The sequence below is a fragment of the Bidens hawaiensis genome, unplaced genomic scaffold, assembly GCF_021521415.1.
Source record: "Bidens hawaiensis isolate Kalapana, Puna unplaced genomic scaffold, B.hawaiensis_p1.1 tig00048746_1, whole genome shotgun sequence".
In the NCBI taxonomy this organism is placed as follows: Eukaryota; Viridiplantae; Streptophyta; class Magnoliopsida; order Asterales; family Asteraceae; genus Bidens; species Bidens hawaiensis.
The window spans coordinates 7,510-61,106 of record NW_027506089.1 but is presented as its reverse complement, the minus strand read 5'-3'; the positions used below and the strand labels follow the sequence as shown (position 1 = coordinate 61,106).

General features: G+C 39.2%; 2 protein-coding genes and 1 pseudogene across 2 annotated transcripts; 1 reads left to right on the top strand and 2 right to left on the bottom strand.

The window, feature by feature from the left end:
• Positions 1 to 15,140: 15,140 nt before the first annotated feature.
• On the top strand, positions 15,141 to 19,042 carry LOC143616663 (granule-bound starch synthase 2, chloroplastic/amyloplastic-like; annotated as a pseudogene).
• Positions 19,043 to 19,117: 75 nt separating this feature from the next.
• LOC143616665 (defective in cullin neddylation protein AAR3-like) lies at positions 19,118 to 21,882 on the bottom strand. The gene is made up of 9 exons (XM_077089429.1): positions 21,805 to 21,882; positions 20,651 to 20,780; positions 20,421 to 20,472; positions 20,191 to 20,266; positions 20,023 to 20,105; positions 19,838 to 19,934; positions 19,703 to 19,748; positions 19,552 to 19,634; positions 19,118 to 19,474 (listed from the first exon to the last, which is right to left on the bottom strand). Exons 1-9 carry the CDS (start codon positions 21,866 to 21,868, stop codon positions 19,257 to 19,259), a joined length of 849 nt encoding a protein of 282 aa, XP_076945544.1. The 5' UTR covers positions 21,869 to 21,882; the 3' UTR covers positions 19,118 to 19,256.
• A 20,068-nt stretch (positions 21,883 to 41,950) lies between these two features.
• Positions 41,951 to 42,823, bottom strand: LOC143616667 (uncharacterized protein At5g19025-like). The gene has a single exon (XM_077089431.1). The coding sequence runs from the start codon at positions 42,572 to 42,574 to the stop codon at positions 41,951 to 41,953; it is 624 nt and encodes a 207-aa protein (XP_076945546.1). The 5' UTR covers positions 42,575 to 42,823.
• Positions 42,824 to 53,597: the final 10,774 nt, after the last annotated feature.

Sequence of the window (53,597 nt, the reverse complement as noted above, 5' to 3'; positions counted from 1 at the left end):
GCAACTGGTGATAGCCAGAGCGGAGATCAATCTTGGAGAAACAAGAGGCACCTTGGAGTTGATCAAAGAGGTCGTCAATACGCGGTAAGGGATACCGGCTCTTAATGGTGAGTTTGTTCAACTCGCGGTAATCGATACACATGCGAAACGTACCATCTTTCTTTTTAACGAACAACACCGGAGCACCCCAGGGCGAAGAGCTAGGGCGAATGAATCCTTTAGCGGTCAACTCTTGAAGTTGACTTGCCAATTCTTGCATCTCAGCGGGCGCAAGACGGTAAGGAGATTTAGCTACGGGGGAAGCACCAGGGACAAGATCAATACGGAACTCGACTTCACGAGCGGGAGGGATACCAGGAAGATCATCAGGAAAAACTTCAGGGAAATCACGCACAACAGGGATATCGCGAAGCTTCTTTTCTTCAGCAGGTTTAACCACATGGGCTAAGAATGCAATACACCTTTTCCGCATGAGCCTTCGGGCTTCGGCGCAAGACATAAGTTTAAGACCACTGGAGGGTTTCTCGCCATAGATGTGAAGATCACCGTTTTCTCGAGGAATGCGAATCAACTTCTTGGCGCAAATAACTTCGGCGCGATTCTTCGAGAGCCAGTCCATACCAATAATAACATCAAAGCTTCCAAGAGGCATGGGGATGAGGTCGATCAGAAAATCGTTTTCGTTAAGGTTAAGCGTGCAATTTTTAATCACTGAGTTAATTAAAACAGTTTCGCCATTAGCCAATTCAACTGAAAAATTTTCTTTTAAATCGTTGCGCGGTCGCGCAAGCTTCTGCTCAAACGCGCGAGAAATAAAACTTCGATCGGCGCCAGTATCAAAAAGTACAGAAGCATAAAATCCGTTAAGCAAAAATGTACCATTAACTACGTCATTATTCGCTTGCGCTTGGTGCGCGGTTATGTTAAAAGCTCGTCCGCGCGTCACTTGGTTCGAAATCTGGTTCACCGGATTCGCTTGCGTAATCTGAACTTGTAACCTCGGGCATGCGTTCCGGAAATGACTGGGATCACCGCAGTTAAATCACGATCTGGGTCGTGGGTTTTGGTAGGTTGGTTGTGGGTTCTGCGGGTAGACTGGTGGTGTTGGCGCAATTGGATTGGCGGGAAGGACTCTACAGTTTTCTGCAAGGTGACCAGCGCTGCCACATCGGTTACAAAGTCGACATGGGACTTGAGGTGGGTGGTGGAGTCTACAGGTTGGGCAAAAGGGGTGGTTTCCTGTGTAGGGTTTCTTAGTTGGCGGGGCAGGGAGTGCGGGATTGGTTAAGGCATAGTTGTGGACTACAGGGGGAGTTGGGTAAGTCGAAAGGGGGTTAGGAGCGTATACTGGAGGTTGTTAGGCGGGTTGCTGGACTATGGGCGGGCTGGTAAGCGCATAGGCTTGTCTGCGCCTACGTTTCTGGTTATGGTTTGAGGGTTCTAGTTTGGTTTCTGTTGGTTCAGGGGCAGTCTTGGTGGGTTTGGTCTTCTCAGTTCCCCGCAGGAACAGGGTTCCTGCTCTGACATGGTTGTCGCTGAGCACAGCGGCCAACTCGATGGCGTCAGAGAGGGTTGCTGGGTTTCTGGCCCATACAGAATCTTGAATTTCCATGGGGAGACCCCCAAGGAATTTCTCGATGGCTCGGCGGGAAGGGGTAACAAGGTGAGGGACAAGCAGGCTTAGTTCATGGAAGCGCGTCGCGTACTCGCGCGCTTCACCGCTGTATTGCTTAAGATTCCAAAATTCCTCCTCAAGGCGCTTAACTTCGTTGGGAGGGCAGAATTCTCGCGTCAGAATTTCCTTGAATTCCTCCCATGTCATGCTAGAAGCAGCTTCTGCGCCACGCGCATGAGCTACTCCATTCCACCATGTAAGCGCCCTTGATTCCAGGACACTGGAAGCATATAGGGTTCGTCTGTCTGAGGGGCATTGGGTATGGAGGAAAGTGTTTTCAATCTTCTCGAGCCATTGGAGCATCACGGTGGCTCCTTCAAGACCTGTGAACTTTGGAGGGTTACCCGCGTTAAAGGACTTAATGTTATAACCGGAGGTATTGTTTTGGCTCAAAGCTTGGGCTATTGCGGCGGCCATTTCCTGGAAACGTTGCTGTCTACGCCTGCGCGAGGCTTCTCTCCTCTGATGACGGCGAGATAGCGGAGGCATTCTATAAAAGTTTTAATTTTTAGTTAATATCTTAGCGCAAAGTTTAATCTTATAAAGCTTGGTTTCGCGGGGTTAGATACCATCAACAGTTAAAATAAAACATGAATTTGAATGCAAACTTATTACAGATAACAAATTCGAATCGAGAATCGACAATTCATGTATCACCATGACTTTCCGAATTCTCAATTTAAAATGACTAGTAAACGAGTATTGGAGATTGACGATTCATGTATCACCATGACTTTTCAATCCTCAATATAAAATATACAAGAAAATGAGTATTGGAGGTTGACAATTCATGTATCACCATGACTTTTCAAGTCTCCAACCTCAGAACATAATCGTAAATGGAAATTGAAAATCAACTATTCATATATCACCATGACTTTTCGGATTTTCAATCCCAACAAACGAATATGTAAGTAAAATCAATAAAAATCGAAATTCAGCAAAAATCGAAATATCGCGAAATAAAACATAAAATCATATACTGCGCAGGCGCGAGCATATTCATAAATAACGAGTAATTAACAATAAGCGCGCAAACATGAGATTTCTCTCATGCGCGAGAAGGGACTCTTAGGTATTCTAGGCCGTTACGTCTAACCACCTATCCTAAAGTCAACGAGCTCTGATACCAATCTGTAACACCCCGACCAAAGGCGGATTATACATCGGGGCGCCACATATTGTTTCATTACTCGTGACACTATTGGGTGTCAATATTTAATAAATATATTCATTCACGCACGCGCAACGTAAACACAAGATAACAAATCAACATAAATCAATATATTATAAGGCAAAATATTCGAACAACAATAACTTGTCTTGATACATTTTATTCTAGGTCCAAAAGTAAAAACGTCCTACGTGTCCACAAGCTTCAAAACAGCTACTGCAAACCTGAACATGTGTTAAAATAAACGTCAAACACTTGCGTGTTGGTGAGAAATCAAGTTTAATTACATTACATAGATAACAATAAATCTGCGCGCAACATGTGTATGTCTGGTTTTCAACAAGGGTGTAATCCGATCGGGACCAACTCTAAGATTCATAGACTGCCAGTGCTCACAATTGAGCTCACAAACAAGAAAGACTGTGCAAGTGTAAACAAAAGAGAAAATCATAAACGATAGTTCTCCCGTGTTCATCTAATGGTACCATGAGAACTGCGGAATAGACCGACAAGACGGTTAATGATCCACACATACAAATAAACAGCCAAGTCTACGTCCTCAACACATGGGATACTGCGCGACTAAAGTTCATAAACAAGTTTAAGACTCTAAGTTTGTATGAACACATGAACATCCCAAAACATTAAAAATAAAAAGGGATTAGGTACGAGATTACTCACTTGATAAATGATGCGGTGTAAGATAAAGCAAGAACCAACTTTAAACAAGCACAAGTTAACCTATAATTAAAGATTATTGTTTTAACGATTGGTTTTAAGTCTTGATTTTAAGTTAGCATAATTAATAAGTAAATTAAACAAATTATTATATATAATATATATATTACCGGAAAAGCAGGGCAGAACAGGATAGAAGACGAAGGCAAAGAGAGAGGAGACGGCAGAGGAAGAACAACGGCAGAGAGCAAAGGAAGAGAAAGATAATAAGTATTTGTGTGTGCAGTGTTAAGAAAATAGCATTATTATTTATAGGGAAACCCTAGGGAACACAATCCCTAGAAAAGGGGAAAAGATCTCCAAAAAGTAAAAGATTCTAAAAGCAAAAGATATCAAAAGATATGGCAGCTGCAGGGGGCAAAGGAAAAGCTGACAGGTAACAGTAAACAGGCATGGGAGGGTCAGATAAAGGTACTGGTCAAGCATGGGAAAAGCAGATCTCAAAAGATAATGTCAGTCACTTTTTCTGCCAACCAATGGGGTTGGTGCGCATGCTGCGCCAAAAGTGGCTTTTCAGACACAAGATAGGTCAGGTCACAACACAGGAGATAAGACATCACAAAAGTAAACGGCTGGATTAAACAGAAGAAAAGACTCAAGACATAGCGCGAGAAAGCATCGAGCGCACGCGCGAGGGCGAAGGCAGACAGAGAACAGTCCACAGCGCGCCGCGGGAAGAACTACCATTCTTAGCGCGCTGCGAGAGGAACTACAATTCTTAGCGCGCTGCGAGAAGAACTACAATTCTTAGCGCGTCGCGGGAAGAACTTCCGTTCTTAGCGCGCTGCGAGAAGAACTACAATTCTTAGCGCGTCGCGGGAAGAACTACCGTTCTTAGCGCGCTGCGAGAAGAACTACAATTCTTAGCGCGCTGCGAGAACAGTTCGCCTCGCGTATCGCAGGAACAACTGGTCTTCGCGCAGGCTTCCTTGTAAGGAGTCTGGCGCGTGGAGCTGCGCAGACAACCTTAGGCGGGAAGAAACAAAGGACAGTTAGGGGTTCAAGGCTAAAGGGCGGAACAACGACAAGAGAGAGAAAGAGGCGGGACGACAACAAGAGGGAAAAGAAGGCGGAGAGAAGAAGAGGGACGGGACGGCGGAAAGGAAGAGAGAGGAAGAGGCGGGAAGGAAAATATATTATTATTATTAAAAGTAAAGTATAAGTATAAATAAATATTAAATCATAAAAGAAAGAGATCGGATCGGAGAAACGGGTACCTGGGTCGGGTCGGATCGGGCAGATGTCACATAGATAGTACACTTAGTACCGTACAGATAATGCCTCCATATCTTAAGAGCATGCACTACGGCTGCTAACTCCAAATCATGCGTCGGATAAGTACTCTCATGGACCTTCAACTGTCTAGACGCGTAAGCTATCACTTTCCCTCGTTGCATCAACACGCAACCTAGCCCTTGATGCGAGGCATCAGCACACACAACGAAATCCTCGTCACCATCGGGTAGAGCAAGGATTGGAGCTTGCGTGAGTCTTCTCTTTAATTCTTCAAAGGCTTCCTCTTGAAATTTTCCCCAACTGAATACTATCGACTTTCGGGTCATACCGGTCAGCGGTGCGGCTATCTTGGAGAAACCTTCGATGAATCTCCTGTAGTAGCCGGCTAACCCTAGGAAACTTCGTATATCAGTCGGATTCTGCGGAGTCTTCCAATTCGTTATCGCCTCAATCTTAGCTGGGTCCACGGTAATCCCTTCCGAATTAATCACGTGACCTAAAAATTGCACTTCTCTTAACCAGAACGCGCATTTCGAAAACTTGGCATACAACTTCTCTTTCTTCAGAACTTCCAATACTTCTCTCAAATGCTCCGCATGGTCAGACTCGCTCCTTGAATATATTAATATGTCATCAATGAAAACGATAACTGACTTATCCAACATTGGTCGACACACCCTGTTCATCATGTCCATAAATGCTGCAGGAGCATTTGTTAGACCGAATGACATTACGAGGAACTCGTAGTGTCCATAACGCGTTCGGAACGCTGTCTTAGGGACGTCTGCCTCCTTTACCTTCAGTTGATGGTAGCCTGATCTGAGATCTATTCGTGAGAACCGACTCGAACCTTGCAGTTGGTCAAACAGATCGTCAATCCTAGGCAAGGGGTATCTATTCTTTACCGTAAGCTTATTCAACTCACGATAGTCTATGCACATTCTCATACTTCCATCCTTTTTCTTCACAAACAAAACCGGTGCGCCCCACGGAGAAACACTCGGTCTGATAAAACCCTTGTCGAGGAGTTCTTGCAGTTGGGACATCAATTCCTTCATCTCGGACGGTGCTAGACGGTAAGGCGCTTTCGCGACGGGCTAGGCTCCTGGTACTAGATCTATCTGAAATTCTATCTCTCGCTCAGGTGGCAACCCCGGAAGATCCTCAGGGAATACTTCTGGGTAGTCGCGCACAATAGGAACATTCTTCATTTCTTTCGTCTCGGCCGTAGCGTTGACAACATACGCCAGGTAGGCACCGCACCCTCGCCTTAACAAACCCTCGGCTTTTATCATCGAAATGACATTAAGCCCATAACTCTCCTTATCACCATAAACCGTCACCGTACTACCATCCAATGACTTTAACCTTATCATCTTACTTTTACAGTTATCTGAGCCTCAAACTCAGACAACCAATCCATACCCAAGACTACATCGAACCCTCCTAAGGCCATAACATACAAAGTAACATGGAACTCATGTCCCTCTAACACTATCTTACAATTCTTAACCATTTTTGTTATTTTCACCGAAGTGTCACTTGCGGTTTCTACTACAAAAGTTTCAGACACTCGGCAGCCTTTCATTTTAGCTAGTTTACTAAACGTCGTAGCTACAAAACTTCTATTCGCACCAGAATCAAATAATACAGAAGCGGAAACATCGTTCACTAGAAACGTACCTGTGACGACATCCGGAATCTGCCTGGCTTGTTCCTGGGTCAGCATGTAGGCTCTAGTTCTGGGCCTAGCTTGATCGGCATCCTTCTTTCCACTACCTCCAGCTACACCTTCAGTGCACTCCCTTGACATATGGCCTGTCTTGCCACATTTGTAACATGCTGGCTTCGCACTGCACTCATTGGCATAATGCCCTACCTTCCCGCACTTATAACAGGCATTCGACCCCATTCTGCATTCTCCACCATGAGCCTTTCCACATTTGAGACAAACATTAGAACTTTTACCCCACTTGCACTCACCACCATGCCTCTTTCCGCAGGTCTTACACGATCTCTTCTCCCACACTTTCTGTTTCTTATCCTTGGAGTTCCATAACTGAGTACCGGGTCGTTTAGCAGGAGTGACCCCTTTCTTCTCTTTCTCTTCGTCCCTTTCCACCCTATCATCCGCGGCCAAGTCAGCATAGACCATTTCCGTGAGTCCAACAGCCGAATCAAAAGTAGCAGGTTGAATCGCCCTGACTAACATGCGGACCTTTTGTGGCAACCCCCTCACATAACATTTGATTCTCTTGACCTCAGTGTCAACCATGTCAGGCACCAACCTAGATAGTCGGTTGAACTCCGTGGTATACTCACGATGCGTCATCATACCGGCTTTTAAATTCTGGAACTTCATCTCCGTTCTTTCAACCTCGGCATTTGCACAGAACTTCTTCATTACCAACTCTTTCAAATCTTCCCACCTCATCGCCCTGATCTCATCCTTAGTCTTTCTCTGCTCCACACTTTCCCACCAATACATAGCTTCCTCCTCAAATGACTGTGTAGCATAACCCACAGCTTGGTCGGGACGGCATTCGCTAATGCGGATAATCTTGTCCATAGCGGTTACCCATTGAAGAGTAGCGATTGCGTCTCCTAAACCAGTCAGCTTAGGCGGGTCGCAACCTTTGAAGGACTTGTAGTTGCAACCGCCTCGGTCCCTCCTTCTGTCATCGACTTTCGCAGACCTTTCCTCGCTTGATTCACCCTTCTCCCCCTCATCATCATTCCTACTATGACCACCTGCCCCGTCCACAGTTCTTTCACGGCTTCCAGCAGGGCCTCCCGGAGTAATATTCTTTACAGCAGCGGCTACAGCTTGGACAATAGCTGCTTGAATGGCGGGATCCAGTTGAACCCCTTCGTTGTTAATCGGACCTCCTCCAGCTGCACTACCCTCCTCCCTGGTGTTGGAAGCTGTCTCAACCGAAGGTTGCTGGATACGACGAGGCCTGCCGCGTCGTCCAGCACGACCTCCAGCTCCAGCAATGTTACCAACTCCAGCCATCGTATTCTAAAAGGGAAAACACAAACATCGTCACTCAAGGAACCGTTTAGTACAAGGATGGTAAGGCTAACAGGTAATAACAGTGGCCAGTTGTGATTAGCTGATCACGTTACTTTCCGTGTCCTATACACTTCCTTTTATGAGTCTATTTGTGCTGGTTCTACTTAAGCAGTTAGTCAATTCAAACAATCAATTATTCCTATCCGTACCATTCTCATATATTTTCTTTCTCATTAACATATATCATTTAATCATACCTTTCACCTTTACTGATCTTGCTTGAGCGACACATGGCATTCTTGAACTGGCATCTTCTTTCTTTTCTTACTTAAATCTCATTCTCTGTTCAAGTCTAAGCATGTAGGATGCTTAAATCTCTCGAACTTTGCTCTGATACCAACTTGTAAGGCCCCGTGACCGGTAACCCTACTTTCGTGTTGGATTTACTCATAAACACAGTTCTAAATATCAGAGTTAATTAAAAACTTTACGCGGAATATAAAACTTTCATAAAACATTACATATCAATTCATAATCATGTCTTAAAACATTCCTCTTGTCTTTCAAAATCAAAACATAACTTATAAAACATATCAGATCTTCAGATGCCAGGCTTTAGTCTTCTGCCATGTGTCCTCCACTCAAGCCAGCTGTCTCATCCTACTCACCTGCGTGCATACTAAAAGTCAGCTACGCTGAGTGAGTTCTAGTTAATCATACAATACCATACAATACCTTATTACATACATACGTACTTAACCTCATAACTTTCTTTCATACACACATAAGTACTCATACCTTCATTCTTACTTACATACTTTCTTTCTTACTTACATACTTTCTTTACATTCATAATCATACGTTTTAAAGAGCCTTTCGCCCTATAACCTCACAGATATTATAAGGGTCTGGTCCCTAACATCACAGATATTATAAGGGTCTGGTCCCTAACATCACAGATATTATGAGGGTCTGGTCCCTATCCTCACAGATATTGTAAGGGTCTGGTCCCTAACATCACAGATATTATAAGGGTCTGGTCCCTAACATCACAGATATTATAAGGGTCTGGTCCCTTGTTTTCGAATATTAGTAGGGTTCGATTCCCTCTTCGTTACCATACAACCATACATCATACCTCGAGTATTATTAGGGCTCGGTACCCTTTTCGTAACCATACAACCGTCATTTCCTTCTTTTATTAACTTTATTACGTTCATACACATAAACATACATATCATACTTACCATATTTATAACGTTACAACCTGACAGTACGTGCAATATCCGAAGATCGTTCACGTACCATCAAGCAATCATTCTTACATATCACATATATCACATATGGCATACACTTATCACTTAGGATAAATGTATTAACAACACATCAAGTATGCACACAGCCCCGAAAACATAACAAGGAATGGGGCTAGAAACTCACCTGGATCCTGTTACGCTCGCCGTTGATCGTAATTCCTTTCTTTAACTGGGCTCGGCTAACTGTATAATATTTACACATATCAATTAACTACTACTACTCGTTTTGTATTTCTATCTATATATGACCCACAACGAACGGGGGTCCGGGGGCAGCGCCTCTGGCAGCGGGGTTCTAGGGGCGGCAGCCCCTAGCGGGGTCCAAGGGGCAGAGCCCCTGGCTGGGGTTAAGCTGCCAGGTCAGCTTGGAAAAATTTTATTTTCGATAACTGCCTTAACACATTTTCCATTAGGTTTTTAATTTATTTTATAAACGAACTTCACTTCAGGCGAAGTTAAACCTTAGGCGAACTTGGCTTCAGGCGAAGTTAAACCTTAGGCGAACTTGGCTTCAGGCGAAGTTAAACCTTAGGCGAACTTGGCTTCAGGCGAAGTTAAACCTTAGGCGAACTTGGCCGTAGGCGAAGTTATCCTTAGGCGAACTTGGCTTCAGGCGAAGTTAAACTTTAGGCGAACTTGGCTTCAGGCGAAGTTAAACCTTAGGCGAACTTGGCCGTAGGCGAAGTTATCCTTAGGCGAACTTGGCTTCAGGCGAAGTTAAACCTTAGGCGAAGTTACGCTTGAAGGCGAAGTTACGCTTGAAGGCGAAGTTACGCTTGAAGGCGAAGTTCATCAGGCGAACTTAATCTTGCAGGCGAAGTTATCGCGCTGCAGATCTGTTTGCCCATAAATCCTTCGTTTCTTAGCCAAATAACTCGATTTTGGTACCCACGGAATTGTATGATCGGCGCCTACAAATCCCAACCATCAAATCGGCCTAAAATCGACGTTTTAGGGGTCCGATTTGGGCAGTTTGGGTTTCGGGTCCGGTTAACCCATCCAATCCTAACCATTTTCAGTAAAATTAGCTTTGGTGGATTTGTTCTTACCTTACCAACTCAGATCTATCAACAAAATCTCGGGTCTCGGCTTCGAATCTTGATCGGTTAGAATGTGTGCGTTTTGAGTGTGTGAAGAAAGAAGGTGGAAATGAAAGATTGGGTTTGGGATGGGATATTTATATCCCTCTAAGCCCACGGACCCGAGGCCCATTCTCATTTAACCCATCTTACGCAATCTAAGCCCAACTCCCTCCTTACTCGACATTAAATAATTAACAACGTGAAATCACTAAACATAATTTTCTTTATTTATAATTAAAATTTTGGGATGTTACACAGCTCAACCCCAGCCAGGGGCGGTGCCCCTTGGACCCTGCTAGGGGCTGTCACCCCCGGACCCCCGTTAGTTGAGGGTTTCATAAATTTAGATGTAGGAAGTAGTGGTAATAGATAATTAACACGCGTAATGTATTGTACAGTTTGTCGTGCACAACTAAAGAAGGGAATTACCATTAACGGCGAGAGAAATCGACTTCAGGTGAGTTCTAGCCCCATTTCTCTTTGAAATGTTTTTGGGGTTGTGTGCATACTCCTATGGAGTATGTGATAGTTAATACATTTATTTAGTGGATAAGTGTATGATACGTGTATGACTATGTATTGAATGTTATTACCATATATTGATAGTATGAATGAGCATGTGTGTGTATATATATTATTATGTACACGAGACAGGTATGCTGGTATGGGTACTCGAGGCAGAAGGGACCAGCCCTTATAATATCTGTGATGTTAGGGACCAGACCCTTATAATATCTGTGATGTTTAAGATAGACTAGCTTATGGTATACCATAGGGTTGTATAAAAGAAAGTATGTAAGTACTTATGCATGTAAGTAAGGTATGAATACGCATCTTCGGATACGTATAAGTAAGGATGTGAATGTATTGTATGCTAATTTGATTTTCTAGAACTCACTCAGCGTAGCTGACTTTTAGTATCCACGCATGCAAATAGGTTGAGGCAGCTGGCTTGAGGAGGGACACATGGCATGGACTGAAGAGACTGACATCCATGATGAAGTGTTATGACTGTTTTAATTAATTATTTATGAAAAGACAATTTGTATGTTAAGACAATAATGAATGTTTTGTAATGTGATGTCAGAAGTTTTTTTTTTATTCCGCGAAGTTTTTAATTTACTCTGATTTTAGAACTGTGTTTATAAGTAAATCCAACACCAAAGTAGGGTTACCAGGAACTGGGCCTTACAATTTGATCCTGTTTCGGTCTTTCTATTCCTCCAATATTCTAAATACAAAAGCATAATATTTATCTCAATAATAAATTCATAAAAATACAGACTCTTAAATTTATTTAAATATATAAACATATATGTATACCTGACGATTTTACTAATTTCCGGTAGCTAGCATTTCTAACGGTAAGAATACATAATATTTATGATATTACTTTTATTTATATTTATTTCAAATTTAAATACCGTAACTTTTAATTTATTATTTTTTTACTCAAAGATAACTAAAAAAATATAGGAAAATTATAAAATATATTTATTAGTTAAATAATATTTTATTTATATGCAGTTCCAGTTATGCCAATAGAAGAAATTAAAGTCCCGATTAAAAACCAACTTTCACACATAAGGGAATTCCACATTGGTAAATTGGAAATAAATAATCCCAACTTTTGTGTATTGGCCGATAATAATCCAAACTTTAAAAAACACTACCAGCGGTCCCAACTTTCAACTATTTTTGTCTCAATGGCCCTCCGTTAATAAACACTTAACGTCGTTATATTTTTTCCCGAGTTTCAAACCGATGTTTTAGGACTTTTGACCGAAGGAACGATACGAGCCGACCGATGTAAAACTTATCTCGAAACTATTATCCAAGCAACGAAACAATGCTGCAATTGGGTGTTTGAATTTCCAATTAACAAAAATCAAGTCGTTTGAATCATCGTTTCGAGATAAGTTTTACATCAGTCGAATTGTATCGTTCTTCCGATCAAAAGCCCTAAAATATCGGCTTGAAACTTGGGACAAAACATAATGACGTTAAGTGTTTTTTAACGAAGGACCATTGAGACAAAAGTAGTTGAAAGTTGGGACCGCTGGCAGTGATTTTTAAAGTTGGGATTATTATCGGACAATACATAAAAGTTGGGATTATTTATTTCCAATTTGTTTTCCACAGTTGCTCCAAATCCACATATTCCATAAGCAATTCATTTGGTCGATATTTAACAAGTATATTTTTTAAATTTTGTTTGTAAACATTATACTATGTAATGTCATTTTATTTAAGTTTTTGTTTTTTTATTACTTTCTTTCGCATGAATATGAATTGCACTTATGAATCATGTTGCCGTCTCAAAAAACATATTAAAAATATATCTTATCGATAGAAAGTATATATGTGTTTACTTGACAATTTTTATATTCAGCCCATATCGTGCACGGGTCAACAACCTAATTATTTAATAATGAGCTTACAATGGCTTAATTAACAAGCGCATTGAGAACATACATATAACTCTTGAATTCACCCAAAACTATATAGATTACAGTATGAATTATTTTGAAAATTTTAAGAGAAAACATAATGAATCTTTGACGCAACCCAAAATTATATTGATTGCGGTACCGTTTACGTTCGAGAGAATAAAAACAATGATAAGTTAATATCAACATACCTTAAGTTGTTTGATCCAATTCTAAAAGTAATTTGTGCTGATAACGTGTTGTGCAACTCGTCTAATAGCAAATAAGAGATAGACATGTAAGGAGAAATGGAGAGATTTTATTAATCAGGCGTAGAATACAATGAAATATTTATAAAAGAGAAAACTTGGGGAAGAACCTAATCTATATTTATTATTGATAACTATAATAATAATAATAATCATAATAATAAGGTATATTGGTTTTTAATGATCCCAACTATTGTCTTTTGGTCACTGCTGGTCCCAACTAATGAATTGACTACTAATGGTCCAAACTTTTAAAGTATGTGTTCCTAACGGTCCGCGAATAACAGAATCCTAAAATCCTTAGTTTCAGGTCGCCGAAAAAACGGCTTTGGCTGGAAAACTCAACTTTTTTCCCAAAAACTCAACATTTTCATCCCAAACATCTTGGTAACTTCATATAGGACCTTTAGGAACCTTTTTATAGTAAAAGCCCCAATTATTGAGGTCGCCAGAAACCTTAGAACCATTGTCGGAATCGGTTGATGGTGCTCAAGTGGTGGTAGTTAGTTAGTGGTGAGTCAATTGGCGGTGGTTGTGGTGCTCAAGTTGGTGTTTTCCAGCAACAAATTTGAATTTTCTGATCAAAAACGTTTTCCCGACGACCTGAAACTAACGGCGTTAGGATTATGTTAGTTGCGAACCATTAGGAACAAATACTTTAAAAGTTTGGACCATCAGTAGCCAATTCATTAGTTGAGACTAACAATGACTAAAAATTAATAGTTAGACCATTAAAAACCAATATACCTAATAACAATAATAATAATATTGGTTTGGGGATCAGATGAATTTAGTTATTAGTTATTTGGGCTTTAATAAAGTGTAAAGCTAATTATTTAACCGAACATTTGAGCGCAACTCAATAAGTACAAAACAATTAACATTTTTATGAAGTGTTAGGAAATGAACCAATTTATTTTGAAGTAGGTGGGTGTACACAACTTGTACTAAAAACATTTTATCAAGATATGTTGGAATCTTGACATGTGGACATGCAAAGCACATGAGTCAACTTCAAAAAGCAAACAAAAACATTAAAATTGGCCATTTCATGCACGTGCAATTTATAATAGCATGTACAATCATTTGCACCAACTATTGGTGGACAAGCTAGTGGTTGATATCAAAATGTCATCTTTCTTGTGAATAATTGGAGTTGGAGGTCGAACTTGTATCAGAAGAATTGTTGCAAGTTTAATTTTTATCAATTATTTTTTGCAGTTTGGTTGGTTATTTGTTTTTGTTTCTTTATTTTTCTTGTATGTTCGAGTCTTTTGTGGCTTGTAAGGTTTTCTTTTTCATTTCTAGTATGTTTGGCCTTTCAAAAAAAAAGATAAAAACATTTGGTAGAGTAATTTGAATATTATTAGAATTATTTTTTATACATAAGATTGATTATATTTATGTAATCATTCAATCTCAACTAGATGCATATTAATGTAAAAAAGTTATTTACCATACAAAGCATTTATTATACGTAGTTGTAAATACTATTGTTATGGAGATTGTTATTTCTCCATATGACAAGAAACATGACATGAGACTTATGTTAACCTTCTATATAATTATATATAAATAGCTAGCAATAATACGTTATACATTGTTGCTTTGGTTATTTAAATTTAAACATATTTAAACACTTTCTTAATTTGTGACCCTATATATCATATGTCAAAACGTCACTAGTAACATTATCACAAGTCGTGCCTTTGGAACCTAACATTTACAAATCCAACAATCTGGTTCGAACTCTTAGTGCGGAAAGTACAAATTCTAGTGCAGAGAGTTAAACTTTAATGTGAAAAGTTCAAAATGTTTGTTCGAAAATTTAAGTGTCTATTGATTTCTTTGTGTGTGATCAAATGTCGCCCGTCCACTGATTTCTTTGTACCAGATGCATAAAAATTTTCAAGATAAAATTATGACAGGAATTACAGAGATTGTCATTTATTTATGTTTGTAAGAAACACATAACTTCTAAAATGAATATTTGTAATGTAGGTCCGACCATCTTCAACGACCACCACCCGTTTGATCAAATCTGGAGTTTTTGATTTTGTGCTCGTGTTCCATATTCCTCGTTCCGTGGGGCCCACTTGATCCAATAGGATTCTTAATATCAAGATACCAATTAGCTTTCTACACTCATCAACTAATTACTTGTAGCTCTTTATCCTTCCCTGCAAAAGTCTCTTAGGCACCTTAATGGCGACACTGGGTTCCATGCCATTCGTGATCGAAACAACGGTTGTTTTGAATAAGCATGGTCGATACCGGATCCCCTTGTTCGCACATAAGAGGCCCACAAAATCACTTACGACATTTGTATGTGATAATGGTAATACCGTGTGTCGTGGCAGAGTATGGAGGATCAAAGCAACAGGAAAAAATAGCTCTGGTGTTGATGGCAGTGGCTATACAAAGGTTCAAGTTACAACTGAGGAAAATATGAGGGAATTTGCAAGGCAAACAGATGTGCAGGTATATTACGCACCGTGTGATCCTGGTTTTTGCTAGTAGTTACAAGCTTTTGAAATAGGAAAATTGGAAATAAATAATTCTGACTTTTGTGTATTGATTAATAATAATACCAACTTTAAAAATCACTAACAGCGGGCCTAACTTTCAACTATTTTTATCTCAATGGACCTCCGTTAAAAAACACTTAACGCCGCTAAGTTTTTTTCCGAGTTTTAAACGGATGTTTTAGGGCTTTTGATCGGAAGAATGATACGATTCGATTGATGTAAAACTTATCTCGAAACGGTAATTCAGATGACTTAGATTTCTGTAATCTCAAATTTATAAGCTTTGATAAGAAGTCTGTATTTATGACAATTTGTAATAATTTGAATTAAGTGATATAAAATAATAATAATAATAATAATAATAATAAAGTAGGAGTATATAACCAAAAGTAAGTTGATAATAGTGTTCAAATAAAATAAATAATTAAAATAAGAGGTTATATTATATTGAGAAAAGTCTAAAGCAATTTAAAATTTGGATTTGAAAGAATAAATACATAGCATTTCAAAGAATAAAACTAAGCTGAATTTAACACTTGACCTCATTTGCAGTGAATGCTAAAGAAAGATTAACGACTTTAGCATATCAGTTCTGTTTATATTTTCTGCTAATTTGTTTATGAGTGTTCCTAAATACACCTTTTTTCATTTCAGCCTACCGGGCGGCCTCATCCCATAAAGGTAGTTCCGCCCCTATTTGGTCGGTTTGTAAGCACTTGTGACAACCTATGCAAATCCCACATCCATAGACATGAGAGATGTTAGGTTCATAACAAATGTTTTGCCTCAGACATCACCAATGCGTTTTTAGTGCATTGACCGCAAATATATAACTATCACGAATGCTAAGCTAAAGAACCTGAAATTACAATTACTTTTCTTTGTAGAGCATAGTTAAAACAACAGAAGGCTTTCTCAATGAACGCCACACTCCTAGCGCTCTATCGAATATCGCCATTGATCCGGTTGAAGATGACACCCTACTACCCGCGTTTAACAAACATAACGATGAAGATAAAGACGAGACCAACGTGACAAGTGAACCGACATCAGATGATGAAGCAGATGTTCCTGCAAGTGATGATGTTGAATCCCTTCCTTTAGCTGGCCCGAATGTAATGAATGTCATATTGATTGCAGCCGAATGCGCTCCCTGGTCTAAAACAGGTTCCAAATTCATGTCGTTACAACCAAATCTCGGTTCAACATTTTACCGCACCTATATTTGAATAATTTATAATTATGTATGCATCTATAGGCGGTCTTGGTGACGTTGCCGGTGCTTTACCGAAGGCTTTGGCTCAGCGTGGGCACAAGTAATGGTAACTTCAGACCAATTAATACACATTTTCCTTATGTGTTAAAACGTGCACGTGTGGGTTATGGGTGCAAACGAGCCGAGCTGCTCATGAGATACTCGAGATCGACTCGTTAAAAAGCTCGAACGAGCCGAGATTAATTGAGCCCGAGCCCCGAGCTTGAGCCTAAAAGTAAGCTCGTTTAATAAGCGAGTCTGAGCCCGAGCTTCACTTTGGTTGCCGAGCCTAAAAGAGCCTGTCATTCATATAATTTTTTAAATATATATTTAATAATTATTAAACATATAATTTTACGAAAAAATAAATAAAAATAACTAAATAATATATACTATTTTATACATAAAATTATAATGGAAAAAAATATATAAATAATTGATAAATATAGTAAACGAGCCGAGCTCGAATTTGAAAATCTACTCACGAGTTGAGCTCGAGCTTTGAAAATAAAGCTCGAAACGAGCCGAGCTCGAGCTTGAGCTCTGTGTAAATTAAACGAGCAGAGCTCGAGCTTAGTCGAGCTTAGACTTGGCTCATTTGCACCCCTAGACTGTGGGTCTTGATGTTTGGTTTTTGCATGCATTTAGGTGGTCGTACCGATGTATGGTGATTATGAAGTTCAAGATACCGGGGTTAGGAGACGTTATAAAGTCGGTTGGGAGGTATGCCATGATGTACATTTTAATTGCTTGAATCGAGTTGAGCTTAAATATTGTTAATATTGTTACAAGTAGGTAACTGATTTTACTTATATTTTCAAGATGTGGATGTGCAGTACCTTCAAACATACATTGATGGTGTAGATTTTGTTTTTATCAGATGCCACATGTAAAACAATTTGGGAAGTAATATATATGGAGGGAATCGCGAGGTTAGGTTCTACTAATGTCTTTCTTTACTAATGTTATCGGTTGATATTCATTATTGTAGGACATTATACGACGCATGGTTTTGTTCTGCAAAGTGGCTGTTGAGGTACATTGCCATTGTCATAATCGGCATTATTGGTTTGTTGTCTTATAATTCATATATAAACTCTCGTCGAACTGACAACTCGTTACCTATAGGTTCCATGGTACGTCCCGTGCGGGGGTGTATGCTATGGAGACGGAAATTTGGTTTTCATTGCAAAGGATTGGCATACCGCGTTGTTACCGGTTTATCTCAAAGCATATTATCGTGACAACGGATTAATGCGATACACGAGATCCGTCCTTGTGATCCATAACATAGCTCATCAGGTTAGTTAACTTAATTCAGTTTATTCATAAACGAGTCAAAATTGTTTTTAACTTTTAACTTTCAGGGGCGTGGTCCGGTTGATGATTTCAGTCATGTGGATCTACCACCACACTACTTGGATCTTTTCAGATTGTATGATCCTGTCGGAGGTGAACACTTCAACATCTTTGCTGCGGGTCTCAAAACAGCTGACCGTGTGGTAACCGTGAGTCACGGATATGCGTGGGAACTAAAGACCAGCGAGGGCGGTTGGGGTTTACACAACATAATAAACGAAAACGATTGGAAACTAAAAGGTATTGTCAACGGAATCGACACGAACGATTGGAACCCTGAAGTCAACAACCACTTAACATCAGACGGTTACACTAATTACTGTATAAACACGCTCGAAACCGGCAAGCCACAATGCAAGACCGCCCTTCAAAAAGAGCTCGGGTTACCGGTTCGAGATGATGTGCCGTTAATCGGGTTCTTGGAAGACTGGATGTTCAAAAAGGTGTTGACTTGATAGCCGAGAGTGTCCCGTGGATAGTTGACCAAGATGTACAACTGGTCATGTTGGGTACGGGCAGACCCGACCTTGAACAAATGCTTAGAGAGATGGAAAACCGGTACCCGAAAAAGATCCGAGGATGGGTCGGGTTCTCAGTCAAAATGGCTCACCGGATCACTGCGGGTGTCGATATATTGCTAATGCCATCAAGATTCGAGCCGTGCGGGCTTAAATCAATTATATGCTATGAGCTATGGAACCGTACCTGTTGTACACGCAGTGGGTGGTTTGAGAGACACGGTTGAGCCGTTTGACCCTTACAATGAGTCAGGAGTAGGATGGACATTTAGCAGAGCCGAGGCCGGTCAACTGATCCACGCACTCGGGAATTGTTTGTTGACTTATAGGGAGTATAAGCGGAGCTGGAAGGGGATCCAAAAAAGGGGGATGACAAGGGATCTTAGCTGGAACAATGCTGCTCAACATTATGAGGATGTTTTTGTTGCTGCCAAGTATCAGTGGTAAATTTGGTTCTAACTAAAAATGTCTGTATAACTAATGGATTCATAAAACACATATAATGATAGCTACAAAAGACATTGAATTATTTTGTATATAGAGCACATAATACACCATGAAATACTCGACAACGATGAATGTAATGTGAGACTCAATAAGTAGATGAAAAATGGATGGTTCTGGTTTGAAAAGCCACTCACATGCATAAACATAAAATTCTCTATGTAAATGACACTCTATTTTCATGATCAAATTTCAAACAAGAATGATTTGAGAAAAGTTGTGCAAAACCTTTTGAGAGACCGCCCTCAACCGCACACGGGTTGTTATGTTTCACATGGTCCACAGTGTGCCTTCTCTTGGAGATGGTGATGTCATCCATGGATTCTAATTCTTGGCCATCCAACTTTCTCTTTGCCCCGGGGTACACTTTCAATCCTGCAAGTTTAAGAACAGATTATCAGGATGTTTCTACTTTTAGCTTCTTATTATTTTTGTTGCTAGTGATAATATACCAGGTAAAGCCTCATAAATCAGTTGGTCTTCTGAATCACCACAACTGCAACCTAACTTATGAGTATCTTCAGATCCACTAATCCTGCACCAAATGCATGAAAAAAGGTTTTATATGATCATATGAACTTTAAGGTGGTAAAGATTGTGTACCTATACATGTGCTCGACAAACTCATCGATCACAACAGGCCAAGCCCCTAACAAAATCATATATAAAATATTAGATGATGTTGCATCCTTATGGCAGGATTAAGAAATATGTGAAAGTAAGTATTTATGTTATTACCTTCGGGATCATATCCTTCAAGGTTTTCATGTACACAGCAACTAAATGCCAACACTTGCCTCCATGTATCCTCAGAGATATTGTGCCTTTGATTATTCTATATGTCAAATTCCGAAAAAATAATTTGGTTCAATTGATAAAACTAGGCAATATCTCACATGTAATTTGGAATATCCTCAGAGTACCTCAATGAAGGTGCACCATTGATTAAGTAATCTAAACCTTCCAGACAATATTAAGTTCCAAGCCATAATTGCCCTACTTACAGCTAAAAATAATAATCGCAAAAAAAAAAGGTTTAAGTTTATATGTTTGTAAGACGATCATCAGCTTTTATTTGATATGCCACTTACTGATGCTTCTTTGACTGTTTTCACGGCATATAAAGAATACAAAATTATAGAATCTTGAGAATTCGTGGGAGTCTACCTGCACAGATAGATAGAAAGAAAGATGGTTACTACTAGAAATTAATAATGTAATAATCAAGCATATAACTTATAGTTACTAGTACATTGGTGCTTTGATAATAATACATGTATTTTGTACACAATCATAAGAAAGAAATGATCCATCATCTCACCATCAAATTAAGCCTTGACATAAGAACAGAAAGCTCTTCAAAAATTGACATCCTGCAATGGTTAATAACATGGTGTTCGTCAACATCAACCAATTTCCAGCCAACCGACACTCTCAAAAGACAATAATAATAATAATAATAATAATAATAATAATAATGTTTTCTGCATCTGAATGAAGCACCAAATTGAATATTAAGTTTCAGTAAGTCGAAACTTTCATAACAGATACCTTTTATACACCCTCGACTCAACCAATTCTAGAAGCCGGGACAATCCCTCCCTGGCCAATTTAGCTTTCATCGACTCATTAGCGTGCCTGTAACCATCCCCCTCAGAAGCATACACGTCCAACGTGATTTCTACAAAAGATTGGGAAAAAAACGAGATTCAGCTTCGGTTTACAAACACAGATATTCGAATAGTATGATCATGACTGTTATACTTTATCGATAAACACATATACACATGCAAAGGTTCATGTACAAAATAATCTTAACATGAGAACGTAGGAAACAATACCAATCGACCAAAAATGAGAACGTATGAAACAATAGTAACTACAATACCAATCTACGTAAGCAATGTTTTATAATAACAAAAAAAAACCCTAATAATAACAACAAAAGAGTAAAAATTAGCAACAACATAATAACAACAAATACCTAAGGAGTTAATGCGGAAAAATATCGGATATCAGTTACCGCAGTGAGATATCGGTGGGATATCGGTAATTTTAATATCATGTAAAATTCATATATATAGTAATTTAACACTAATAATTCAATATAGTCTCCTACCATTAACAAACTAACCTTTTGCAAATTGCAAAACACTAACAATCGTAGCAAGTAAGAATTGATTAAGGCTTAAAACACTAACATTGAACACTAAAAGTCGATAATTAAGACATAAAACACCAATATCAAGAATATCAATGATATATCAATAAAATATTAGTCCAGTATCGGTCAAATATTGGTCAATATCGCTGATATTATCGGTACCGATATTCTGGCTGATATTTATATCGGTGATATATCGGCTATATGTCTGCGATATCGACTGCATAGGCAAATACTTATAACAACATAAGAAAAAACCTAATAATAACAATAAACGCAAATCAACAAATAGTTATAGCGTCTCATAATCGGAAATCAGCAAATACAAACAAAAAGTAACAACAAACACTTATAAAAACAAGCATAATATTAACAGCATACATATAATAAATATATTAAGAACCTGATGCTTCATACAGGCGTGCATCTAGCCTCCTACTTAACAGTTTAATTAAGTTACAATTAATATGTTATACGGAGGTAATTAATCGAATATAATATAATAATAAAGAGAACAGAATAATTAGGGATTTAGGTATACCGCAATAGCGTCTGTAAATCTGAAAGATATCGAGTTGATTTGAAAGCGATGGAGAAGAATCCATGAAGAATAATAAGCAATTGATGATTGATATGAGAAAATGATAATAAAAACCCTAAATTAGATGATGAGGGAGGAGGTTCATGGATTCATTCCCCAGTGTCACTCACCATTTCCTTTTCTTTTGGTAACGTCATTATGATTTTGATAAGAGAGAGACCATCAATATTTAATTTTATATTGGTTTTACTTTTATCTTTATTTTCAAATTTCGAAATTAGTTTTGGTTTTGATTTATCTATGGAAGTAAAAATTATGTTTAGGGAATTATATTTTTAATTGAGCTAATGGGATGCATGTTACGATCGGTATAGGTAAAATGTCTGTAGTTTACGGACCATATCTGAAAATATCTGTAGCAGAAGAGATGGATCAAACCTCTGCAGTCTGCAAGAAGAAAACTATTTGTTTTTTAATGTTTGTAGATTGTTAAAATAAACTGGTAGTTGTGTACAAACTGTGGTAGTGGATGATGGTGGTGCTGGATGGTGATAGTGGTAGTGGTGGGTGGTGGTGGTCGACGGTGGGTGGTGGTGGATGGTGGTGGCGGCGGTGGTGGTAGAAGGCAGTGGTGGCGGGTGGTGGTGGACGATGGTGGTAGACGGTGGTGGTGGTGGCAGACAGTACTGGTGGACGGTGGTGGTGGTGGGTAGGTGGTGATAGTGGTGGGGTGGTGGCCGACGATGGGAGGTGGTGGATGGTGGTGGTGGTGGTGGAAGGTGATGGTGGTGGGTGGTGGACGATGGTGGTGGTGGTGGCAGACGGTAGTGGTGGACGGTGGTGGTGGTGGGTGAGTGGTGGACAGTGGTGGACGGTGGTGGTCGTGGAGATGGTGGTGAATGGTGGGTGGTGGTGGTGGTGAACAGTGGGTGTTGGTAGGGTGTGGTGTTTTAACCCTCTACGGACCTTAAAATATCTCAGAAGTGGATGTGTCAAGTCTGCACCAAGAAGAGCTTGCGCAGACTTTTTTTTTATGAAACGTCTTCGACAAAACAAACAGTCTGTAGATGACAATGTATGCGTTGGTATGCGACGCAGACAAAAGAACCTGCGCAAACTTTTTTTCAAAAAAACAAACAACTTACTGTAGCAAATGAGAGAGAATAAGTTTTAGCTCAAGAATGTAGCACGATAAAAACAAAAGGTTATTTATAAAATGATTTAACAACTACAAATAAGTTTTACTAAAAGAAATTAGGTAGCGTTTGGTATGCAGGAATGACAGTAGGAATGGAATAATTAATTATGTGGGAATAAAGTGGTGTTTGGTTGATCAATGGAATGAAATCATCCATTACACATAGGGTTGTAAACGAACCGAACGAACACGAACAAGGCCTTGTTCATGTTCATTCGTTAAGAAAATAATGTGTTCACGAACACTTACCGAACGAGATTTTATGTTCTTATTTGTTCATTAAGGAAATTAATGTGTTCATGAACGGTTCACGAACACAAATAAAATCGGAAAAGCCTAGAGATTGAGACTGATGTATTCATTTATGTGAATAATGAAAGCTTGTAAACGAATCGAATGAACACGAAAAATGGCATGTTCGTGTTCTTTCATTTAACTTTAAAAGAACACATACACTTAATTGAACAAATATTTATGTTCATGCTCGTTTATTTAAAAATGGACATTTATATTCGTTTGTTTAAAATCTAAACGAACATAACTGAACGAAGATAAAAAAAAACATGTATGAACAAATGTAAATGAACACAAACAAGCATATACGAACTTAAATGAAAACACCTAAATGAACACAATTAACAAATATAAAACCTTTAAGCATATGACCAATCTAGATAATATTTAATTATTTTCTATTAACACATAAACGAACATAAATGAACATAAATAAACGAACATTCATGAACATAAATGAACGAACGAAACATGTGTTCATGTGCATTCGTTTAATTAAACGAACACAAGTTTTTTGTTCAAGTTCGTTCGTTTATTAAATAAACCAACATAAACGAATTTCCCGCCGAACGGTTCACGAATGTTCACCGAACGTTCGGTTCGTTTACTGGCCTAAATTTGCACATGGAATCTCATTCCATCAAAACCATTCCTTCCCAACTCCCTTCTTTTTTTTCATTTCATTCCTCCTTTACCCTACTTTCTCAACAACACTACCACCTAACAACCACCACCACCACCACTGGCATCACCACCAACTCCGCCGACACCACCACCGCCGCCACCACCATTTTCGTCGCCGGAGCTTCCACCGTCGCCATTGTAGGGGTTTTTTCTTTTTGGTTAAAACGTATTTTGAGATATGAGTGTTTTTATTATTTCTACAAATTTTTTTGGATACCAAACAATAAAAATTAATAATTGATTTCATTCCTATAGGTTAATCAAACAAGACAAATGAATGGTAATGATTCATTTCATTCCCTTGTCCATTCCATTTCTTCTCCCATTTCATTCCCCCTTCATTCCATTACCTCCAACCAAACATACCTGTAGGGGTATGGTACTAAACCCTAAATTTATTATATTTGGCTTATTTTATTATATGGACTAATACAATGTTATTGGGCTGAGGGGGTTTTGTGGAGGTAACCCTAACTGGGCTAGGCCCATTAGGGTACCATGATGGTGGCCATGAGACTCTATATAAGGAGGTCTCCACCTCCTTATTGAGGGTCATGCTCAATAAGAGCCACCACCACTTTTTTGTGTCTGTGAACAAGAAATCCTCAGGATATCTTAGCAGTCACCTCCACACCTCCAAAAAGCCATCACAGGTCTCAAGCACAGCCGAGAAGAAGATCAAGACGTGGTCCGTTCATCTCGAAAATCCGTGGAAACATCGTCATGGATCAGGTTAGATTCATTTCGTGCTTCGACATTGGCGCCATCCGTGGGACGGCAACGAACTACCCTTCGATCTTCATCTCGGCTGTCGGATCTCTCCCAGGAAAAACCCAGATCTGGAAGTTTACAGAAAAAGGGCTTCAAGGCTTGTTCTATTAAAGCTCAAAAAGATCCATAGATCTAAAAAGAGGCTTCCAGATCTGTGCAAAAAGAAACGGCCTGATTCGAATGATCAGGTCTCCGGATCTGTGATGGTTTTAAATCTGCTCCGGGCTTCAGATCTATCTAGGTCTGATTTACAGATCTAGGTCTAGATTACAGACCTGGATTTTAGGTCTAAAGTTGCAGATCTGACTCTAAAATTGCAGATCCAGAAATTACCAGACTTCCGCCGCCATGTACGCGCGCCCGCGGATTCTCACTCCGCAGCCGTGCATGTGCCGCCGCGGAAACCACCATCTGGGTTTTGCGCAAAAGACCTCCGCCATGCACGCACACTCACGAGTCACCACTCCATCGCCGTGCATGCGCGCATCAGGCCCCGCGCCAAACTTAAAGGTTGGGAATCCTCATATCCCATATGGCTACGCGCCAAACTTCAAGGTTGGGAATCCTCATAATATCCCGTATGGCTACGCGCCAAACTTCAAGGTTGGGAATCCTCATAATATCCCCTATGGCTACGCGCCAAACTTCAAGGTTGGGAATCCTCATAATATCCCATATGGCTACGCGCCAAACTTCAAGGTTGGGAATCCTCATAATATCCCGTATGGCTACGCGCCAAACTTCAAGGTTGGGAATCCTCATAATATCCCCTATGGCTACGCGCCAAACTTCAAGGTTGGGAATCCTCATAATATCCCCTATGGCTACGCGCCAAACTTCAAGGTTGGGAATCCTCATAATATCCCGTATGGCTACGCGCCAAACTTCAAGGTTGGGAACCCTCATAATATCCCCTATGGCTACGCGCCAAACTTCAAGGTTGGGAACCCTCATAATATCCCGTATGGCTACGCGCCAAACTTCAAGGTTGGGAATCCTCATAATATCCCGCATGGCTACGTGCCAAACTTCAAGGTTGGGAATCCTCATAATATCCCGTATGGCTACACGCCAAACTTAAAGGTTGGGAATCCTCATACCACATGCTCATGCACAACATATGCTCACGCATCACATATGCTCACGCATATTACACATGCTTACGCATCACATGCTCACACATATCACAGTCTACGCGCACGCGCATGCAACATCTGCGCGTGGCGCGGGACATAAAGTAGCTCGTAAGCCGCCTCACGCGCAAGCTCCACTATTATTCATACAGCTCATAAGACGCCTCGCGCGTAAGCTGTTATTATTATTACAGCTCATAAGACGCCTCGCGCGTAAGCTGTTATTATTCTTATAGCTCATAAGACGCCTCGCGCGTAAGCTGTTATTATTATTACAGCTCATAAGACGCCTCGCGCGTAAGCTGTTATTATTCTTATAGCTCGTAAGACGCCTCGCGCGCAAGCTGTTATTATTCTTTTAGCTCGTAAGACGCCTCACGCGCAAGCTCTATTATTATAGCTCGTATGCCGCCTCACGCGCAAGCTTCATTATTCTTACAGTCCGTAAGTCGCCTCACGCGCAGGCTTTATTATTCATACAGCTCATAAGACGCCTCGCGCGCAAGCTGTTATTATTCTTATAGCTCGTAAGACGCCTCGCGCGCAGGCTTTATTATTCATACAGCTCATAAGACGCCTCGCGCGCAAGCTGTTATTATTCTTATAGCTTGTAAGACGCCTCGCGCGCAAGCTTTTATTAATCATACAGCTCATAAGACGCCTCGCGCGCAAGCTGTTATTATTCTTATAGCTCGTAAGCCGCAACTCGCGCAAGCTCTATTATTATAGCTCGTAAGCCGCCTCACGCGCAAGCTTCATTATTCTTATAGCCCGTAAGTCGCCTCACGCGCAGGCTTTATTATTCATACAGCTCATAAGACGCCTCGCGCGCAAGCTGTTATTATTCTTATAGCTCGTAAGCCGCAACTCGCGCAAGCTCTATTATTATAGCTCGTAAGCCGCCTCACGCGCAAGCTTCATTATTCTTACAGCCCGTAAGTCGCCTCACGCGCAGGCTTTATTATTCATACAGCTCATAAGACGCCTCGCGCGCAAGCTGTTATTATCTTATAGCTCGTAAGACGCCTCGCGCGCAAGCTTTTATTATTCATACAGCTCGTAAGACGCCTCGCGCGCAAGCTTTTATTATTCATACAGCTCATAAGACGCCTCGCGCGCAAGCTGTTATTATTCTTATAGCTCGTAAGTCGCCTCACGCGCAAGCTTTATTATTCTTATAGCTCGTAAGTCGCCTCTCGCGCAAGCTTCATTATTATTCTCATAGCTCGTAAGTCGCCTCACGCGCAAGCTTCATTATTCTTATAGCTCGTAAGCCGCAACTCGCGCAGGCTCTATTATTATAGCTCATAAGCCGCCTCACGCGCAAGCTTCATTATTTTTACAGCTTGTCACCATCATGGGGAAAACCTCCCAAAACTCAGACAATAAAGACAAGGCCAAAGAAAAGGGAAAAAACCGCCTCACACCTTATAAAGTCCAGCGCTCCACCTAGACGCTTGCGCGCCTAGGAGCAACACTGGACTTGGGGGGCTTGTAGGGGTATGGTACTAAACCCTAAATTTATTATGTTTGGCTTATTTTATTATATGGACTAATACAATGTTATTGGGCTGAGGGGGTTTTGTGGAGGTAACCCTAACTGGGCTAGGCCCATTAGGGTACTATGATGGTGGCCATGAGACTCTATATAAGGAGGTCTCCACCTCCTTATTGAGGGTCATGCTCAATAAGAGCCACCACCACTTTTTTGTGTCTGTGAACAAGAAATCCTCAGGATATCTTAGCAGTCACCTCCACACCTCCAAAAAGCCATCACAGGTCTCAAGCACAGCCGAGAAGAAGATCAAGACGTGGTCCGTTCATCTCGAAAATCCGTGGAAACATCGTCATGGATCAGGTTAGATTCATTTCGTGCTTCGACAATACCCTTAACGATTGTTTTCGAACATCTTCCATTCCATTGAAAGAGAAATTTCAAAATCAAAACAAGTAAACCATTTTACAAAATAGGTAATGAAAACTGGAATAGCCAAATGGCTAATTGGGTGATAAAAAAAACATATGAAATATCCTTTTTATCACGATAATCTCGTCGATGATTATCTTGATCAAAATGTTTATTACAATTGGTTATTACATTAACATTGTATTTACTACTTTAATAAGTTTTCATCCTATGATTACTATATAACATAAGCATGTTCATGAGTAATAACATCAAAATCTTTCTACAATCTCTTGTTTATAACACGATATCCGCATGTTTGACTCAATAAATTGGAACCTAGTAGCTACGGTTTTGTGTAGAGTTGATGAGCCACTCGAGATCGACTCACTAATAGCTTGAATCAAGCCAAGCTTAATCGAGCTCGATCCTAAATAAGTTCGCTTAATAAACGAGCCTAGACCCAAACCCGGGCGTTACTTATCAAGCTGAAAGCCAAAACGAGCATCATTTATATGATCTTAGTTTAATATTTAGCAATATATTAAAATAAAACTAATATAATATATAAAATTACAACAATCGGGTTGGGTGGTTCGGTTCTGGTAGGTTGTCAGTTCTTTCAACAACGTTATATTACATTGTTTTTGAATATATAAGATGGTAAACGAATATAACACATGCACAACCACATATTTAAAAGACAATCAAAAACAAATATTAGAAGGTTAGGTAGCCATCACCAGCTCGTTATACCATTAAAACCGAACCGACCAACTTGCTTTGGTACTACTAGTTTCAACAGTTTATAATCAACCCTAAGGCTATCCGCTCTGGTGGGGGGCATCAAAGCCCATCCACCATGCCACGTCATCGCCTCGTAAAAAACGGGGCATCGAAGCCCGCCCCGCGATGGTTTAATGCCCCTTGGGCGCCCCTATATATATGTGTGTGTGTGTATGTGAGAGAGGAGAGAGAGAGAGAGCCCTCACCGTGCCGGCCGTCCCCTTCACGCCTCTCCCCTCCGCACCCCCGGGCGGTGTACGGCGCCCACTGCGCCCCGTTTCTCCACCTTTAGTGTCCCATAGCAGATAGCCTAAAGTCTCCATCTTTTTGTATGACATTATTAAAGGTGGGTTGATATGGGCCCACTTATAAACGTTTTGAATATAATTGATGGCAAATAAATATAACAAATATACACAACTGCATATTAAAAGGACGAAGCACACAAATTAGAACAAATCACAAGAACATATTGTAGGAAACCGTTCGTGTATAAAAATAAAACACTTTTAATAAAATGATTACAATACAAGGAATCAAACCTATCTAGGAAAGCAAGTAAATTACAATACAAATTACACCGGAAAAAATCAAAATTACAATACAATTGAAATAAAATAATGCAAGAAAGGTGTAGAAGAAGAATGGTGTAGTAGTCTTTGTGGCCGAGGATCATGTTTTACACGGGGCCCTTAAAACAAATTCTGGGTCTCTCCTCGTTTTGTTTCCCAGGGTACAACGGCCTAAGCAATATGTACTGCCGGGGAGGGCTCTAGCACCCGAATAGTACCTTAAAGAAAATGATGAAGATGATCAAGAATGTTGGAATTTTTTAAAGGAGAAAGTTAGAGAAAACACAAGAGAGAATGTGTTAATTTTTTGTGTTTTTTGTGTGTCTATAACCAAGGAGCTCCCTTGGTATTTATACTAGTAGAAAGTTGAAACCATTCAACCATCATTAACTAAAACTTTAGTTTTTTGACCAAATTAAAGGAACCATTAACCAAAACTTTAATTTTTTTGATCAAATTAAAGGACATTTTAATGACTTTGACTAATTGACTAACAACCTTGAATAAAATAATTCAAAGTTTAAACATATATATTTTTTCATAAAAATTTTCCAACAATCCCCTACATGTGAAAACAAAACTTATTCATTTCCACATATTTTCCAACATCCCTCACATGTGAAAACAAAACTCATTCATTTTCACATTGAGATCAATCCATACATGCAAGTTTCTTAGATCCAATTCAACGGTTGAGCATTGCAGGATAGGTAGATGTTACCCTTTGAACCTTCCTTTGTGAAGCATACTTAGTCTCTTAGTGGTGTGTAGACACGATGTCTTTGAACATACCCCCATTTATGTAGACGACAATACACTTCACACAACTCTCTCCCTGGTCTGGCCAACCCCTCACTGTCGTGTCCTATTATGGTCCTAGCCTGGTTCTGGGAGAGCTCTAGGATTTTTGCCCCAAAATCCATTCGAACCGACCCTAGTTCTCTCTCACATAGGTGATTCTCGCTCGAATCATTAAAAGCAATAGGTTTGTTGATTTCCACAAATCATTAACCTTTATCATGCTTATCCTTACAACATGTGTCACTAATTAGAATGGACTAGGACGCGCGTGCACGCAACGCCCTTTAGTTTGGTTTGGGGTACTCCCCCACAGTGACCACCCTTGGCTTCATGATTAAATTGTCCTATTGAACCTAGATCTTGGGATCTCCAGTCAACTAGGTTAGGTTTCCCTCATGTCCCCTTTTCCTATGGGCTTTAGTCCCATTCCTTTTGACGACTTGTTAACTAACTCTTTGCTTAAGCCTTTTGTTAACGGGTCTGCAATGTTATCTTTTGACTTCACATAGTCAATCGTGATAACACCCGTTGTGAGTAGTTGTCGTACCGTGTTATGTCTACATTGAATATGCCTTGATTTGCCGTTGTACATCATGCTATGGGCTTTACCAATCGCTGATTGATTGTCACAATGTATGCAAATAGCCGACAAAGGCTTTGGCCATATTGGAATATCTTCCATAAATTGACGTAGCCATTCCGCCTCTTCACCACATTTATCCAAGGCGATAAACTCCGATTCCATCGTGGATCTAGCTATAACCGTTTGCTTAGAAGACTTCCACGCAATAGCTGCACCACCAAGTGTGAATACATATCCACTTGTTGATTTAGAATCTTTTATATCCGAAATCCAATTTCCATCACTATATCCTTCGATCACAGCTGGATCTCGATTATAATGGAGTCCATAGTCTCTTGTGTATCTTAAGTACCTTAGAACCCGTGTTATACTTTTCAAATGTTCCACGCTCGGATTACTAGTATATCTACTTAGCCTACTCACGGCATAAGCTAGATCGGGTCGACTGCATGTCATAAGATACATTAGACTACAAATAATTCTTGAGTACTCTAACTGAGCAACACCCTCGCCTCTATTTTTAGATAGATGGTGGGTCGTATCAATTGGAGTTGACGCGACACGCGTGTCATCCTTATTGAATTTCTCAAGAATTTTATCCATATAGCGAGATTGACTCAAGATAAGACCATTTTGGGTTCTAGTAATTTGAACCCCAAGAATCAGGTCCGAGAGACCCAAGTCTTTTATGTCAAACCTTGCTTTCAACATATCTTTTGTAGATTTAATCATAGTATCATTACTCCCAATGATAAGCGTATCATCTACATAAAGACACAAAATCACATAACCTCCTGGCGTGTCCTTCACATAGACACATTTGTCACACTCGTTTATTTTGAAACCATTGTCAAGCATGACATGATCAAACTTTAAGTGCCATTGTTTTGGAGCTTGCTTCAAACCATACAATGATTTGACTAGTTTACATACTTTGCCCTCTTTCCCTGGAGCGGAGAAACCCTCGGGTTGCTCCATGTAAATCTCTTCATCTAAATCGCCATTTAGAAATGCGGTTTTTACATCCATTTGGTGAATTTCCAAATTTCGTAAGGCCGCAATTGCAAGAACCAACCTTACCGGTCGACTTTTTGAAATGGACAATCAACTTTTTCTTATTGACCTTGAAATACAAGGGTTAGAACTGAGGTTATTCGTGTGACCGGCGAGTAAGTATCAAAATAGTCTAGACCTTCTTTTTGTCTATACCCTTTGATCACTAACCTTGCCTTGTATTTAACAATACTTCCATTGGCTTTCATATTCCTTTTGAATATCCAACGATATTCAAGGGGTTTACAACCCGGCGGAAGATCTACTAACTCCCAAGTATGATTTTTCAATATAGAATCTATCTCGTTCTCAATTGCTTCTTTCCATTGAGGTGATTCCGCGGAGGTAACCGCCTCGCGGTAGGTATTGGGCTCACCTTCAACCATGTAGCTCACGAAATCAGGACCGAAGGATTTTTCAATCCTTGGTCTTTTGCTTCGTCTAAGCTCATCTTCCTCAATTTCAGGTCGTTCATGTCTCTCATCATGAATAGTATCATCAATCGCTCTTGATGTACTTGCTTCATCAACCGCTCTTGATGAACTCGCATGTGTTTTCCTTAAACAGGGAAACGCATTTTCGAAAAAACCATTAGTCCTCCACTCAACAATAGTGCCTTCATGTATATTGGGATTCTTGGACTCAAGTACAAGAAACCTATGCACATTACTATGGTGTGCATATCCAATGAATATACAATCCACGGTTTTAGGTCTTATCGTTAGTGCCTTTGGTGGCGGAATCGTCACCTTGGCAAGGCACCTCCACACTCGAATGTATTTGTATGAAGGTTTTTTACCCTTCCATAACTCATACGGATTTACGTCCGTTTTCTTGTGGGGTATCTTATTCAAAATATAATTGGCCGAGAGAATAGCCTCCCCCTACAAGTCATAGCTCACGCCCGAGCTAATCAACATGACATTCATCATCTTTTTATTGTACGGTTCTTTCGTTCCGCAATGCCATTTGATTGTGGAGAATAAGGTGGGGTACACTCATGTATTATGCCACTTTTTGCGCATATTTCCGCAAATGGTGAAACATATTCACCACCCCTATCACTTCGCAAAGTTTTTATTCTCCGTTTTTGTTGATTTTCAACCTCATCTTTATACAATATAAGCTTGTCTACTGCTTCATCCTTACTTTTAAGTAAGTGTACATGGCAATACCGAGTACTATCATCAATGAACGTGATGAAATACTTATTTCCACCTCTTGTGGGAGTGGCTTTTAAATCGCACACATTGGTGTGGATTAAATCAAGGGGTTCGGTTATTCGTTGAACCAATTTGAAAGGCTTTCTCGTTAGTTTGGATTCAACACATGTTTCGCATTTATATTTTGAATCGATTTTAAAACATGGAATGCTATTTAATTTAATTAAACGTCGAATTGAATTAAAATTTACATGTCCTAGTCTACCATGCCAAACACAAGAATTAGAATTTGACGACTCAATCATGTAAATAGAAGTTGCAATTTTCTTCATAGAATTTTTTACAACAATTACATTCAATTTGAACATAGCATTGTCGGCATAACCCTTGCCGACAAACATTCCATTTTTCGATAAAATAAATTTATCCAATTCAATCACCAAGCGAAATCCGTGCTTGTTGAGCATCCATCCCGAGACAAGATTCTTGCGAATCTCGGGAATATAGAGAACTTTGATCAACGTGAGCTCCTTGCCAGAAGTCCACTTCAAGACCACATTGCCTTCCCCCATGATGTCCGCAGTCGCTTTATTCCCCATGTAAAGCTTCTGGTCACCCGCCGCCTCTTTGAAATTCTTAAAGAGTTGTTTGTCGCCGTAAACATGGCGGGTTGCGCCGGTGTCAACGTACCACCCTTTGGGAGCGTCTCCCACAACGTTGACTTCCTCAATGAAAGCCGCTTCCTCGGTAATCATCGCCACAAGAGGAGTGCCATCCTCGTCCACCAAATGCGCGCGCTCGCGCTTTGGTTTCTTGCACTGGTTCGCTCGGTGCCCCATCTTGTTACAGTTGTAACATGGTCCTTGGAAAGGCGGAGGCTTCTTTTTCACAGCCCCTTTCTTCACGCCAAGGTCCACTTTCGCTTTCCCTTTGTTACCTTTACCTTTGCCCTTGTTGCCCCCTTTGGAGGATTGACCGTAGTCGACTAAGTTAGCCTTGGCAGAAACTTCCACTAGGCTACCTTTTTGAGCTCTTTTATTGTCTTCTTATATCCGAAGTCGAACAATAAGATCATCAATGGTCATCTCCTTTCGCTTGTGTTTAAGATAATTCTTAAACTTAACCCAACTAGGAGGCAATTTTTCAATCATCGCTACCACTTGAAATGTCTCACTAAGTGTCATTCCCTCAGCAAAGATGTCGTGAAGTATAACTTGCAACTCTTGGACTTGACTAATTACAGTCTTAGAGTCAACCATTTTATAGTCCAAGAAACGGGCGAAAACAAATTTCTTTGTTTCGCATCCTCCGTTTTGTACTTTTTGTCTAAAGACTCCCATAATTCTTTGGCAGACTTTATTGAAGAGTACACGTTATACAACGCGTCAACTAAACCGTTTAACACATAGTTTCGACATAAGAATTCCGAATGCTTTCACGCATCTACCGTACTCAAAGTTTGAGCGTCGGTCTCCCCCCTCCGTGTTAGTGGCTAGGGGAGCGGATTCTGTCAAGAACCTCACAAAGTTCAAGGTGGTCAAATAGAAGAACATCTTCTGTTTCCACCGTTTAAAGTGCAACCCGAGAACTTCTCGGGTTTTTCAGCGTGATTAGCCATGGTAGTCGCTCCTACCATAACGGACAAACACGTACCGGTAACCTTGCTCGATGATGGTGATGCCATTTTTTCTGAAAAATAAACTATGCTAAGTTAGTTTTTTGGAAATATTAATAGTGGTCGCTCCCACTAAATTAAAGTTACGCAAAACTTTTTAATCCGAACTCTTGAATTAACCCACCGAAGGTGTTCTAAGTCCAACTTTGAAGGGACCAAACAATGGGTTTTTCCAACAGTTTAGCGTTAAAAGATCCGAATTGTAACCGGTTTCCGTTTCTACAAAGTCGGTCCTTTGAATAGAAACGGAAAAAAATGTTTTTTAAAAACACAATCGCGTGAAACAAAACTAGTTTGAGTCACACGAGAATGTTTTGAATACACGAACGGTATTTAAAAAAAAATTGTTTTAAGGTTGTAGGAAACCGTTCACGTATAAAAATAAAACACTTTTAATAAAATGATTACAATACAAGGAATCAAACCTATCTAGGAAAGCAGGTAAATTACAATACGAATTACACCGGAAAAAATCAAAATTACAATACAATTGAAATAAAATAATGCAAGAAAGGTGTAGAAGAAGAATGGTGTAGTAGTCTTTGTGGCCGAGGATCGTGTTTTATACGGGGCCCTTAAACAAATTCCGGGTCTCTCCTCGTTTTGTTTCCCAGGGTACAACGGCCTAAGCAATATGTACTGCCGGGGAGGGCACTAGCACCCGAATAGTACCTTAAAGAAAATGATGAAGATGATCAAGAATGTTGGAATTTTTTAAGGAGAAAGTTGGAAAAAACACAAGAAAGAATGTGTTAATTTTTTGTGTGTCTACAACCAAGGAGCTCCCTTGGTATTTATATTAGTAGAAAGTTGAAACCATTCAACCATCATTAACCAAAACTTTAATTTTTTGACCAAATTAAAGGAACCATTAACCAAAACTTTAATTTTTTTGACCAAATTAAAGGACATTTTAATGTCTTTACTAATTGACTAACGACCTTAAATAAAATAATTAAAAGTTTACACATATATATTTTTTCCACAAAAATTTTCCAACACATATAACAAGAGCAGCATAATGACAATAATTCCCCTTTAACACTAGTCAACAAAGTGCAGTTATATAAAGAAACATTACAAAAGCATTAACCCGTAAAAAAAATATTAACAAAACAATGGATTGTTAGGTCGGTTTGGGTCGTACCCGTTGCACACTCCAACAAATTACAAGCAAATGACCCATATAGATGCAAACTAAAACAAAAGTTGAGCTAATAAGTTCTGTTTCTTACAGACTTATTTACTCTACTGTATGATTTCAATTTGAAATACACATTTGTGAAGCTTGTATCAATTTGAGATGGCAACTAATAGTAAAAATAAAGCTAACCTCGTGTGCATTGTCTTCTTTTACTGCTCTTTAGTTGCTTGTTTATCACAAATCTGTGCATTCAAGCCATATGATCATGTGCACAGATTGTTTTCATATTTTGCTCGCTATCAAAATGTTGTCCTACAATTACTTGTTAAAAGCGTTTATTTACTCCACCGCATGATTTTAGTTTGACATACATTATTGTTCTTAAAATATATTTTGCCTAATCGTTTTTTTTCCATAAAATACATTATCTTTTCTTAAATTTCCAAACGGTTCGGTTTTAGTTTACGATAATACAAGATCACTCTAACAGTTTGATGTAAATTTTTATGTCAAACCGTCAAAACCGGACCATGAACATCCTTGATTGCATGCAGTAGCTAGATACTCAATAAAACCTCAGATATTGTGTTTCAGTAACTTATTTGACTGTTTGTTTTAGCTTTGGCGTTCCTAATTTGTGGTAAATTTCATCAAGATAGTGAAATTGAGAGATAAAGAGAGAAAGAGGTACCTATAGCAGCTTGTATCGATGAACACAGGAACTCAATTGCTTCAATTCGAACTAGAACTCTTTGATTTTGGTGTTCGATTTGCTTAAGAAGGAACGAAGACGGCAGAGAGGGCCGATGATTTGCTTCAATTTCTTCGATTTTCTTAGGCCAAGTGTAATGGGGCGGCAATTATGTCGATTTTGGGCAACATTCAAGAGGAACACCCCCTCCCCCTCGGGGGCGATAAGAGGGGCGACCGGGGGGGGGGGGGGGACAGTTTGAAGATTATTATTATTTTATGTGATGTGTGTGTGTGTGTGTGTGTATAACCATTACACCCTAAAACAAAAATTCCCCATTTGCTGACTAGGCGTCACATGTCAAAAATCGTCCAATATTGTAGCCCCTTCACTACACATAGCCTTAGAGAGAGCGAATGAACCCTAGAAAGAAGAGCTGGAGAAGTAAAAAGGGCAGGTGAAAGCACGATGTAGTTGAGATAGGGAGGGCTACAGTAGCTTTTCATATTTAAAAAGTTACTGTAGCATATTTTCATTAAATAGAGTTAGTCATACCAACACGGGATAGGATAAAGTGAATAAATGGAAGTTTTCTTTAAACTATAGAGATAGGCTGTGCTTTGATGGATGAAATGAGAATGCTCTAAAAATAATTATATATGTTGACAATTCGTCTACGGGAGTAGACGTGCACAAAAAAACCGGTTCCGGAACCTAACTGGTGGAACCGAACCGGAACCGGTTCCAGTTCCAACCCGGTTGGTACAATACCCGGTTTGGGTATTTTTGTACCCGAAAATCGTACCCGGTTCTCCTATTTGTATGTCAGTATCGGTTCCAACCCGGTTCCTACCCGGTTCTTAATTGGAACCGGTTCGGTTCGTACCTGGAAAAACCGGTTCCGACGGGTTTTTTTTGAAGGGTCAAACAAAAGTCAAACTAGCCGTTGGAACCGGTTCCAACGGTAATATAGCCGTTGGAACCGGTTTTTGAGACAATAGATCCGTTGGAACTGGTTCCAACGGTAATATAGCCGTTGGAACCGGTTTTTGATGCCCAAACCTATATATAACTTGTTTCCACCACTTGTTTCACCACCAAACTCAAAAACAAACTAAAATACTACTCCTTTAGCAAACCCGTTCCTTTACCCGACCATCAAACTAAATATTATTATGGCACCCATCAAAAAAACTAACAAGAAGGCTAAGAAGAGTGTTTTTGTTGCCCCCGTTCCTGTTACAGAGGACCCAAGGGTTGTTACGGTAGTCAACCATAACCGCAACCAAGACATATGGAAGAATTGGGATTTGATTGTGGATGACGAAGGTTATCAAAAGGCTCGTTGCAAACTATGTGGTTCAATATTAAAGCACGATTCCAACTCTACTTTGAGAAAGCACATCGAGAAGCCATATTGCAAGGCGTTGAAAGAGATTGGCACGACCGATCAAATTGACTTGGGTAAAGATGGTACACTATTTCGTTACAACACGACTCAAGTTCAAGATAGAATGGCAAAGTTCGTTATTCAACGAGGTTTGCCGTTTAACCACTTTGATGACCCGGAGTTGACGTCGTTGATTCGCGAAACTCTACAACCGAGATACACACATGTAAGTCGTACTACCTTAAGACGTCATTGTATCAGGTTGTGGGAGTGTGCTAAAAAGAGTTAATCGAGTCTTTTCATTCTTTAGAAGCCATGATTAGTTTAACTACCGATGTTTGGTTGGCACCACACGGGTTGCCCGAATCATACATATGTGTCACCGCTCATTGGGTTGATCCGGTGACATGGCAATTGATGAAACGCACCATCGCTTTTGAAAACTTCCCGTTCCCACATACCGCCGAAAAATTGTTTGAATTACTTGATGAAGTTATAACGACTTACAACTTGAGAAATAAAATATTTTCGATTTCGTTTGACAACGCTTCAAACAATACTAAGGCGGCTGAAAAATTTATCATTAAATATTCACCACCTTGTTTCGGGGATTTTTTTCATGTCCGATGTGTTGCACATATCATCAACTTGGTTGTTCAAATAGGTCTTGACAATGAAAACATTTGTGATGATTTAAAATACTTTAGACTTATGTTACAAGATGTCTTCAAAAGTGGTAAAAGAAGACATCTTGAATATAAGAACTATTGCAAGTCGGTTGAAAGAAAGTATTTGGGGCCGAATTGGGACGTTCCAAACCGTTGGAACTCAACTTGTCATATGTTAAAGTGTGCTTTTGCCCAACGCCAAACTTTACAAGCTTTTCATAACAATCTTGTTGAAGAACGCGAGGCCGATATGTTTCCGGAAAGTGTTTGGGTCCAAGTCGGTTATTTATTGGAGTATCTTGACGTGTTCAAAAAGTCAACAACAAAATTATCGGGAGTCTATTACCCTACTAGTTGTTGGGGTTTGCAAGAATTGTACTATATGTCTTGTGTTTTTAAAAGCTTTGCGGAGAAGAACAAACTCTTCGAAAATATTGTTGCGGTGATGAAAGAAAAGTTCATAAAATATTTTGAAAACATACCGCCGGTCTTTACTTGTGCCGCCGCATTAAACCCCTATTGGAATGTTAATGGGGTTGAAACAACGATTGAGGAAATATTCGACAACTTATGTATGCACGAAATTGACCCGAAGTTGTCGACGGAAGCGAAGGACAAGTTCAACAAAAACCTTCAAGACCTTTATGACCATTATTTTCAAATGTATGGTCCAAGCACGAGATCGTCTTTTGTGAAAAAAACAACAACTAGTAGGCCGTGCAATGACCCACTTATAAACTTGATGAATGGGATTCGTGAATCGGCATCTAAGAGGCAAAAAGGAAACACACCAAGTAGCGAACTTGGTCGATATAGTGGAGCAAACTATGTTGAGGGCGCAACGGTCGACGAAATTCGCAATATTGATTTGTTGGCTTGGTGGAAAGGTAAACAAAACGAATTTCCCATTCTATCCGCCATGGCTCGTGATTTGCTTGCCGTACAAGCCTCAATGGTTGCTTCCGAATCGGTTTTTTCTCTTAGTGGGAGGGTGTTATCTATGCGAAGAACAAAACTAACTCCCGAGTCTCTAGAGGTTTGCATTTGCCTAAAGGACCATTTGGATGCGGTGGATCGTGTACAACACAAGGCGAACTTTGAAGACGAAATACTAATAGAGCGTCATATTCATGATGAGGAGGCGGAGGATGGGGTTTCTTCCGATAACGAAGACGAGGGTGAAGACGAGAATGAAGACGAAGAAGAGTTGTAATTATTTGTTTTGGTAAAATTATTTGTAACTTGTTCAACTAATATTTAGTTTTGATTTGTTTTATTATAATTACTTTTGTTACTCATAATTAATTTTTGTTACTTTTTTAATAACGTCGAACATTTTATTTATTTAAAAAATAACTATTACAAACATTATTAAAACATAAACGATACTAAACATAACAACTAAAACATAAAAAACAAAGTCCGTCGTTTTAATCCGGGAATACTTATTTTTAGGTTGTAGAGCCGGACGACTCTCCCACTTCCGTTTTTTTAGCTTCCAACCTTCTTTTCTCTCGACAATACTTACTCGTATGTTTTCGTAATGTCGAGTTGGACCCTGCTTTAAGAAACTTCGAGCAATATTTGCAACGTGCCAACTCATGTGAGTCGGTCATGAGACACAAATCGTAATGAACCCAAACATCGGGGCATCTTGTTGTTTCGATCACCATAACAACGTCATCATTAGTTGCCATTTGTTGTCGGTTTAAGGTTAATTGTGGTTTGGAGTGTGTTTTATAGTTTTGGAATTGGTTTAACAAGTACACAAACAAACCTTGCTATTTATAGTAAGAAAATAACCTATTTGTAGTTAAAAAACCGGTTCCAACGGTCAAAAACGGCTATATAGCCGTTGGAACCGGTTCCTAACGGCTATAATATTTAAATTTAAAAAAAAACCGGTGGAACCGGTTTTTACGTAAAAACCGGTTCCGGTTCATACCCTACCCGGTTCTTAAAAGTTAGCATATCTGGGCATCGGTTCGGGTCGGGAACCGAACCGGTTCTTGATTGGAACCGGTTCCATTTTACAACCCGGTGTGAAAAAACCGGTTTCGAACCGGTTCGGGTTTTCCAGTTGAACCCGATTTGTGCACGTCTATACGGGAGTAGTATTTTATGATTCTCAATAACAAATATCTTTAAACAAAGTAGACACACTAAAATCCAAAACATAAATAACATTACTCTAGAAAGAATAAGGTACGTCAATTTTTGCTATATGTGGTATTAGCGAATCAAGTTTCAAACCTCTCATAAAAGTGTACGTGAAATCTTGCAAGCACGTGTATGATTATAGTACGATGAAATGGTTGTGGATCCACAGGTGATGTCCATTGTCTATCTACAAGTTGTCGGTAGATGTGGTTGGTGATGCCAAATAACGTGTTAATGACAATGGAATATAAAATTAGAGTCAACTGAAATGAATCATATGTAGAAAGAAAATGATTTTGCATTATTATATATCATTGAAACTTTTGAAATTTACAATTGTTTTGCATTCTTTTCTTTCACGAAGGCTTCTTCGCTTAGCGGTACCAAGGTGTTCAAGGTGTTGAATAAGGTTTTGCCTTTTCAACGGAGGAGGGTTAAAATAACGTGGTCGACAAATATGTATAATTTTTAAGTAGCTTTAGAGTGTGCATGACTATGTGTTATTCGGAAAAAAAGATATATAATTTCCTTTATCAAAACACTTGAAGATCGAGACTATTTATCTAGTATTACAAACTGTCATCTTTAAGACTTAATCCTTGAAAACAAAACATCCCGATGCATACACCACGTTTATATAAAATATGTTCACGTTATATATGCATGTATAACGGCACCACTATATACTTATTATATGGCCACGGAAACGCTCGATCTTAGCCACGTAATCAACATATGAGCACTGATGTGTATACTAGTGAAAGCACGAGCTATAAACGTTTGCTATTGAATGCATAAACTACCACAAATTATATGATCAAGATTATATACGTTTTTCTTTTCTCTTTTACTTAATCTAGTCTGTTAATTGAATTCACCAGTGTAAAATGGTGTACTTTAAGGCTGTTGACTATCAAGGGGCTTTAAAGCCCCTCCACGTCATCGTCACGTAAGAAACAGAGCTTCAAAGTCCTTCTCCGTAACGCCCCGTTGTGGTTTTAGCCCCTTTTCCGCCCTATTATACACACACATTGTGTATGAAAAAGTGACCCCCCCCCCCCGCCGGTCTTCGTGAGGCCGCTGCTCCCTTGAGCGCCCCTACAACAGCGCTGGTCTTCGTGAGGCACAATAAACCCTTTGAAAAGCGGGGTGCGACAATAATTATAATAGATCATATATTCAGGATAATTGTGATATATTATAAGTAATCCGACTAAATATTCTATGTAACACAATGGTTAAACTTATAATTTGTCCACTAACCATAAACTTATCCCCAGAATCAACCACAAAAGCAAAAGTTAAGGATAATATCAAAAAAAGCCAAACCACACATGACAGGAACATCAAAGCTTAAATCTTTATATCAAAATCTCATCACAAAGTATATACCAAGGCTTGTATATGCGCCACCATTCATATATCCAGACAACTTATTTTAATCATGTTTTATAACCACAGAATCATCTTTTATCTACTTTTTAATCCTTTTCTGATTCTTCTTTGGACCAGGAACTTCCAATCTTCCAACCAAACAACCACACCGCGCTCGAAAAACAAGAACCGCGCGCCCATTTATCGGCGCCATCTTCTTGAGCTCAGCCTCTAACTCCTTATGATAATCTCTTGGCAACTCAAACAAACCGTTTTTCAACCCGATTCTCCCCAAATTACCACCACCATGTGAACAATTTGATTTACTCGAATTATTGTGCATTTCGAGCTGGATATCGAACTCAGCCGCCTTATGCAGCCCACGACAGCCCGGTTTACCACATTTATGAGATGTGCATATTGTAACAGCCAAAACAGCCATTGATGCACTGAAGATACTAAGGCCTAAACACCCATATATCATGGGGGCTTCAAGAACCTCATCTTTGATTAAAAATAATATCTTTTCAAGAAACTCGAAAGTTCGGAAAAATAAAAGATTTGCAGAGGGGTAAATTAGGAACCCACAAGCACCAATTACAGCAATTAATATGATCAAATCAATCAAAGCAGACGGAGACTGTTCACATGCTGAAATTGGAGTTCTTTTTAAAGATTTATTATGCGAATTATCAACCGGGATTGGATTATGAAAACAGACCATTTGGGTGAACAAAATCAAATTCTGATCAAAACCCGTTTATCTTATCCGGATTAGAAACAAACCCACTAAATTAAAACAAAATCAAATCAAAATCAGATCAACCCAATTTGAAATCAAGAACGATGCAGAACATTAAAAAAACAAAAAAAATCACCTGTGAGGATCAAGATTTGATAGGGGACGGTGACAAGTAATCAATTGAATCAAAACCCAGAAACTGAATCGAATCAATTGAAGGAATTCGATGAGAATTTGATCGGATTTTGGATTGATAAGAGATAGATAAATTGCCGGCTGAAGAGGGTATGAAGAGGCAAGCAAGCAAATAAGAGTGAAGCTTTGGGCTCAAGAGTTTAATTGTGGATTGGGGCTTCTTATGTTAACAATTATGTAAACAAGATTCAATAATTTGTTAATGATAGGTACTTTTTATATGATGGGCCTACTTGGGGCTCACTCTTATAACACATATGAATCAAATATATACTTTCTAGTATTTTATATACAAGTATGCAACATTAGTGATTTATTGATTTGTGCAAATATAAACTATGAATAGGTTTGTTTAATTGGTGTTTGGGATTCTTTATTTTAACTCTTTATAATTTTTCATTAAATTAATAAATTATAAAAGTGTAGCTTATTAACTTTTTCCTTTTACAGCAAAAACAATCTCGAACATCTTTTTCTTTTCCAAAAAGAAGTTATAACTTGGTGAAAATAAGCAATCCTAAATACCCCTTTGTTTCTCAAACCAGTAAACGGGTCAATTGTAGGTTTAGTTGAGGTCGTTAGGTAACAAAATGGATAAATGCTATGAAACTTATTGATTAAAGGGTTCTAATAGGTTAGCACCGTTTATAAATATTGTTATCTCCATCTCTGTCATCGCCTACACGTTGATGTTCGGGTATTTTGTATATATATTAGTGTGTTAATTATGTAGGTTTGTTTAGTATATTGTCAGAACTTTGGTACTTAATACGTGCTTTTGTATTTCAGGTCATTGATCGTTAAAGATGCTAAATTGGAGACTTGTACGAGCATGGAATGATATCTCGGGAATACCGGAGCATAAATTGAAGTCTTAGGAAGTGTTAAAAGGATTCGGAGGAGTTTGGATGAGAAACCTAAAGCCGATGCTAAAACTGAACAAGATGGGTTCACAAAAAGCGACCAGGAAGTAAAACGAGCATATCCTGAGCTAGAAAATGAGTTACGGGACCCATAATATATGGATTTTGGGTTTCTCAACGAGAGGAATCCAAATATGAAGTTATTTTGGACCATCGCGTTTCCTAGACCATGGTGCTGCGCGATGGTTCCCAAAAACGGGAAAGTTAGGGTTTTCATTTAAAACATGTTTTGACGAACCTAATCGATTCCATTCAGTTCCATTCAGTTTCCAGAGCATTTTTTTGAGGAGAATAGCTGCCCACCATCACTTCCATTCATCTCAAGGCCATAGATATGATCCAAATCATCAGAATCGAAGACCGAGAGATGCCGAGACGTGGCTAGATCCTTCGAGTCATACCCGGGATATATAGTTTGTAATCTTTCAGTTTATTTCTCATGTACTAGAACAACTAATTGTAATTGTTTTGATGTTAATCTATGAGTATTGATGTTTAGTATGTTCGTACAATCAGTCGGTTTAGATTTATTTCGATTAGAACGATTAGTTTGTCGATTGCTATAATAATTGCTCATAGAATTGTTTGACCTGTTAATTGCAATAAAGCATACGTTTGCCCTTAGTTGAGTCACACTGGCAGGGACCTTTTGATAACCAGTGTCGTGTGTTAGCGAGCGTGGATGCCTAAGGTTTAACCGGTTAGTCAGTCTGTAGTTGACACGAGATAATTAATCTGTTAGGTTGCATGAGATTGCTGTTAGTTACTTACTTGAATTCTCGGGTGTGATTTGCTTTGTTTATTGAACGAATCTTTGATTAGTTATTTGCTTGTTATTAAAACCCAATCAATTGCTAGTGTGATCAGCACTGTTGACAGTTACTTCATAATTCTAGAAACTAGTTGCACATTACACTGACCACATACTCCTGGTGGATACAATACCTGACTTACCATAGCTACTTAGGTTAATTAGGTTTTTGCATGACTCAAACGACGGCCATCAGTCCCGAATAATACCCCTCGTCACCGACATCCGATTATACGAGATTTTGACCATGTTAGTATTCACACTGAAAACGAAGAAGAGGGGGATGAGGAAGAACGAGGACCAGTGAATGACGGGTTTGAGCAGAGAAATGCAGGTGAGGGTATACAGGTTGAAGAGGTTGATGAGGTTGAGGAACCGATTAGGGTGAGAGGTAACAGGTGGAGGAACAGAAATCCAGACTGAGATGGTGTTGGAAGATATCGGGAGGAACGAAGACAGCCGATTCAGGTTAACCGGGGAGGTTTTGAGGAACCGAGGGCCAGACGAAGGAATTTTGGCCTCCGGTTCGGGGTGTAAACAGTTGATTCAGACCGGCTATCTCAGATGGTGCCTCACCGATTGTCCCACAGGTTCATGTACAGGGACAACCGACATTTAAATCCCGTTCGTCCTACATCAACATAGTTCCCCATTTTCTCGGATTGGGATTTGAAGACCCGTATTCACATTTGTCAGATTTTTAAGCTATTTGCGGGTCTATCGGTGACGGTACGTATGATCAGGATGAGGTTCGGTTGCGGTTGTTCCAGTTTTCACTAAAAGACAAAGTCAAACACTGGTTCAACTCGCTACCGATGCACAGTATAGAGAACTGGGGTGAGATGCAGCAAGTGTTCCTTAACGAGTATTATTCACAGTCGAAGACCATCGAGGCCCGAATGGAGATTAGACACTTTTCACAGTTACCGGGTGAGTTGTTTCATGAGGCTTTTACTTGTTACAAGGAAATGATAAGGAAGTGCCCGCACCATCAGATTGAGTTGTGGGAATTGGTTAAGTGTTTTGTAGACGGGTTGACATATGAAGACAGAAAACATTTAAAAGCTTCGTGTAATAGTCAGTTGTTGAATCAACCCGAGGAAAATGACTGGGAATTTTTGGAATTTATGTGTGAAGATTCTAAGGCAGAGGCAGCTGCAAATCGAAGATGAAAACACGGGGTTACCCGGTCGGTTAAATCAGCCTCAAGCGAGTCAGACAGAATTGCTAAGTTAGAACGAGAACTCGCGGGTTATCGAAAAGAGAAAAAGAAAGAGGTTGGTAAAGTCGGGGTGAAATTCCCGGTTTGTTCAGATTGTGGCGAGTTGAGGCATAAGGTTGAAGATTGCCCTGGGTTTGATGATGACGAGTATACCGACGAGTAGGAAGTCAGTTACGCGTACGGGGATTCCAAGGGCCAAGGGTTCAATTCGAACACTTATCACCCGGGCCTAAGGAATCACCCGAATTTCAGATACGGGAACGCGTCGAGTCAGTCGAACCCGAACTTTCAGGGGTCTAGTCAGAATTGACAGCAGAACAGATACCGCCAGGGTGGTTATCAGCAGGGTTCATACAATCAGAATAACAGTCGGGAGTATAACAGAGACAATTATCGGGGTAACAGTTCATTGGTTAATCAGAATCAAGACCAGCAGAATGGTAATTCAGGTAATTCAGATGAGTCGGTACATTCGAAGTTAGATACGTTGTTGAAGTTGGTGACAGATAATCAGAAAGAGACTCAGAAACAGTTCGAGTTGAGGGATAAGTCTTCAGAGGCGATGTCGAAACATATTGGTCAACTCGCAGCAGATTTCAGAAAAACGCGGGTCAGTTACCGAGCGATACCACAGTAAACTCGCAACACTTCAGTTCAAGTTCAAAAAAAGGAAACAATGTGCACATCAATGCGGTAAGTCTTTTACCTCATTTTGAAATTACTAGTGTTGAAGTTGATTCACCACAGTTTGTTAAGGGGGGGGGGGTGGTGAAAGAGTTTAGTGATGAGAATGATTTTGTTGGTCAAAATAAAACAATTTTCCAAAATGAATCGAAACTAAAAACGCATGAAATGTCTTTTTGTGAAAATTGTACTTGTGAAAAATGTTTAAATGGTAAATTGACCAAGAGCAGAGATGAGGAGGTGGAGGATAATACCACCTCAAGTAAACTCCAAGACCCGGGAGTGCCATTTTTATCAATTCAAATTGGGGAGTTTAAAACTGATCGGGCACTTCTAGATCTTGGAGCATGTGTTAGTATCATGCCTGGCAGTTTATATGATCAGTATGAGTTTGGCCCGTTAGAAAGTGTAAACACCACCGTGGTGTTGGCGGATCAAACTCATACACTCCCTCGGGGCATGGTTACTAATGTAATGGTGCAGGTGGATGGATTTAGCTACCCAGTTGACTTCCTTGTACTTGATTATGCGAAAAGGAATATTAAACAATCTGAAGTCATACTAGGTAGGCCATTCTTTGCCACAGCACATGCAGTAATTGATTGTGCTATGGGAGTTTTGGGAATTAAATGTGGGAACCGTGATAAGCGGTTATTATTATTTGAAAATGCTACTAACCCTTTTATTGACAAGTGTGAATCCTTGAGCAAGGATCACACACAAGAGAAATGTTTTGTGATTGACAGGAATGAGCTAAAGGGTAGCATGGAGGTGAAAGAACAGAATAGATATTGCATGGAGTTAGATATGGTGAGGAAGTAACAACAAGAATGGGAAAGAAGAAGAAAACGAAAAAGGTAAAGAAACCATCTGAATGTGATGCAAAATGGAGGTTGGCAAGGTTTGGGCCGGATTATGGTGTGTTAAAAAGTTGGAAGCAACCTCTTGAGGAGAACCGTGCAAGTAATGAAATGGCTGCACGGGAACGGGTCAGCTGCCTACCTTGAATGCCAAAAAAATTATCAAAACGGTGGTAATTGTACATTTTGTATATTTTTAGTTTGTATTTTTTTTTACTAATTGTATTTCAAGCGTACCATCATAGCAAAGCTAAGTGTGGGGATACCGCAAGGAAAAAGTTGGGATTTTGATGTGTGCGGTAAAGTTATGTCAGAAAATGAGGTTTCAGTTAAGCTACCTAAAGTGCTTTTGTGTTCTTTGTTGTTGTGGTTAATCCAGGTACGTGTATATTTTGTTGTATTGGAACTTTGTGGGTGTAGTTCACTATAAACCCTCACGAGACCTAACTTGTCCAACCGGGCTACCGGGGGGTTTAAAGGGCTTGTTGCATACGCTAAATGCAACCGTGATTCCTACGAAAGTGAGTTAGGTCTTTTAACATTTTAACTCATTTAACAAAATTTATTATGAAACTTAACTAATTCGGCTCGGTAATAATTTTTAATAAAATGAACTAACACTTCATTTTTTGCAAAATTCTTAAAAGACCTATGTCTTACACACGGTGAGAAGCTTGCTTCTACACGTTTTGAGATTTTGCAGATTCAGTTTTAGTCTTTGGAGAAGACGAGTTTTCACGAGGGTTTGCGAGCCATTTTTTAGTATTGTCTTTTCAGTCATAGTAGGTGATTTCAGTTTCATAATTTATTTTGTTATTTTAGTTTACGTGTTGAGAGTGTAATTGTAGATTTTTGTGTTAGAACTATCATATTAGAGCCTGATTTTTAAATTGTTAAACATTCAATTTCAACCCGTCCCTCAAATGTTTGTTAATTGTTTTAAAATTTTAACATTGAGAACAATGTCAACATCAAGTGTAGGGATGGGGGAAAATTGAAAATTTTTAGCCCAACAGTACCTCGAAGAGTATTCAGAAACCTAAGTTATAACTGTCACTTACTGCTATTAATGCCAAGTTAGAGGTTTTGAGTCATGGTTGGTTTTTCAGCTTCTTGATAGTTATCCTGACAAATATTTTTAAAACGAGAAGTTGAAAATGGAATCGTTTAGGTGGGGATAACGAGTCAAGGGGACGGGTATACATGTTTCATATCGGTAGCCTTTATTTCCAGACATATTGTGAGATTAGCCCCTATACTTAATACACATATTATATAGTAAATATAAAACATGTCTTGTCATTTATTGAGGGAAACCGGTATGTTTTACAGAATTAGAACTTGCTTGTCACATGCTTTTTGAGATCTTAAAACCACCACCTGTATGGAGATTAGGTCTTTAGAAAACCTTTTCCGTACATATTTCCTCACTAAATAAATTCCTTACCCGAGATTATCCCTTAAGAGCCCGTTTGGACCATATTCCTTTTTCATTTGATAAAACTAAACATTACATACCATTTCAGCCTTGGCCGTTATTTTATTTTAACCCGTGTGATGAAATCCAGTTCGTTATCGAGTCGTATATATTTCGAGTTGTACTTAGTCAGACGAGTTATAAAGTTGTAAAGTTCTGAGTTGTAATTATTAGTTATTGATGCCAAAAAAAATATATATATATATATATATATATATCAAAAAATCAGCAAAAAGACAAAAAGAAGTTATCAGTTTAGTATTTCAGTTGTTATTAGCAGTTGAGTATGTAAATAGCGGTTGATTGTGCAATTAGTTCGTTTGTATTCGTGAGTCTGTATATTGGTTTGTTTAACTGGGTTTCATCCACCTGAGTCACTAAATAAGCCTGATCCACTCCCAAACCTAAGCCTCAGCAAAACCTTAGTCCGAGTATTTATACAACCGGTGGTTAATGGGTGGAGATAAGACTGATCTGCAAGCATATTAAGTTGTGACTCATATTAGGTATTTTGAGGGCGGAGACATATACTAGCACATCTTTTACTAGTCCAGATATAAAACCGATATGAGTGTTGATAGTGTGAGAGGTGTGAACATGTATGCCCTAACCGGAAACAAAGTACACTTGTCTGGGCGATTCTAGAGTTTTATTGTAACATTAACTTTATTTGTGGGTTGTCAATCTAGAAAGTGTCAGTCTGGAAAACTGGGTATGACCTTAAACCTTGCTAGTATTAATGGTGATAATTGATATACCTATGATGGAGGTTGATGTTTGCTTTAGAGTTTTGCTTGAGAGCAAGCAAAAGATAAGTGTGGGGATGTGATGTTCGGGTATTTTGTATATATATTAGTGTGTTAATTATGTAGTTTTGTTTAGTATATTGTTAGAACTTTGGTACTTCATACGTGCTTTTGTATTTCAGGTCAATGATCGTTAAAGATGCTAAATTGGAGACTTTTACGAGCATGGAATGATATCTCGGGAATACCGGAGCATAAATTGAAGTCTTAGGAAGTGTTAGAAGGATTCGGGAGGAGTTTGGATGAGAAACCTAAAGCCGATGCTAAAACTGAACAAGATGGGTTCACAAAAAGCGACTAGGAAGTAAAACGAGCATATCCTGGGCTAGTAAATGAGTTACGGGACCCATAATATATGGATTTTGGGTTTCTCAACGAGAGAAATCCAAATATGAAGTTATTTTGGACCATCGCGTTTCTAGACCATGGTACTGCGCGATGGTTCCCAAAAACGGGAAAGTTAGGGTTTTTGTTTAAAACATGTTTTGACGAACCTAATCGATTCCATTCAGTTCCATTCAGTTTCCAGAGCATATTTTGAAGAGAATAGCTGCCCACCATCACTTCCATTCATCTCAAGGCCATAGATATGATCCAAATCATCAGAATCGAAGACCGAGAGATGCCGAGACGCGGCTAGATCCTTCGAGTCATACCCGGGATATATAGTTTGTAATCTTTCAGTTTATTTCTCATGTACTAGAACAACTAATTGTAATTGTTTTGATGTTAATCTATGAGTATTGATGTTTAGTATGTTCGTACAATCAGTCGGTTTAGGTTTATTTCGATCAGAACGATTAGTTTGTCGATTGCTATAATTGCTCATAGGATTGTTTGACCTGTTAATTGCAATAAAGCATACGTTTGCCCTTAGTTGAGTCACACTGGCAGGGACCTTTTGATAACCAGTGTCGTGTGTTAGCGAGCGTGGATGCCAAAGGTTTAACCTGTTAGTCAGTCTGTAGTTGACACGAGATAATTAATCTGTTAGGTTGCATGAGATTGCTGTTAGTTACTTACTTGAATTCCCGGGTGTGATTTGCTTTGTTTATTGAACGAATCTTTGATTAGTTATTTGCTTGTTATTAAAACCCAATCAATTGCTAGTGTGATCAGCACTGTTGACAGTTACTTCATAATTCTAGAAACTAGTTGCACATTACATTGACCATATACTCCTGGTGGATACGATACCTGACTTACCATAGCTACTTAGGTTAATTAGGTTTTTGCATGACTCGAACGACGGTCATCACACGCCATCTTGTAGTCGACCTTGCTGCCACTACTATTGCCACCACTTCTAGCCACTTTAAAAAAATAACGGTTGAACTTATTTTGGAACTTTTTTTTAACTAAAATGACTCATTTCAACTCAACTCTATTTTGGTCAGAACCAGTTGGACATGAATTGAATTGATATTTTTTAAAGCGATGTTATGACCAATTATAATAAGAAATTACAAAATGACAAAAGAAACAACTGTTGGTTCTCAGTACTGGGTTCTTGGTCACAAGGATTAAGTTCTCGGTCAAACATTTGGTTCTCGGTGTGGACTTGTGTTGAATTGGATTATCTGTTTTACTACTGTTTCTAGAGTTTGACTTTAAAATTTTATAATGGAGACTAAGAACACTAGAACATCCATTACTAACCTGCATCAGGAGTTGGACCTGTTATGGGAACTACCACTCGTATTTCTCGCCTGTTAATTACTGATGGATTTAACGAGTGGAAGTTCAGGTTTGAGAATTACTTAAACATGAAGGATTCTAAGGCTTAAAGAAGCATTCTAAGGTGTCCCACACTCATTGCCTATGAAATGGACGATGAAGAAAAGACTTTTGCACCAAAACCCGTTGAGATGTTCACTGATGTTGAATTTGAAGAGTTGAAGAGGATGAGAGTGCTCTTTCCACACTCACCTTGGTTTTGTCACCTAACACCGCTCAAGGATTAAGGGAAGTTAAATCTGCTAAAGCACTGTGGGAGGCTTTGATTGATGTATATGAGGGAAATGATGACATGAGGAAATGTAGACAAGATCTGCTTTGTCAAAAGTTTAATATGTTTAATCATGTCTTGGGTAAGTCGTTGGAAGCTCAACTTCAAAGATTTGTCAAGCTTTACACTCAAATGTGTGTTGCTAAGATCGAGCTGACCCTTGTTGATGTTAATAAGAAGCAATTAAACTATCTTCCTCAGAGTCGGGATAACAATGTGGCTGTCATTAAAAAGACCAAAAATCTGGCTAGGATGACTATCTCTGAAAGGATGACTGTAATTAAGTCTTGCGAATGGATGATAGGCAGCGTGCCATCAACATGCCAGTTCTTATAACACAGCAAGATACAATTCTTCCAATAAAAACGCTTTTGTTGCTCAAGATGGTTTTGCTATGTTTAGGTTGTCATTGAATCAACCAGCTCCACCACTAGTCTACCACTCTCCTCAGAGCTTCAACCAACCCCTAGCAAGGCCTAGCTCTCTATGTCGTTAGCAAGTTCTACAACCAAACCCCCTCCTTAGATTCCTTCAATCTCTAAGGAGACTGAAGAAAACATTGCACTAATGGCCGTGTTTATGAACTGTTACAACGCTTTCCTAGCTAGCAATTTGGTCCCTCCTATTATGATTGTTAAACTGAACCAAATTCATCCCGAAGATATAGAAGAGATGGATATTTTCTGGCAGATTGCAATGGGTGTTTTCAGAGCCAAAAACTTCATTAAAAAGACTGGAAAAAATAACTGGACCTTTCCTACTGACAAGAAAGTGGGTTTCAATAAGGACAGTCTGAGGTGCTATAACTGTCATGAGTCAAGTCAATTTGCTCGTGAATGCACAAACCCGACCAAGGAGGCTAATCCTGAAAGGGGAATTGTACCGGTTGGAAATGTAGGGGCTGCTGGAAATACAAATGAAAGGGCTATGGTGGCTAAGCCTTTTGGCTGGGAAGATCAAATACAGGCACTGAACCTGGGAAATAAGACTGCAAACTTGGCTCAAGTGAATGATGCTGAAGAAGAAAACAAAACGGAAGACATGGTGAAGGATCTTCAGTTTGCCTTTATGGTCTCTTTCACTCCCAGCTCCAAAGAGGTAAGTTCTAAATTTTGTACTCAGACATGCATTGATTAAGTTGGACTTTACAGAATGGACAATAGCAATCTGGTTAGGGAATTAAAGGATATTAGACGTGAAAGCAACACAATTAATAAAAATGAAAAACTCTATAAGGAAAAGATAGATGCTCAGTCAAAAGACAAAACTAAACTTAAGAATGATCTTAGTAAAAAATGTTATGTCTATTTAGACGCCAAAGACAAAATTGCTAATCTTACGGCTAAACTTGACACATTAAAAATCGAATTTGAAAATGCAGATTTTAATTTTAAAAAAATTGATGTTTCCAATAAGGTCGTTGAAAACATGATTGAAACCTAATTAAAATAGAAATATAAAAAGGGTGAAGGGATTGGGTTTGATAAAGTTCCCCCTCCATACAACCATAACTATACTTTTTTTCTATAACTAAAAAAGACAAAGAGACAGAATCTAAGTTAATTTATGAAAAAAAGTCGAAAATGTCATCGTTGAAACGGGCTCAAATAAGCCCGTTAAGTCAGTGACTAAAGGGCCCAATGATACTAATGCTTCTACATCATGTATAAATTAAGTAATAATTGAGGACTGGACTGATAATGAAGATGATTTTTATCCTTTTGAATAATAATAAATCTAAAACTGTTTCTTTTTATGTTTTTTCAAATGTTTCTGATGCTTATGTGGGCTATGTTTTTAAGAGCAAAACAATTATGTGGTTGAATCTTTACTTTCTATTGCTAATAATGGTTTGTTTTCTATTAAAACAGATAAGTCAGCTAAGAATGATAAAATGTGACACCTATTTTCGTTAAAGAAAGTAAATCATGTAATTGTGGCGGAAACAATTAAACAGGCTAAAGCAAAACAAGCAAGCTCACATAGGTCATCAGGACCAGAAACAGACCACAATGAATT

Bases quoted from the DNA above. Each gene is read 5' to 3' on its own strand.
- LOC143616665 (XM_077089429.1), bottom strand. From the start codon at position 21,868: ATGGATTCTTCTCCATCGCTTTCAAATCAACTCGATATCTTTCAGATT. The intron at 20,267-20,420 runs GTGAGATGATGG...CTATCTGTGCAG, and splicing joins TGTCAAGGCTTAATTTGATG to GTAGACTCCCACGAATTCTC. The intron at 19,635-19,702 runs GTACACAATCTT...CATTTGGTGCAG, and splicing joins TTTGTCGAGCACATGTATAG to GATTAGTGGATCTGAAGATA.
- LOC143616667 (XM_077089431.1), bottom strand. From the start codon at position 42,574: ATGGTCTGTTTTCATAATCCAATCCCGGTTGATAATTCGCATAATAAA.